The sequence below is a fragment of the Schistocerca serialis genome, chromosome 4 (genome assembly GCF_023864345.2).
Source record: "Schistocerca serialis cubense isolate TAMUIC-IGC-003099 chromosome 4, iqSchSeri2.2, whole genome shotgun sequence".
Classification (NCBI taxonomy): domain Eukaryota; kingdom Metazoa; phylum Arthropoda; class Insecta; order Orthoptera; family Acrididae; genus Schistocerca; species Schistocerca serialis.
In genome coordinates, this window is record NC_064641.1 from 877,602,076 (window position 1) to 877,674,164 (window position 72,089).

Here is a 72,089-nt window from a genome sequence, read left to right on the forward strand (position 1 = left end):
AGGCCGCCACTTATCGGAACTTCATGAAACAATAGGGGTTGAAGCACGAATATTCCATGAGGTACTACAACTATTTTCGCGTTTTTTCAACGGAAAGTGGCTGATATAAAAATGCATAGTTTTACTTATTGAACAGCCCTCGTAAGTTTAATTGCTACCTGTGTAACTTTTTAAAAATGAATATGAACAGTGACAACCACAAGACTGTTCTGACTGTGCATATTTATTTTATAATAATAAATAAAGCACTGTACTCCAGAGAGACATATTCTCTAAAATTACCTGTGCAACTGTTTCACTGGAATATTTGAAGCTGGAACGGACTGCTTTGAAATTCAGCTGACGCGGTAGTCGTTGCAAGGTGTCTAAGGAAAAAATGTGTGCGCGGTAGAACGACTCACAGTAAACTGTTACACTGCCTTCTCTGCATACGTGTGTGTGTGTGTGTGTGTGTGTGAGTGTGTGCGTGTGTTTATTCTTTAAGTGAGAATGCATGTGTTCTACTGAATGTAATGTAAATATGGATGCCGAACAATGATGGATGCACTCGTCTTGAAGTAGCACATTCACTGAGAATATGTGTTGTGTTTGTAAACAAGCTGGCACGCACCACATTATAGAGACACGTGGCGAACATGATCCAAAGAGAAAGGAAATAACTAACTAGCTCTTGGGGTCCCAAACACGCATCTGGACTTTGACAGTTTCGAAAGTTCCGTTTGTTTGGTTTTGTCGGTTTTCAGCTCACTCATATGTGTGCGGCTGGCTGACATGACATATGTCAGAACCAGCAAATGTCGTATCTGAAAGTATTGTGAGTGTGCACCAAGTATTTAGTTTATTGCAGAGAATGAAAGGAAAAAAAATTAGGCTTCATTATTCCGATTAAATAAATGTACTGCTAAGAACAAATAGTACCATGATGACCACCGACTGGGAAGTTTGTCAGTTTGTTGACGTCAGAGAACTTAACGCGAAATTAAGAAATGAGATACTACATGACACCTGATTTGCGTCAGGCATTTTCTCAAATACATATCGGCTGTTGGAAGTGACCCGAAAAAATAGTAGATAAGATATAGCACCCCAGAAAGAACAGTCACACAACTCAAAAATTTAATACTTGGCAAAAAGCGATTTAAAGATGTCTGTTAAAACTGATACCGAAAGAGAATAAGCGTCCTTTAAATTTAAGGTAATTTTGACAGTGAAGTACACCATAATCTACACAACAATAATATGGACACGTACTGCTGTTTTCGTCGAGTATGGTGTGCTACCAGGTGATTATTAATTAATTTTTTGAGTTGTGTCACTTATCTTTATTTTCTAAAACCATTTTTGTTTTTGTTATGAACCTACATGCAATATGTTGGCTAATTTTCCACCCCAAATAAAATATTTCTTTTCATTGCTGTAATATGATACGATGTTCGAATCTCCGTCATGCAAAATTAGTACATATGTTAAATTCAACTAGTTGAGATTGTTGTATTAGAAAAATACAATATACAGAATTGTAATATATGAAAATTAATACAGTTTAATCAGGAACATAAAACAGGTACAATTCAAGGACACACAGTTCATTAACATATAGAACCTAAATGGCATTCAGTATGAACTTTGTTTACAGCAGAAATTTGCATTTTCTCTTGTACGCAGCAATGCACGAAATTTCTTAATACTTACAACAGTTGTAATCATCAAAACGGTGCCTGTTCCTTCAGACATGCATGCATCTCTGAAGTACGTTCTGATGTTCGATACAGACACTGTGTAAACACAGACACCGTAATAATCAGTGATATTAAAAATTACATTCAATTTACCCTACACATGAAAAGTTTCAAAACTCAGAATGTGGCGCTCTCCTTCATTGAGCCACACACACTTGCCAGTAGAACGCTGAAGTACCGCTGTGTCGGATCATCATACAACAAAACTGAAGTAACTGCCCTGAAGACGACAAATTTCAAGACAGAGATGTAACATCTTTCATGCACGTTGCGGAACTTCACTCATATTTTTCAATGACAACATCTAAAAACGAAATTACAATGAAATCCAGACCATTAGCTGCCTACAAGCGTTGATAAATATCAATGGGGACAGTTGAAAATGTGTGCCCCGACCGGACTCGAACCCAGGATCTCCTTCTTTCGGAACAGATACCATCTTCATATAGCTAAGGGTTACGGACCAATGATCTTCTTCAGTGCAGATGCACTCACATTGCTCAAACTCTTACGGGAATCGATATATTGACTGCCGCGAGTAATGAGTATATTTGGCAGGGGCAATACAAATGGCGTGTGTTGACATTAATTTGGAAGTGTTGGTCTCACGGGGAGCGGGGCAGAGATAAGTGCCTGCAGTCGCACTATCCTCTGTTTCCTCGATGGCTCAGTCGAATAGAGCCGGCACGGTAGCTAAGAGAGTTCAGTCAGGGAGTACGCTGGTCTCTGTAATAAAAAAAAATAATAAAAAACTGAGTGAAAGAATTATCAACGAAATTCAATGGATGTGTCAACCGCAATGACCAACTAGAACGAAAAAAAAATTTAAAAAAAATTGAAAAAGATGGCTCAGTCGTATAGAGCGTCTTCCAGGAGATCCCGGATTCGAGTCTCGGTCGGGGCATACATTTTCAACTGCCCTGCTGATACTTATCAACGCCTGTAAGCAGCTAATAGTCTGGATTCCACTGTAATTTCATTCTTCGAGAGCTGTAAAATCACCAATGGTATCTGTTCTTTCGGACAGGGTGGTATCTGTTCTTTCGGGGCCGGCCCGGGTGACCAAGCGGTTCTAGGCGCTACAGTCTAGAACCGCGCGACCGCTACGGTCGCAGGTTCGAATCCTGCCTCGGGCATGGATGTGTGTGATGTCCTTAGGTTAGTTAGGTTTAGGTAGTTCTAAGTTCTAGGGAACTGATGACCTGTGACCTTAGAAGTTAAGTCCCATAGTGCTCAGAGTCATTTCAACCACTTTTTTTTTTTGTTCTTTCGGGCATGTCCGAAAGAACAGATACCACCTTCATACGTCTATAAATTGCCGTTTTTTTTTAACGTGTGTGACTTTGCTTCGCAGGGTGCCATATAGGTAAATTGTTTAGAGGAAAGCATTACTTCGCCGCGCGGGATTAGCTGAGCCGTCTAGGGCGTTGCATTCATGGATTGTGCGGCTGGTCCCGGCGGAGGTTCGAGTCCTCCCTCGGGCATGGGTGTGTGTTCTTGTCCTTAGGATAATTTTGGTTGAGTACTGTGTAAGCTTAGGGACTGATGACCTTAGCAGTTAAGTCCCATAAGATTTTCCACACATTTTTTGTTGTTGAGTGAGACATACACGATGAAGCATTCTTCAACTAATATGTATCACTCGATTTAGGGTCACATAGGGGACAATCATGAACATTATTTCTCATGAAAATTGATATTTTTCCCATGCTGCGATGGATATACATAACCAACACTGTCAGCTTCAGTAAACTATAATGATCGTCAAACGACCGAGTTACACTTTCGATTGCAATTACGCGTTACTGTGCATCCACATGTCATGCAGTGACAACAGCGGAGTTAAATCAGTATATAATCAACACAGCAAATTACTAGTACATTTTGATAACTTATTGTAGATAATGTTTCCCTGATGAATTCAGTTCAACCATCGCTGCAACCGACCATGGGAACACCTAATTCCTGTGGCATGTCTTTCAAGGAATGCCCCAAATGTGAGGCCCTCACATTCATCTCTTGTTTGAGCTCAATGTAATAAGTGTAGGCAGGAGTTACATCTTTCATGTTCACGGGTTATGTGTGCACTTACGTACTAAAAGAGACCCACTGTTTGGCTTAGCAAGCATTTAAATATTGATAACTGGCTCTACTGTGGGACGAGCTTCCTTTTGAAGAAAACAGTGCTCATCATCCTCTATCTTCCAACGAATACCGTCCAAAGTCCCAAGAATATTAACTGAATATCGCCCTAGGTTCTACAATCAAAATCTTGAGGACTTCAGACCGGCCGATGAGAGACTGAACCTTACTAAATGCTTCCTAGTAACTTTCTCGCATTAGTTAGTTATCACTGGAGGAGGGAAGATGTGCTCGTATGCACACTGGAAAAAAGTTTAATGAAATAGACTGATGCTCAAAGCGAATTCATTCACGAAGTACAGCTTAGTCTTGAACTTAATTAAGCATGGAAGATGTATAAAGTCCTTACACAGTTGCCGGCCGCGGTGGTCTAGCGGTTCAGGCGCTCAGTCTGAATCCGCGCGACCCCTACGGTCGCAGGTTCGAATCCTGCCTCGGGCATGGATGTGTGTGATGTCCTTAGGTTAGTTAGGTTTAGGTAGTTCTAAGTTCTAGGGAACTGATGACCTATGACCTTAGAAGTTAAGTCCCATAGTGCTCAGAGTCATTTCAACCACTTTTTTTTTTTTTTTTTTTGTTCTTTCGGGCATGTCCGAAAGAACAGATACCACCTTCATACATCTATAAATTGCCGTTTTTTTAACGTGTGTGACTTTGCTTCGCAGGGTGCCATATAGGTAAATTGTATAGAGGAAAGCATTACTTCGCCGCGCGGGAGTAGCTGAGCGGTCTGAGGCGTTGCATTCATGGACTGTGCGGCTGGTCCCGGCGGAGGTTCGAGTCCTCCCTCGGGCATGGGTGTGTGTTCTTGTCCTTAGGTTAATTTAGGTTGAGTACTGTGTAAGCTTAGGGACTGATGACCTTAGCAGTTAAGTCCCATAAGATTTCACACACACACACATTTGAAAACATTTCTTCCTAAACACCGGCGATATTATAAGTGAACCGATGAGTCCAATTCCAAATCTGAATCAGAAATTGAGCTAGCTGTAATTTAGCTTCTTGCTGCAGGTTTATTGACAATCGCCGCCTTTACAGAGGCTGACAGTTTCATTACTTACAGAAGTTATAGTCAGCCTATTCGTATTCGCGCGTTCACACCCTTGAGGGATTTACGACCAGTGCTTCCAGAGGGTTGTAACCCTGCGTCCAATGCACACAGCCGGCAGCTGGCAGCTCTGACGAGGCTGGGGAGCGGAAACACGACGCGCGGCTTTTACGGGACTCGGAGGAACTGCCGCACGTGCACAAGGAAGGCGTTCAGGAAAGCGGGAGAAGTTTGGAAACGAAAAGTGCCGTAACGCTTGTACTCTTTCTTTCTTGTTTTTTACATTCCACCTTCTAGAAAACCTGAATGGTGGCCGGCAAACTGAAATTTTTTCTGAGGTACGTTTCAGCAGTCCGGCTGACTGCCAAGAAAACCCTTGAGTGCAAGCTCACAAGTTCAATCTTCAGTAAGGCTCACTGGAAAGTGTTGTGTTGACAGTTACGACCGCAAAAATGTTACCTGCTGATTACATTAGTAGGGCGACAGATGACGAATGTCTGGAAGATGCAGAGATCAACCATCTATCGGATGCATGTATTACACATCACAAAATGGACATCGTCGACATTCAAGAAATGAAACCATTAACGTGCACCATGAACACTAAATGAGAAGTGGCACACCACAGTGATTGCAAGGGTTCGCACCATTAAGATCGAAAGCGAACTCATTGAGAGTTACAAAGCTTGCAGGACATTCCGCTAGGTATCCACTCTTAAAGAATGCAAATACACTGAAGAGCCGACGAAACTGCTACACCTGCCTAATATCGTGTAGGGCACCCGCGAGCACGCAGAAGTGCCGCAACACGAAGGAGGACGGACTCTACTAATGTCTGAAGTAGTGCCGAAGGGAACTGACGCTATGAATCCTGCAGGGCTGTCCACAAACCCATAAGAGATATCTTCTGAACAGCAAATTGCAAGGAATTCCAGACATGCTCAATAATTCTCATGTCTGGGGAGTTTGGTGGTCAGCGGAAGTGTTTAAACTCAGAAGAATGTTTCTGTAGCCACTCTGTAGCAATTCTGCCGTGTGGAATATCGCATTGTCCTGCTGGAATTCCTCAAGTCCTTTGGAATGCACAATCGACATGAATGCATGCAGTTGAATATGAATCGATGCAGATGACCAGACGGGTTGCTTGCGTACGTGTCACCTGTCAGAGTCGTATCTAGACGTATCAGGGGTCCCATATCACTTCAACTGCACACACCCCACAACATTATAGAGCCTCCACCAGCTTCAACAATCCCCTCCTGGCATGCAGGGTTCACGGATTCATGAGGTTCTCTCCATTCTCGCACACATCCATCCGCTCGATACAGTTTGAAACGAGACTCGTCCGATCAGGCAACATGTTTCCAATCATCTGCATTCCAATGTGGGTGTCGACGGGCCCAGGTGAGGCGTAAAGCTTTGTGTCGTGCTGTCATCAAGGGTACACGAGTGGGCCTTCGGCTCCGAAAGCCCTTATCGATGATTGTTCGTTGAATGGTTCGCACGCTTACATTTGTTGATGACCCAGCACTGAAATCTACAGCAATTTGCGGAAGGGTTGCACTTCTGTGACGTTGAACGATTCTCTTCAGTCGTTGTTGGTCCCGTTCTTGCAGGATCTTTTTCCGGCCACAGCGATGTCGGAGAGTTGATGTTTTGCCGGATTCCTGCTACTCACGGTACAGTCGTGAAATGCTCGTACGGGAATATGCCCACTTCATCGATACCTCGGGCATGCTGTGTCTCATCGCTCGTGCGCCGACTATAACACCACATTCGAACTGTAACCTGACATAGTAGCAGCAGTAACCGATCTAACAACTGTGCCATACACTTCTTGTGTTATACAGGCGTTGCCGATCGCAGCGCCGTATTCTGCCTGTTTACATATCCTTCTGTATTTGAAAACGCGTGCCTTTACCGATTTCTTTCGCGCTTGAGTGTAAAATCACATTGGAGTAACGGGTTGATGAGAACTGGTAGAGCCGGCCGCTGTGGGCGAGCGGTTCTAAGCGCTTCAGTCCGGAGCCGCACTGCTGCTACGGTCGCAAGTTCGAATCCTGCCTCGGGCATGGATGTGTGTCATGTCCTTAGGTTAGTTAGGTTTAATTAGTTCTAAGTTCTAGGCGACTGATGACCTCAGAAGATAAGTCGCATAGTGCTCAGAGCCATTTGAACCATTTTCTTGGTCCCGCTCCCTGTTCCTGTTGTTGTTGTTGTTGTGGTCGTCAGTGCTGAAACTGGTTTGATGCAGCTCTCGATGCTACTCTATCCTGTGCAAGCCTCTTCATCTCCCAGTACCTACTGCAACCTACATTCTTCTGAATCCGCTTAGTGTATTCATCTCTCGGTCTCCCTCTACGATTTTTGCCCTCCACGCGGCCCTCCAATACTAAATTGGTGATCCCTTGATGCCTCAGAACATGTCCTACCAACCGATCCCGTTGTGTCTAGGCAAGACAGCCTAGACACAATGAGAGGAAGCCGAAAGGCACGCGCTTAAACTCACGCAGGATGGCGTGAGGTCTGAAACAGGATACGTAATGAATGCTATAAAGAAAAGTACGTAGCTTCTGGAATACTTAACTTTAATCCATAATTGGTGAACATTGGTCTTGTTGATACAGTATTATCATCTCCATTTCACTATACAATGGTAATGGCGCCTTGCTAGGTCGTAGCAATTGACTTAGCTGAAGGCTATGCTAACTATCGTCTCGGCAAATGAGAGCGTATTTGTCAGTGATCCCCTTCTGGCAAAGTCGTCTGTACAACTGAGGCGAGTGCTAGTACGTCTCTCTAGACCTGCCGTGTGGTGGCGCTCGGTCTGCTATCACTGACAGTGGCGACACGCGGGTCCGCCGTATACTAACGGACCGCGGCCGATTTAAAGGCTACCACCTAGCAAGTGTGGTGTCTGGCGGTGACACCACAGATCCCTTCTTCTGGTCAAGTTGTGCCACAAACTTCTCTTCTCCCCAATCCTATTCAATACTTCCTCATTAGTTATGTGATCTACCCATCCAATCTTCAGCATTCTTCTGTAGCACCACATTTCGAAAGCTTCTATTCTCTTCTTGTCCAAACTATTTATCGTCCATGTTTCACTTCCATACATGGCTACACTCCATACAAATACTTTCAGAAATGACTTCCTGACACTTAAATCTATACTCGATGTTAGCAAATTTCTCTTCTTCAGAAACGCTTTCCATGCCATTGCCAGTCTACATTTTACATCCTCTCTACTTCGACCATCATCAATTATTTTTATCCCCAAATAGCAAAACTCCTTAACTACTTTAAGTGTCGCATTTCCTAATCTGATTCCCTCAGCATCACTCGACTTAATTCGACTACATTCCATTATCCTCGTTTTGCTTTTGTTGATGTTCATCTTATATCCTCCTTTCAAGACACTGTCCATTCCATTCAACTGCTCTTCCAAGTCCTTTGCTGTCTCTGACAGAATTACAATGTCATCGGCGAACCTCAAAGTTTTTATTTCTTCTCCATGGGTTTTAATACCTACTCCGAATTTTTCTTTTGTTTCCTTTACTGCTTGCTCAATATACAGATTGAATAACATCGGGGAGAGGCTACAACCCTGTCTTACTCCCTTCCCAACCACTGCTTCCCTTTCATGCCCATCGACTCTTATAACTGCCATCTGGTTTCTGTACAAATTGTAAATAGCCTTTCGCTCCCTGTATTTTACCCCTGCCACCTTTAGAATTTGAAAGATGGTATTCCAGTCAACATTGTCAAACGCTTTCTCTAAGTCTACAAATGCTAGAAACGTAGGTTTGCCTTTCCTTAATCTTTCTTCTGAGGTAAGTCGTAATGTCAGTATTGCCTCACGTGTTCCAGTGTTTCTACGGAATCCAAACTGATCTTCCCCGAGGTCGGCTTCTACTAGTTTTTCCATTCGTCTGTAAAGAATTCGTGTCAGTATTTTGCAGCTGTGGCTTATTAAACTGATTGTTCGGTAATTTTCACATCTGCCAACACTTGCTTTCTTTGGGATTGGAATTATATTCTTCTTGAAGTCTGAGGGTATTTCGCCTGTTTCATACATCTTGCTCACCAGATGGTAGAGTTTTGTCAGGACTGGCTCTCCCAAGACCGTCAGTATTTCCAATGGAATGTTGTCTACTCCCAGGGCCTTGTTTCGACTCAGGTCTTTCAGTGCTCTGTCAAACTCTTCACGCAGTATCGTATCTCCCATTTCATCTTCATCTACATCCTCATCTATTTCCATAATATTGTCCTCAAGTATATCGCCCTTGTATAGACCCTCTATATACTCCTTCCACCTTTCTGCTTTCCCTTCTTTGCTTTGAACTGGGTTTCCATCTGAGCTCTTGATATTCATACAAGTGGTTCTCTTTTCTCCAAAGGTCTCTTTAATTTTCCTGTAGGCAGTATCTATCTTACCCCTAGTGAGATAAGCCTCTACATCCTTACATTTGTCCTCTAGCCATCCCTGCTTAGCCATTTTGCACTTCCTGTCGATCTCATTTTTGAGACGTTTGTATTCCTTTTTGCCTGCTTCTTTACTGCGTTTTTATATTTTCTCCTTTCATCAATTAAATTCAATATTTCTTCTGTTACCCAAGGATTTCTACTAGCCCTCGTCCTTTTACCTACTTGATCCTCTGCTGCCTTCACTACTTCATCTCTCAGAGCTACCCATTCTTCTTCTACTGTATTTCTTTCCCCCATTCCTGTCAATTGTTCCCTTATGCTCTCCCTGAAACTCTGTACAACCTCTGGTTCTTTCAGTTTATCCAGGTCCCATCTCCTTAAATTCCCACCTTTTTGCAGTTTCTTCAGTTTTAATCTACAGGTCATAACCAATAGATTGTGGTCAGAGTCCACATCTGCCCCTGGAAACGTCTTACAATTTAAAACCTGGTTCCTAAATCTCTGTCTTACCATTATATAATCTATCTGATGCCTTTTAGTATCTCCAGGGTTCTTCCATGTATACAACCTTCTTTCATGATTCTTAAACCAAGTGTTAGCTATGATTATGTTGTGCTCTGTGCAAAATTCTACCAGGCGGCTTCCTCTTTCATTTCTTAGCCCCAATCCATATTCACCTACAACGTTTCCTTCTCTCCCTTTTCCTACACTAGAATTCCAGTCACCCATGACTATTAAATTTTCGTCTCCCTTCACCATATGAATAATTTCTTTTATTTAATCATACATTTCTTCAATTTCTTCGTCATCTGCAGAGCTAGTTGGCATATAAACTTGTACTACTGTAGTAGGTGTGGGCTTCGTATCTATCTTGGCCACAATAATGCGTTCACTATGCTGTTTGTAGTAGCTTACCCGCATTCCTATTTTCCTATTCATTATTAAACCTACTCCTGCATTACCCCTATTTGATTTGGTGTTGGTCACCTGACCAGAAGTCTTGTTCCTCCTGCCACCGAACTTCACTAATTCCCCTATATCTAACTTTAACCTCTCCATTTCCCTTTTTAAATTTTCTAACCTACCTGCCCGATTAAGGGATCTGACATTCCACGCTCCGATCCGTAGAACGCCAGTTGTCTTTCTCCTGATAACGACATCCTCTTGAGTAGTCCCCGCCCGGAGATCCGAATGGGGGACTATTTTACCTCCGGAATATTTTACCCAAGAGGACGCCATCATCATTTAATCATACAGTAAAGCTGTTAGCAGCCAATATTGTGGTTGCTTAGTAGATAATATGTGGGGCGCTGAATGCCGTAAACATCACTGACTTTCTGTGACCTCGCACGCAAGGGGTTCCCTGTGGCCGCAGGTGTCATTGTTTTTTGATGAAGTGTGGTTGCAGATCCTTCTTGTAATTTTTAAATGAATTCATACTGTATTAGGCCGTTATGATTTTATATTAATATTTATTGTGATTCATCTACCACGGCTGCTATACGAGATTTTTACCGAAGTCTGTATCATATAGCTTATGCTGTCATTTTACCTGCATTGTAACGTGACCTCGAATGGAGTGTGGAATACCGGGGTCGCACACACACACACACATACACACACATACACACACACACACACACACACACACACACACACACACACACACATATATATATATATATATATATATATATATATATACATAATTAATGGCGTAAATGCATAGAGTTGAAAGTACATGATACTAGAAGCAAAAAAGTGTCAGTAAACATAGGGTCAAAAACGCATACCTCAATAGCTACAAGCAAATTTTCATCTTAGATAATGTGAAGCAAATCTTTCTACTGCAAGTTCTTTGCTTTCCATATTTTGGGAAATGGTATTAGGGACCAAAATAAGAAAAAACGTGCAACAAACATATGCTCTAAAACGCCTACCTTAAAAGTTACGTGCACTTCATCATTAAAAGAGTTGTGTTTCAAAGCACCAAAGAAGTGCTCATACCTCTTAAGGAAAGCATTTTAGAGCACTTGTTTACTGGACTTTTTTCCTTGTTTTGGTTCATACTATCAGTTCCCAAAATATGAAAAGCAAAGAACTTGCAGTACAAGAGATTTATCTCACTATCGAAGATGAAAAATTGCTCTTAGCTCTTAAGGTACGCATTTTCGACCCTGTGTTGACTGAGACTTTTTTGTTAATGGTATCGTGTCAAACAGATATCAACTGCGTTTTTCTAAATAGGAACCCCCATTTTTATTACATATTCGTGTAGTACGTAAAGAAATATGAATGTTTTAGATGGACCAACTTTTTTCACTTTGTGATAGATGGCGCTGTAATAGTCACAAACATATGACTCACAATTTTAGACGAACAGTTGGTAACAGGTAGGTTTTTAAATTAAAATACAGAACGTAGGTACGTTTGAACATCTTATTTCGGTTGTTCCAATGTGGTACATGTATCTTTGTGAATTTATCATTTCTGAGAACGCACGCGGTTACAGCGTGATTACCTGTAGATACCACATTAATGAAATAAATACTCAAAATGATGTCCGTCGACAACATCAATGCATTTGGCAATATGTGTAACGACATTCCTCTCAACAGCGAGAAATTCGCCTTCCGTAATGTTCGCACATGCATTGACAATGCGCTGACGCATGTTGTCAGGCGTTGTCGGTGGATCACGATAGCAAATATCCTTCAACTTTCCCCACAGAAAGAAATCCGAAGACGTCAGATCCGGAGAACGTGCGGGCCACGCTATGGTGCTTCGACGACCAATCCACCTGTCATGAAGTATGCTATTCAACACCGCTTCAACCGCACGCCAGCTATGTGCCTGACATCCATCATCTTGGAAGTACATCGCCATTCTGTCATGCAATGAAATATCTTGTAGTAACATCGGTAGAGCATTACGTAGGAAATCAGCATATAGAATCCCATCGATAAAATGGGGGCCGATTCTCCTTCCTCCCATAATGCCGTACCATACAATAAGCCGCCAAGGTCGCTGATGTGCCACTTGTCACAGCCATCGTCGATTTTCCGTTCCCCAATAGTCCATATTACGCCGGTTTACGTTACCGCGGTTGGTGAATGACGCTTCGTCGCTAAATAGAACGCGTGCAAAAAATCTGTCATCGTCCCGTAATTTCTCTTGTGCCCAGTTGCAGAACTGTACACGACGTTCAAAGTCGTCGTCATGTAATTCATGGTGCATAGAAATATGGTACTGGTGCAATCGATGTTGGTGTAGCATTCTCAACACCGACGTTTTTGAGATTCCAGATTCTCACGAAATTTCTCTGCTACTGATGTGCGGATTAGCCGCGACAGCAGTTAAAACACTTACTTGGACATCATTATTTGTTGCAGTCATGGTTGACGTTTCACATGTGGCTGAACACTTCCTGTTTCCTTAAATAACTTAACTATCCGGCGAACGGTCCGGACACTTGGATGATGTCGTCCAGGATACCGAGCAGCATACATAGCAAACGCCCGTTGGGCATTTTGATCACAATTGCCATACATCAACACGATGTCGACCTTTTCCGGAATTGGTAAACGGTCTATTTTAACACGGGTAATGTGTCACGAAGCAAATACCGTCCGCTCTGGCGGAATGTTACGTGATACCACGTACTTACACGTTTGTAAGTCTTACAGCGCTAGCTATCACAAAGCGTAAAAGGTGGACCAATTACAACATTCATATTTCTTTACGTACTACACGAATATGTAATAAAAATGGGGGTTCCTATTTAAGAAAACGCAGCTGATAATCATTTGACCCATGGCAGCGCCATCTAGCGGGCCAACCATAGCGCCATCTGGTTTCCCCCTACAAGATAGACGAGTTTCGTTCTTTGTAGTTTTTTCGTTTCATGCTTATTTCGTGAGATATTTGGCCCGGTAACTATAAATGGACCACCCTGTATACTCTTTCTCGGTGAAACGGCTAGACGGACTTGCATGAAATTTTGAATGGAGATAGATTACAACCTGAATTAACACATAGTGTACCTTACGTACACTCGTACCTATCAAAGGAGTGAGGCTAGAAAAGCATTGTGGGCTATGACTCGTGATTACGAGTACTTAAATGGTTTAGTCATCCAGTATTTGAGAATGAGAACCCTTGGAGACTTACAATAAACTTTAGACATAATCTCAAATCTTAAACAAATTTCTTCTCGCTAACGACCCACACAAAATAATGAAAAGAAAAAGCTTATCCCTAACTACTTTCTTGCTGCTTATGTGGTAAAACTGCATTCACGACATTTTTAGTAGACGGTATCTATATCTTCCGTCGAATGTACCAACAAAAACATCATTGCACAACATATAGTTCGGAAGATGTGCCTCATGAACATTTAGATGCGTGAATATCTTCTGCATCATGTATCACATTTTAATTTACTGCTTTTTTACTTTTGAATGCACTATGGGAACAGCAGTGATCAATGTCTTATAAATATTTACTATTAAAAACAGTCTTTATCACGATTTATTTATCAAGGTGACCAGTTTTGACCACTACTGTGGTCATCTTCAGACTATTGAGTAGGAACCTCTTTCTCCTACAGAAAGAGGTTTCTACTCAATGGTCTGAAGATGACCACAGTAGTGGTCGAAACTGGTCACCTTGATAAATAAATCGTGATCAAGACTGTTTTTAATAGTAAATACTACTTTTTTGCTAGTAACTCTACCCAAAATTTCTCATACAGTAGTCACACATAACACTGGATGTACCTGCAAAATCGCTCTGAGCACTATGGGACTTAACTTCTGAGGTCATCAGTCCCCTAGAACTTAGAACTACTTAAACCTAACTAACCTAAGGACAAAACACACACACCCATGCCCGAGGCAGGATTCCAACCTGCGACCATAGTGGTCACGCGGTTCCAGACTGTAGCGCCTAGAACCGCTCGGTCACGCCAGCCTGCGTACCTGCAAAATTATGTTGTTACACAGCACGTAGTTCAGAATGTACGAGGTCATAAACATTGAGCTGCAGACATACAGGTCAAAGATATGTGAAATAAGTTTGACGTGGGCATTTTCGTAAAGCCACTGTTAAAAAGCTGATCCTAAACACTGGTACACATATTAGCTACGACCTGAAAAGAAATGCTATGGGGGTATAAACTACCAGCATTCTATTAGGGTGGGAACGATAACGTGGAAAGGGGGTATAAACTACCAGCATTCTATTAGGGTGGGAACGATAACGTGGAAAGAAACGGGGGGAAGGGTGGGAAAGGAGAGGGAGGAGGAGATGGAGGAGGTAGAGGGGACGAGATGGGTAGGTAGAGGGGTAGGAGGAGATGGACGGTGAGGAGGAAGAGGAGGAGGAGGAAACCGCCAGAGAGAGGGAAGAGCAGAAAATCGAGAGGTAGAAAATGGTGGAGATTGACAGAGTAGTGAGAAGGAAATGAATGGTGAGAGGGGAAGAGGAGATGGAGATATGGGTAGAAGGAGGATGACTTGAGGGGAGGGAGGGGGGGAGAGAAGAGAGAGAGAGAGAGAGAGAGAGAGAGGTGGGAGAAGGACAGGAAGAGGGCGAGGATGATGTCGGTATAGAGGTGGGGGTCGTCGAGGACGTGGACAGAGAGGCGGACAGGGAGGCGGGAAGGAGGAGAAGGACAGGTTAACCATGGGTAACAGTCTCAAGTGGAATGACTTTATTTAAAAGGACGCCATTGTGGTATGACAGCGTTTCTTCAGAGTTCTATTGAAATCATGCTGACCAATTTGTGATTATACAGTCTTCCACATCATCACCTGATATAGGAGAGGCGCTTTTAAAGGATGTGCCGTCTACAGCTACATCTACATCTACATCTACATACATACTCCGCAATCCACCAAAAGGTGCGTGGCGGAGGGTACCTCGTACCACAGCTAGCATCTTCTCTCCCTGTTCCACTCCCAAACAGAACGAGGGAAAAATGACTGCCTATATGCCTCTGTACGAGCCCTAATCTCTCTTATCTTATCTTTGTGGTCCTTCCGCGAAATGTAAGTTGGCGGCAGTAAAATTACACTGCAGTCAGCCTCAAATGCTGCTTCTCTAAATTTCCTCAGTAGCGATTCACGAAAAGAACACCTCCTTTCCTCCAAATACTCCCACCCGAGTTCCTGAAGCATTTCCGTAACACTCGCGTGATTATCAAACCTACCAGAAACAAATCTAGCAGCCCGCCTCTGAATTGCTTCCGTGTCCTCCCTCAATCCGACCTGACAGGGATCCTAAATGCTCGAGCAGTACTCAAGAATAGGTCGTATTAGTGTTTTATAAGCGCTCTCCTTTACAGGTAAACCACATCTTCCCAAAATTCTAGGATTGAACCGAAGACGACTAGCTGTCATTCTTTACACCAATCACAAATCCTTTCCAAGTCATCTTGTAACCTCTTACTCAACGACGACACCATCCTGTACACCACAGCATCATCAGAAAACAGCCGCACATTGCTATCCACCCTATCCAAAAGATCATTTATGTAGATAGAAAACAACAGCGGACCTACCACACTTCCGTGGGGCACTCCAGATGATACCCTCGCCTCCGCTGAACACTCACCATCGAGGACAACGTACTGGGTTCTATTACTTAAGAAGTCTTCGAGCCACTCACATACTTGGGAACCAATCCCATATGCTCGTACCAACGCTTTCCGAAAGTCAAGGAATACGGCATCCGTCTGATACACTTCATCCATGGTTCGCAAGATACCACGTGAAAAAAGAGCGAGTTGCGTTTCGCAGGACGCGATGCTTTCTAAAGCCGTGCTGATGCATGGACAGCAACTTCTCTGTCTCAAGGAAATTCGTTATATTCGAACTGAGAATATGTTCGAGAATCCTGCAACAAACCGATGTTAAGGATATTGGTCTATAATTTTGAGGATCCGTCCTTCTACCCTTCTTATATACAGGCGTCACCTGGGCTTTTTTTTTCAATCACTCGGGACTTTGCGCTGGGCGAGAGATTCGCGATAAATGTAAACTAAGTAAGGAGCCAGTGCAGTAGAGTACGCTCTGTAAAACTGAATTGGAATAATAGGACTACAAGAAGCCTGATGTTCTTCTGCGATACTGCGGAAGGGCTGGAATGTATCCACTGCACATGTCTGCTGGCAGCGGTGGTCACGAGAATGTACGGTCGCAAGAAGACCGAGCTCTGGACGGCCACCTGGTGCTACTGGGAGGGGAGACCGTTGGGTTCGGCGTATGGTTCTGGCGAACCGTACTGCGTGTGCAGCAACAGTTTCAGCAGCAGTTGGCACCACAGTGACACAATTAACTTTCACGACTCGGTTACTTTAAAGACAGCTCCGAGCCAGACGCCCTGTAGCATGCATTCCACTGACCCCAAATCACCACAATTTACGACTTGTATCAAGCGAGAGCTAATTGGAGAGCGAGGGTGGAGGTCCCAGTGAGGACCGTGTGTAGTCCAATTGAGGGCGTGCAGTCAACTTGTTTGCGTGCTAGACACACTGGATCCACACCTGGAGTTATAGTATGAGGTGCGATTTTGTATGGCAGCAGGAGCACTCTCGTAGTTATCCTACACTCCCTGGCTGCAAATCTGTATGTGATTCGACCTGTTGTGCTGCCATTCGTGAACAGCACTCCACGGTTGTTTTCCAAGAGGATAAAGCTCGTCCGCATACCGCTCTTGTAACCCAATATGCTCTACAGAGAGTCGACATGTTGCCTTGGCCTGTTCGATCACCAGATCTGTCTCCAGTAGAGCACATATGGGGCATCATTGGACGATGACTCCAGTGTCATCCACAATCAACGTTAACTGTCCCTCTATTGAACGACCAAGTGCAACAGGACTGGAACTCCATCCCACAGACTAACATTCGGTACCTGCATAACACAAGACATGCATGTTTTCATGCTTGCATTCCACATTATAGCGGTTCACGGGTTACTAATTCATTTCGCATTTGCGCCGGCCGAGATGGCCGAGCGGTTCTAGGTGCTTTAGTCTGGAACCGCGTGACCGCTACGGTCGCAGGTTCGTATCCTGCCACGGGCATGGATGTGTGTGATGTCCTTAGGTTTAAGTAGTTCTACCTTCTAGAGGACTGATGACCACAGATGTTAAGTCCCATAGTGCTCAGAGCCATTTGAACCATTCGCATTTGCAAAGCCTTATCTCGCGCTTACATTAACCTGTGATCTTGCAATGTTAATCTCTTAAATATGTTACCTAGAAAAATCTGTTCCCGAAATTTCATTACTCTACAGTAATTATTTTTGGTGTTGCTATTTCCTTAGCGTGAAAAAAAAAAGGAAAAGAAAATTCACAACAACTTTATGTTTGCTTGAAATCGTAGACCTTACCTTACCTTTTGACATAATTTTCACCTGTAGTAGTGCACTTACTGTTTCGTATGACCAGCTTCTGAAATCTTCATAGAAACTTACCTGTTTCTTTAACTAGTCATCTACTGACGTAGCGACAACTATAACTTCGTCATAGCGCTGACCGGCAAAGTGCTTTTTCACGTGCAAGACCAAGTGACAGGCACTAATTCATGGATGTACGGAGGGTGATCAATATGTTCCAAGCCATACGTCGCGATGAGATTATGTGTGTGATGGACCATATGGGATGGGTGCTGTCGTACAGTCGAAACCACCACTCTACTGAGCGAGCCAAGCCTTTGATTTTGGATTTCCAGGTGCGGTACCTTCGATATTTCAAAACGATAATTTCTGCCTTGACTGTGCTATCCCGAGGAAAAACATTTACACGAAAAACACCCTGCCTATCCCAGATCTTGTGTACATCATTTTTCGGACTGACATCGTTTACTTGAATTTCAGTTTCATAGGAACGTTTGATGATACCATTCCAAGGCCTGTTGTTTTGATTATGGCGTAACGTGAACAAGTCAAGTTGAAACGTCCCCTTTGAAAAATTAACAATGACACTGCTGGAAAAACTCTTACGTTATTGGATACAGAAATAGCTAAGTAAAACCCAACGTACTCAGACAGTTTTATCTTTACTTATTCTGATCATCACTAAACTGACACACAATATTTTTAGCGCAACGCAACCTGACTTTCAATAATCCCTACAAAAGAATGGCCCTGACTAACAATAACCTATACCTTTCATGAATCACTTACAAAAATCTTCGTTACTCGAAATACTGCAATACAGCGAGCGCCAATACCGCCAGCTAAATAAAAGATTCTAACTAACTACTGAACGCATAGTTAGCAAATGAAAGATTTTGATAGAGAACGAACAATGTGTTTCAAAAATGACCGGTATATTTGAAACGGCAATAAAACCTAAACGAGCAGCGACAGAAATACACCGTTTGTTGCAATATGCTTGGGACAACAGTGCATTTTCAGGTAGACAAACTTTCGAAATTACAGTAGTTACAGTTTTCAACAACAGATGGCGCTGCGGTCTGGGAAACTCTATAGTACGATATTTTCCACATATCCACCATGCGTAGCAATAATATGGCGTAGTCTCTGAATGAAATTACCCGAAACCTTTGACAACGTGTCTGGCGGAATGGCTTCACATGCAGATGAGATGTACTGCTTCAGCTGTTCAATTGTTTCCGGATTCTGGCGGTACACCTCGTCTTTCAAGTGTCCCCACAGAAGGAACTCACAGGGGTTCATGTCTGGCGAATAGGGAGGCCAATCCACGCCGCCTCCTGTATGTTTCGGATAGCCCAAAGCAATCACACGATCATCGAAATATTCATTCAGGAAATTAAAGACGTCGGCCGTGCGATGTGGCCGAGCACCATCTTGCATAAACCACGAGGTGTTCGCAGTGTCGTCTAAGGCAGTTTGTACCGCCACAAATTCACGAAGAACGTCCAGATAGCGTGATGCAGTAATCGTTTCGGATCTGAAAAATGGGCCAATGATTCCTTTGGAAGAAATGGCGGCCCAGACCAGTACTTTTTGAGGATGCAGGGACGATGGGACTGCAACATGGGGCTTTTCGGTTCCCCATATGCGCCAGTTCTGTTTATTGACGAAGCCGTCCAGGTAAAAATAAGCTTCGTCAGTAAACCAAATGCTGCCCACATGCATATCGCCGTCATCAATCCTGTGCACTATATCGTTAGCGAATGTCTCTCGTGCAGCATTGGTAGCGGCGCTGAGGGGTTGCCGCATTTGAATTTTGTATGGATAGAGGTGTAAACTCTGGCGCATGAGACGATACGTGGACATTGGCGTCATTTGGACCGCAGCTGCAACACGGCGAACGGAAACCCGAGGCTGCTTTTGGATCACCTGCTGCACTAGCTGCGCGTTGCCCTCTGTGGTTGCCGTACGTGGTCGCCCTACCTTTCCAGCACGTTCATCCGTCACGTTCCCAGTCCGTTGAAATTTTTCAAACAGATCCTTTATTGTATCGCTTTTCGGTCCTTTGGTTACATTAAACCTCCGTTGAAAACTTTGTCTTGTTGCAACAACACTGTGTTCTAGGCGGTGGAATTCCAACACCAGAAAAATCCTCTGTTCTAAGGAATAAACCATGTTGTCTACAGCACACTTGCACGTTGTGAACAGCACACGCTTACAGCAGAAAGACGACGTACAGAATGGCGCACTCACAGACTGCGTTGTCTTCTATATCTTTCACATCACTTGCAGCGCCATCTGTTGTTGAAAATTGTAACTACTGTAATTTCGAAAGTTTGTCCGCCTGAAAATGTACTGTAGTCCCAAGCATATTGCAACAAACGGTGTATTTCTATCGCTGCTCGTTTAGTTTTTATTGCCGTTTCAAATATACCGGTCATTTTTGAAACACCCTGTATATATATATATATATGACATCCTTCTTGACAAACTTCCTTTTTCTGGTGGACACATATCCAGATCGTCCGCTTATAGTAACTTCTCAAAACTCTGCCATCTCTCTCTCTCTGCATCCACCACTGCTGGCGGCTCACCACCATCTGCCCAACGCTAGGCGCTGTTCACATCCAACTGCCCAACACTACACAAGTAAATATTCCAACAGTGAGTCCAACCAGCCACAGACTGGACACAGCGCAGTCATCGATTTTCATACAGAGCACTACGTGGCATTAGCAACATAAAAACCTAAACAGCCTACTTACAAGGTTTCATCAGCACAAACAATTTGTCTTACAAACATGTTGCCTTCGGCACAGTGTGTCTGGAATATCATCTTTGCGCTGGTTGAATGATTGATTTTGTGTTAAACTGTCAGCATTTTTGGAATCCAGCGTGAACGCAGCTAGTGACACTGTAGGCTTCCTGTAACATTTCACACAGACCATCTCCTGATGTGTGACGAAGGGCATGAGATAACGGTGAAATAATGTCGCATCTCCCTTACCGATTTTTTTATCGACTTACAACACCAGGCCATTACTAATGACGGAGAGTCGCTTACTTCGTTTCTCATCGTGTACATTTCTGCAGTCATCTTCAGCTGCTCTACACCATTTCTATCTGTTCACATAGCATGGTTTTCTCACGCACTTCACTAATCTGCAGATGAATTTCGACACTTCTCACGTCTCGTACAGTTAAGAAACGAGTAACAGCGGCGGCATTTTCAGTCGGCTGAGCCATTTTAAAACCGTATAAATTAGTGTTCATACAAGCGAAAGCTACAGAAATGTTGTTTGTGGATACCCAGAACTGATAGCACTTACCGAACATCTGTAGTGTTGTGACCACAAAGCTCCAGTGACCATATTTCAAAACGGTGCTCACTTTAAAAACGCGCCTCGTACCATTGCCAGTGAGATTCATTTGGAAACACTGTCGCACCAAACGATATTACTCACATTCTGTTGTCTCTATAGCTCCCACGACTTTTGCAGACAAGCTGAATGAGGTAAGAAATGGCGACAACAGTGCTTATACAGCTGTCTATTTCTGAAAGGTTTCGTTTATTCACACCTTTCCAGTGCCAAGTGTGTGTTGCATCTTACGTGTATTCCTTTCGACTATGTTACTGTGATTCGTGCACAGATAATGTAGAGTCACGTTTATTTTGCCTGTGATGAGATATAGGGATTGAGGAGAGGTGGTCACACGTACGCTACTGCTTTTGGATAGTACGAATGAGACGAAATGATCACAGTTGACAGCGTCTTTCAAGTCTACCTTTGCATTACTTTCGGGAAAGATTTGGGATTTACACAGAATAACAAAATACATTATAATTAATCATCCATCAGGCGTTATAGGTGATGAGATTAGCGCTAAGTGATGAGAAATTCTAAATCTCAGAATACTGTCCATTCTGAATCCTCACACACATTTCTGGCATAGTAAACAAGTATTGTCTTCCTGTTAGGTTAAATCTGTGTGTTGCACCGGAACTGGAAACTGGGACCTTTGCCTTTCGCGGGAAAATGCTCTATGACTGAGTTATCCACGACCACCCCTCGCAGCTTTACTCCTGCCAGTACTTCGTCTTCTACCTTCCAAACGCAAAAGGTCCCAGGCTGAAGCCCCCAGTCCGGTACAAATTTTTAGTCTTACAGAAAATCCCAGATCAGCACACACTCCGCTGTAGAGCGAAAATTCATTCTGGAAACAATCCTCCTAGCTGTGGTTAGGCCCTGTCTCCGCAATATCCTTTCTTCCACGAGTGTTAGTCCAGCAAGTTTCGCAGGAGGACTTCTGTGATGTATGGAAGATTGGAGATGAAGCACTTGTGTAAATAAAGTTGGGAGAGTGGCTCGTGAGTCGTGCTTGGGTGGATCAATCGGTGTATCACCTGTCCGCGAGAGGCGAAGGTCGCAGTTTCGCTTCCGCAGCCCAGCATGCAGTTTTAATCTACCAGGACGATTCAGATCATCGCACTGTCTGATGCAGATTAAAAATTAGTTCTGGAAACCAGTATGGTGCTCGAAACAACACATCAGCTGTTTTTCATGTCAAAATATAGTTTTTATGAACGATTCGGCGGGCGTACGTGTTGTCCATATGGTTTACTGTTTGGTGCCTTGCATCGCTGCCTCCATCGCCCATTAATTGTGCAACATGACGACTTGATTTCTCTGTGACACATTTTAGAGAAGTTCAGTTGTCATTTCACACTCCGGTGAAAATTAATAGCCCTCTCAGCAACACTTAGTTTTTACCGTGTGCCTTGTAACCAGTGACAAACATTAGCAACTGCTTATTTCGCCGCGTGTTGACTAACATTTGCCGTTTTTCAGCCTTAGCTCTGGTAATTTGAGATGAGGACTTCTGGTCCCACAGTTCTTAAGCAGACAATGATCCGTAACTCACGAAGTTGAGGATGGTGAAATTAACTTTAGTGGCTGAACTGTTTAGACGACAATTTTTGTCTTTTTTTTCTTTTTTGCCATTTTTCAACACCTCTGTCGAAATAATAGTGATAAATTCGCCATGCTTCACAGTTCCTTTCTCCATCCCAACCAAATAATACTAACCCTCATTTTGCACTACTATCGTTTTCTTCCTGAAACGTTTCTGATTATTCACTGTTATTCTTGTTGCGTAAACGTTAAACAATAATTAATTTTTTGCGTATATAAGGTCATGTAAATGATTTACTTCGCAGGTCATTTGCGTAATGAGTTTAGAGTGGCTCGAAATAGTTATCGCTGAATTTGAAAATTTCGGTATCCTCGAGTAGGGTACACAAGTTGACGAATATGAATGCGTCGGAAGCAGGATCGCTATTTTTAATCTGCTCCACGCAATACCGGGTAATTGGTGCGGTGACAGATGTAAACGTCAGCGCTCGGAGCCCTCGTAATAACGGACTAATTTATTCCTAATGGGTCGCGCGAAATGACGGAGCACGTGTGATTAAGGGGGCGGTCTGTCAACACCACAACGCACCGTTCCGCTCTGCGATACCTGCGACACAGCAGCAGACATAAAAAAAACAGCAGCATAGATATAAGTTCCTGTCTGGCCTTCAGAGGAGTGATATGCCGTACAACGGGCGACACCTCACCTTCTGGCAGCAGGACGTATTTATTACTGGCAATTTTGCTACACGTTAATGAAACCATGAAATGGTCGGTAATGCGATTGTTTGTTTCATCAGATATGTTGTCATATTTATCAAGCAGAATCAAACACTTTGGTTTGTGACGCTGTGAAGTAGGTGCCCTTGCAAGTCGTGAGTACACCTGTTTAGGAACACTTACACGGGAACTATCATGAAACTTTTTTATTTTTTTATTTATTACTAGAACTCAGGGACAATAAGTTGCCAAAGTGTCAATGATGAATTCGATCCGAAGTGCCTCGAAAATAATTAAATACGGACGTGACTTCCCTGGCACGGCCACAACACTTCAGTACTAGCATGGTGAACAACGATTCCGTGGATTACTTTCAAGCAATCTTTCAGGGGGTACATTTAGAAGAAGGAGACTTATACTGTATATTTTTATAGATCTATGACTCTGTTGCGTGTCTTAGAAACAGTAACAAACCAGTCACTTTCTTCGTGAAGAAGCAATTCTTGTTTTGACTTATTTTAATCTGCTACAGTTGCCAGAACGTATGATGCAGTGTATTTGATGATGGAAACCTAGGAAGGATGAAGGTACTAAGCAGAATGGGGCTTTAAGACATCTTGAGAAAAATAGATTTGCAGCGCCTCTCTGCAGTTGAAAAGTCAGGTGAAGAGGGCAGGAAACAAGACACCAGAAGAGAAGGCTTGAAGGGAAGAGATGACTCTCAGTACAAATCTGAGGTCTTCTTAGGAGGTGACAAGAAAAAACGTGAGGCTTCATTTTAAATGCTTACCCTGAAAATTGTCTTTTTAAAGTTCATGTACCACTTACTCAGGATATACGAAAACTGTAATTAAGAAATTTGTACACTTAACTTCACAAATAGAACAAATGTTTTCTCAAAGGTAAATTTTGAAATTCTGAGTGAAAGCTGACGTCTGCGGCTAAATGCTTAGAATTCTGCATGACTTTTATATTATACTTACAGAATTGTAGTTAAAAATATTAAAATGCTCCTGATCGATATATTCAAAATGTGAGAGAAGCTTACTATATGCAAATAGATTACACAGAGAAAATTTCCTAGAAATATCTTGAATAGTTTCGGAGATAAAGGGACATACATTGCTTTCAAAGAATTTTAAATTCCATAAAAGAAATTAAGTACATGTAACCCAGGAAATCTAACAGTAAACGTGTTGATTTTTTGTAAAACATGGTAGAAATCATAACCGTATCTTCAAAATTGCGGATTTGGAACATCTTTAATGTTGTTGTTGTTGTGGTCTTCAGTCCTGAGACTGGTTTGATGCAGCTCTCCATACTACTCTATCCTGTGTAAGCTGCTTCATCTCCAAGTACGTACTGCAGCCTACATACTTCAGAATCTGCTTAGTGTATTCATCTCTTCGTCTCCCTCTACGATTTTTGCCCTCCACGCTGCCATCCATTACTAAATTGGTGATCCCTTGATGTCTCAGAACATGTCCTGCCAACCGATCCCTTCTTCTACTCGAGTTGCACCATAATCTCCTCTTCTCCCCAGTTGTATTCAATACCTCCTCATTAGTTATGTGATCTACTCATCTAATCTTCAGCATTCTTCTGTAGCACCACATTTCGAAAGCTTCTATTCTCTTCTTGTCCAAACTATTTATCGTCCATCTTTGACTTCCATACATGGCTACACTCCGTACAAATACTTTCGGAAACGACTTCTTGACACTTAAATCTATACTCGATGTTAACAAATTTCTCTTCTTCAGAAACGCTTTCCTTGCCATTGCCAGTCTACAGTTTATACATCTTTAATATAGTGTGTGTTTTTCTCCAACGTTCTCACTTAAATTCTCCTCAGTTTTGTTCATTGCCTCAGCACGTTTCGGCACTTCCATCGTGTCCTCAGTGTGTTCATGTTTTATTACCTAAGGCAATTACTAATTTGTTTGCTTTTTAAAAAATCGTTAGTTCTGACGGAATACCCTGTTATACATATTCTTTCGGTTTTATATTCTGCAACCGTAGGTATGAGTACACTAGAAAGACTGGTAGACACCGACCTGGACAAAGATCAGTTTGTGTTACTAAGACTGTAGGAACTGGCAAAGCAAACAGACCCTACTGCGTATCTTACATAGAAGAAAGGGAAACTTACGCTTAGAGCATTAGTAAATTTAGAGAAAAGTCTTAACAGTGTTGAGGAAAATACAGTCTTTGAAGTTCTGAAGAGAGAGAATAAAATATGCTGGTCGAAGAGTTATATACAGAACAGGTTGCAGTTACAAGTGCCGAATGACATGAAAGGGAAGCAGTAGTCGTCATGGGTGTGAAACAGGACTGCGGCCAATCCCTAATGATATTCACTCTGTACACTGAGCAAGAATAAACGAAACGAACAGGAAGTTTCGAGAATAAATTAAAGTTCAGCGAAATAAAGTAAAAGTTAAGGCTTTGTTACTAACTTAAGTCTGTAGGAGACAGCGAGGGACTTGGGAGAATAGCTGAACTGAATGGAGAGTGTTCTAATAAGAGGTTCTAAGGTTATCATCAATAAAAGAATAACAATGCTCATGGATTGATGGAGAATTAAATTAAATAATTCTGAAGGACTTAGATTAGGAGACACCACTTTTGTTGTTTGGGCACCAAAGTAACTGACAGTGGGCACAGGAGAGAGGATGTAAAACGCAGACTGTCAATACAATGGAAAGCGTTTCTCATGCCAAAGAGGTATTGTGATACCTAATATGCCGCATACTCTATTTGTTGTAGATCAGTAGTTAATTGTCAGACTACTGATCTGAAGTCTGGGGTTTGATGCTTGCTCAGTTCAAGGAGTTCTGTATGTCACTTGTCATTCCTTTCACCTCTGCCAACGTTCATTAATGTTAGAAATCGCGGGCGGTAAACGTGATTTGGAGTTCACGTTAAAGTGTAGGCTACCTCGAACTGGTTGGGTAAAACAGCTCCAATGTCCGACCAAAGCACCTGTCTACAGCTGATAGCACCATGCGTACCTAGACATTGTGGTTTTCAAACCATTCTTAGTATTAACGACTGCTTTACCATACCATGAATTTAAGAGCTAGGAAACCTTTTCCGAAAGTATTTCTTCTCCGTAAGGAACAGAAACGCGCACGATAAATAACACACGCAAGAGGAAGTAAAAGCTTCATTTTATCCATTGATTGTAGTGTTTCTTCCGTGTCTGTATTACTGTCGTAATAATAATGAACAAGCACCTTCGGCCACAAATCGTCATTTTGTTAAAACGTGCCATGCATTTCGAGCCCCGCGGGCTCACCTTCAGCACACAGAAAAGAATTGTGAAAAACTTGATCTGTTAGAGACATTACAAATAATGTTACATAAAGAAAAAGGTTCTGAAAACTTGTTGAATGAACAAACAGAGTTTAGTATTAACAATTTTGTCAGGAATTTTATAAGTTTATTTTTTCCTTCAGAAACAAGTATTTAATAATGCAATCATTTCATTTACAACAGCCACATACATTTTTCTTACGAAGGGCATCTTTATAAATAATACTGTTAATAATAACTGTGTATTTGTAGAAATGCAGCATTTTCACAGTCGAAATTCTTTGAACTCTTTGGGTTGCGTTCGAAAAGGTACTGTGTCAAAATGTTCCTGCAAATGTGCTTTTTAATGGGAAGTGTGTATTTGTACATAGAAATTCTCCAGAACCATACACCTACCATTAGAAACATTTCGATTTATCATAGTTTTATCAATATATATTTCATAATGTGGCATTTTGTAATATAAGAATATTATATATAAAAAAGCGCTCCGTCTTCAGGCCACTAGTGGCCTACCGGGACCATCCAATCGCCGTGTCATCCTCAGAGGAGGATGTGGATAGGAGGGGCGTGGGGTCAGCACACCGCTTTCCCGGCCGCTATGGCTCTGAGCACTATGGGACTTAACTTCTGTGGTCATCAGTCCCCTAGAACTTAGAACTACTTAAACCTAACTAACCTAAGGACATCACACACATCCATGCCCGAGGCAGGATTCGAACCTGCGACCGTAGCAGTTGCGCGGTTCCGGACTGAGCGCCTTAACCGCGAGACCACCGCGGCCGGCCGGGCCGCTATGATGGTATCCTTGACCGAAGCCGCTACTATTCGGTCCTCAATTGGCATCACGAGGCTGAGTGCACCCCGAAAAATGGCAACAGCGCATGGCGGCTGGATGGTCGGTCACCCATTCAAGTGCCGGCCACGCCCAACTGCGCTTAACTTCGGTGATCTCACGGGAACCGGTGTATCCACTGAGGCAGGGCCGTTGCCCTAACAATGTTATATAAGTGAATGAAATTTAAAGTTGCTGAAGGCGGTTGTTCTTTATTAATACGGGACTAGAATCTTTTGAAATTTCATGCTACAGACGAATACTTGGGATTCCAGTGGTAGATTGGATATTTAATGAAGGGAGAGTGAACAGAATCTAGGAGGGACTATAAAATTTTGTAATGGGGAAAAAAAAGAAAACGGTTCCTAAAGCCCGTCTACAATAAATAGACTCCATTAGATGTAAGATACAGTGGCTACGGAGAGGTGAAGAGGTTTGCACAAGACGGACTAACCAGTCTTTGGGCTGAAAGCAAAACAACAGTTTATCCATTGTATCAGCGTCATTAGTAGCTACATGTAGATTTGGAGGTTTAGGTTGAGTAGGTACATAGTGCAGTTTGATCAAAAGTATCCGGACATCGCTATGTAACGTGCAATTGAGCTCTAGCGAGTTCCGGCCAGTATAAAATATGACGGGGAGTTGCGTGATGACAGTAACGGAGGAGTAACACCGGAATGGATCGACCAGTCATTGGACGTCACATGAGTAACAAATCCAACATATTTCAACCCTTCCGAAGCTGCCCAAGTCGACTGCTTGTGATGTGGTGGTGAAATGGAAGCTCGAAGGAACACTCACAACTAAACCAAAAGAGGGTGGATTCACGTACTGACGGACACGATCGTCAAGCGTTGTGGAAGGTGGTTACAGAAAGTCTTATGAATTCAGCGGAAGGCCTCACTTGAAGGTTCCATTGTGCTACGAGCAGTCCAGCTAACAGGGTGACCGTACGAAGGGAGTTCAAAAAGGATAAGGCACAATGGTCAAGCAGCTCCGCGTAAGCCACAAATTTCTGCAATCAGTGGTAAGTGACAGTTGAGATGCAGCAAAGAGCGATGACACTGAACAGTGGATGGCTGGAAACGAGTGATCTGGAGTGATGGAGCACGCTATACCATGTGGCAATCCGATGGAAGGGTTTGGGTTGGACGAATGCGTGGAGAACGTTACCTGCCTTCATGTTTAGGGCGAACGGTGAAGTTCAGAGGGGGGAGAGTTACGCTGTGGGTGAATTCTTCGTGGTTAAGTGTTGTCCACATATTTGTTGTTGTTGTGGTCTTCAGTCCTGAGACTGGTTTGATGCAGCTCTCCATGCTACTCTATCCTGTGCAAGCTTCTTCATCTCCCAGTACTTACTTGCAACCTACATCCTTCTGAATCTGCTTAGTGTATTCATCTCTTAGTCTCCCTCTACGATTTTTACCCTCCACGCTGCCCTCCAATGCTAAATTTGTGATTCCTTGATGCCTCAAAACATGTCCTACCAACCGATCCCTTCTTCTAGTCAAGTTGTGCCACAAACTTCTCTTCTCCCCAATCCTATTCAATACCTCCTCATTAGTTACGTGATCTACCCACCTTATATTCAGCATTCTTCTGTAGCACCACATTTCGAAAGCTTCTATTCTCTTCTTGTCCAAACTAGTTATCGTCCATGTTTCACTTCCATACATGGCTACACTCCATACAAATACTTTCAGAAACGACTTCCTGACACTTAAATCTATACTCGATGTTAACAAATTACTCTTCTTCAGAAACGATTTCCTTGCCATTGCCAGTCTACATTTTATATCCTCTCTACTTCGACCATCATCAGTTATTTTACTTCCTAAATAGCGAGACTCCTTTACTACTTTAAGTGTCTCATTTCCTAATCTAATTCCCTCAGCATCACCCGATTTAATTTGACTACATTCCATTATCCACGTTTTGCTTTTGTTGATGTTCATCTTATATCCTCCTTTCAAGACACTGTCCATTCCGTTCAACAGCTCTTCCAAGTCCTTTGCTGTCTCTGACAGAATTACAATGTCATCGGCGAACCTCAAAGTTTTTACTTCTTCTACATGAATTTTAATACCTACTCCGAATTTTTCTTTTGTTTCCATTACTGCTTGCTCAATATACAGATTGAATAACATCGGGGAGAGGCTACAACCCTGTCTCACTCCTTTCCCAACCACTGCTTCCCTTTCATGCCCCTCGACTCTTATAACTGCCATCTGGTTTCTGTACAAATTGTAAATAGCCTTTCGCTTCCTGTATTTTACCCCTGCCACATATTCCGCTTGATTAAAAACTAAATGCGGAAGTATACTAACACATTTTACAGCATTGTGTACACCGAACGGTAGAGGAAGATGATGGTGTGTCCGTACATGGTAATGCACACTGCCATAAAGCAACATCTTTGAAGCAATGGTTTGTGGAGAGTAACGTTCCTGATTGGACTGGCTTGCCTGGAGTCGCGGCTTAAACCCACTGTAATACCCTTAGGATGAGTTAAAACTTCGTCTTCTCTCCAGACCGCCACTATTAACATCATTTCCTGCTCAGGTTTTGGCTCTTGACGAAGAATAGGCTAACACTCCTCCACAGAGTTTCGAGCATTTCGTTGAAAGTGCCCCTTGCAGAGTTCCGACAGGTAGTCACATTCCATATTAGTGTCAGCTGTTAGGTGTCCGAATATTTTTCATCACTCATCTGGAAAAATCGCCGAGGCTGTGGCTCAGCCATGTCTCCGCAATATCCTTTCTTCCAGGAGTGCTAGTTGTGCAAGGTTCGCAGAAAAGCTTCTATGAAGTTTGGAAGATAGGAGAGGAGGTAGTGGCGGAACTGAAGCTGTGAGGAAGGGTCCTGAGTCGTGCTTGGGTAGCTCAGTTGGTAGAGCACTTGCCCGAGAAAGGCAAAGGTCCCGAGTTCGAGTCTCGGTCCTGCACACAGATTTAATCTGCCAGGAAGTTTCATTTTTGATCAGATAGTACACCTTGTAGCTCTTACGTGATGTAGGGGAGGTGCTGAAGTATCTTGAAAGAGACTTTATCGACTTTCTAGTGTGCAATAGTAGTTATGAAGCATCAGTATCAGCAGTTATCATACCAGTGGTGCACTATTTCTGTAAAAGTCCTTCGTTTCTTCTGTCACACTTTTGTAGATGAAGGGTTATCTCGCCGTATGAATACGCGGATTCCACGATGACTAATACGTCTGAAGGATGTGCAATAACGTTGCGCTATGTTGTGCGAAACTGGGTGGTTAGAGCTTCCATCGTATAAATGCTTTGGGAGAGAATGCGCTAATGCGAAATCCAATAATAGCGGGAACGGTGTTAATCGGACTTCATTACATACGACCACATGGCTCTGTATTGCGGGATCGTTCCGATGATAAACTGCCTGAATAGCAACGGTGAAATACAGTATGATCATGACTGTTTGGACTACATTAGAGGGAAGATGGCTTCATAAAATGAAAATGTGAGTTCGTCATAGGATTATTTTCTTCGCACATGTGTGTCAAGTGAAGTTCACAAGACTAACCCCAAAAGTACAACGAAGACTCCTCATAGTCATTATCAAAAGCTGTAATAGCCTAGAAATGTCGTTACCAGTGACACGATAATAAAACAGTCCTACAGACTCGTGTCACCGTTTTAAAATGTTTCTTCTGGTCTCGATCTAGTGGCGTTGGGCGCCTATAGACAGCGGTGGCGCTGGAGTCAGCGTCTTGGACAGGGCGCAGTGAGTGTAAACGCATAACCTTTACTGATGTTCACATTATTGATGTTATGGATGTTTTATTTAGCAAGTTCTACATAATTGGCTAACCACTGTGGAGCTGTATTATTGTGATTAGACCATGTCCTCTGAATGTCGATGAGACTGATGTGTAACTACACACATCCAAAAAAAGTTTTGTATCACCCCGGTCCCAGAACTCCTGAAGATAGACGTTGACTGTGGGTACTGTATCACAGACATAATCTCTTTGACTGTTCAGAGATGTCAAGAAACCCGCTCAAAGATGTAAAACTCCATGCACGAGTAGCGCCTATTAGACGTAGGGGGTCCGACAGCCGATCAGTTCCAGTAACTCCACCAGGAAGGAGGTACACGGCTCGTGTTATCTGTAGTTCAACCACGCCTAGACCGTCAATACAGCAGTTCGATCGCGTCCGCATTGTTACTTTCTGCCAGGAAGGGCTCTCAACAAGGCGTCTCGAAGTGAACCAAAGTGATGATCGGACATGGTGGAGATACAGGGAGACAGGAACTGCCGATGACATGCCTCGCTCAGGCCGCCCAAGGGCTACTACTGCAGTGGATGACCGCTACCTACGGATTATGACTCGAAGGAACCCTGACAGCAACGCCACGATGTTGAATAATGCTTTTCGTGCAGCCTTAGGACGTCGTGTTAAGACTCAAACTGTGCGCAATAGGCTGCATGATCCGCAACTTCACTCCTGATGTCCATAGCAAGGTCCACCTTTGCGACCACGTCACCAAGCAGCGCGGTACAGATGGACCCAAGAACACGCCGAATGGACCGCTCAGGATTGGCATCAAGTTCTCTTGACCGATGAGTGTCGCATATGCCTTCAACCAGACAATCGTCGGAGACGTGTTTGGAGGCAACCCGGTCAGACTGGACGCCTTAGGCACACTGTCGAGCGAGTGCAGCAAGGTGTAGGTTCCCTGCTGTTTTGGGGTGGCATTATGTGGGGCCGACGTACACCGCTGGTGGTTATGGAAGGCTCTGTAACGGCTGTATGGTACGTGAATGCCATCCTCCGACCGACAGTGCAACCATATCGGCAGCATACTGGCGAGTCATTCGTCATCATGGACGACAATTCGCGCCCCCATCATGCACGTGAATGACTTCCTTCAGGATAAAATCACTTGACTAGAGTGGCCAGCATGTTGACTTTTGGGCACATTAAAAACTCGTATCCAAGTTTTGAAAAGCATAAAATACGGCCTGAATACTAGCTAGATATCCAGCGATTTCTGTACGATACACTGACAGAGTGCATTGGCCTTGGTTCGGTCACACTTCACGTGTTGTGCTTTGGACTGGCAGTACGCTGTGACAGCTGACAGTTTTGGCTCTTTCTTGTTAGCGTCGCCGAAATACTGCGCGATCTAGAAGAAGGTGTTAGCGACCATAATGTCGTTGTGGCTTCTATGTCAGTGGGAGTTCGCAAAAAAAAAAAAAAAAAAAAAAAAAAAAAAAAAAAAAAAAAAAAAAAAAAAAAAAAAAAAAAAAAAAAAGCGTAGAGTATTTTCGTTTGAGAAAGCAAATAAAAGTTTCATTAATGAATAACTTCATAGTCAGCTCCAACCATTCAATGCATCTTTGGGCGGAATTTAAAGGTATTATCCACCATGTGATAGAGAAGTATGTGCCTAGCAAGTGTATAGGGGAGGGAAAGGATCCTCCTTGGTACAGCGAACATATTAGGAAGTTGCTGAGAAAGCAGAGAATTTTGCACAGTCGTTTTAAACGTAGTCACTGCCCCGTTCACAAACAGAAATTATGCGAAATGAAAGCAGCTGTCAGAAGGGCAATGAGAGATTCTTATAGCGAATTTGAAAGCAATATTTTATCTGCAGATTCTAAAAATAGACCCAAAAAATTTTGGTCGTCGGTAAAATCTATGAACGCTACAAATAATTCAATACTTTCTCTTGCTGACAGTACGGGTAATGCAACTGATGATAATAAACAGAAGGCCGAAATTCTAAACCTAGCTTTCAAAAACTCGTTTATGGTAGAGGACTGCAGTACCATTCCTCCTTTCAATTATGGAACAAACGAAAGGATGGCTGACATGGTGTTTAGTGCTGGCTCTGAGCACTATGGGACTTAGCATCTGAGGTCATCAGTCCCCTAGTACTTGGAACTACTTAAACCTAACTAACCTAAGGACATCACACACATCCATGCCCGAGGCAGGATTCGAACCTGCGACCGTAGCGCTCGCGCGGTTCCAGACTGAAGCGCCTAAAACCGCTCGGTCACAGCGGCCGGCGGTATTTAGTGTATCTGGGATTGTAAAACAGTTAAGATCCTTAGACGCCAGGAAGACATCTAGGTACGTTCTAGGTACGTTTACTTGTACGAGGGTGAGTCAAATGAAAACCTAAAAATTGTAATAACAAATCGAAATTTCGCGCCGGTATCCTGTAAGTTGGTAAACGTGCTACAAACAGCGTGCAGAATGACCCATAGGTGGCATGATAATGCAGATGCACACATACCGTCCCAGTATCAGTATAAAGATGGCCGCCCAACTTGCGACTTGCACCAAGGAAGAACAGCGTTCTGTTATTCAGTTTTTGCGTAGTGAAGGTGTGAAACCTATTGAAATTCATCTAAGAATGAAGGTTCAGTACCGTGATGCATGTTTGTCACAGCAGCAAGTCTACGAATGGAGTACGAAGTTCGCAAATGGTGTGACTTCAGTGGAGGATCCTCCTAGTCCAGGTCAGGCACAACGAGTTGTGACTCAACAGAACATTCCAGCAGTTGAAGTCACAGTGAAGAAGAACCGTCGAGTGACACTGAATGACACTGCAGCATGTTTACAGATTAGTCATGGGTCAGCACACGACATTGTGCATGATGTGCTCCAGTTTCACAAAGTGTCTGCAAGATGGGTGCCACGGCAGCTGACTCCTGAAATGAGAGAACGACGTGTTGATGCTTGTGAATAACTTCTTCGGCGCTTTGAACGAGAAGGTGATGGCTTCCTTGCAAGAATCTTTACTGGGGATGAAACCTGGGTTCACTTCCACCAACCGGAAACCAAGAGAACGAGCAAGGAATGGCGCCATTCGTCATCATCAAAACCCAAAGAAGTTTCGAGCAGAACCGTCAGTGGGAAGGTTATGCTGACTCTCTTTTGGGACGAAAAATGCATCATTTTCAAGCTTTACATGTCTAGAGGGACCACTGTCACCAGTGCATCATACACAGATCTCCTAAAAAGTCATCTCCCGCTTGCAATCAAATCAAAGCGATATAGATTGCTGTCAGCAGGTGTCCTTTTGAAACATGACAGTGCAAGGCCCCACACTGCCCGTACAACAGTTGCAACAATCACAGACCTGCAATTTGAGTGGCTTCCTCATCTAACATACCATACCCCAAGTGATTTCCGTATGTTTTGACCACTCAGAGACGCAATGAGAGGAAAGAAGTTCCGTTCTGATGAAGAGGTACGCCACGCGGTGCATGAGTGGTTGCGCGGACTACCGAAAAAAAAATTTTCTAAAGGAAAAGCGCAGGAGGACTTGCATTGAGCGTGAGGGAGATTATGTTGAAAAGTGAAACAGCTTTGTACCACTTCTGCACAATAAATAATATTTAAAAATATATTTAAGGTTTTCATTTGACTCACCCTCGTACATACATAACGTAAACACCGTCTACAGCCCCTAGCGGGACCATCGGTACCGAACGATCGCCGTATCCTCCTCAGTCAACGATATCAATAGAGGACCGTGGAGCCAGCATACTGCACTCCCAGTCGTTATCAGCTTTTGTGTCCTGGAACCGCTACTACACAGTCCAGTACATCCTTAATGGCCAACACGAGGCTGCGTGTAGCTCGTTCCAGTCCTCTCACCAGCGAAAATTCGCTGTCATTACTAGGAATCGAATCCGGCTCCTCTGCATGACAATCATCCGTCCTGAGCACTCACTTACGGAGGTGGAAGATGTTTGCGTATACTGTTTGCAAAATGTGAATGGAGTTAGTATTAAAAAAAAAAGTGAAATATCGTGCCTGTTACTGAAGTTTTACTACATGACCAGCGAAGATGTGGTAAGCGACAAACTTGTTTCGTTTCACGATTTTGTAAGGGGTGTTAGCGAGAAAACTTTCAAAAACATCAGAAATTATGTATAAAGTTTGTTGTAAGTCCCATTCTGAAACAGTGAATGAACTATGTCTGCGTAATTTCGCGCCGTCAGTTGCTCTGTCTAAAGACATACACTGTTTCCAAAAAAATGTTCAAATGTGTGTGAAATCTTATGGGACATAACTGCTAAGGTCATCAGTTCCTAATCTTACACACTACATAACCTAAATTATCCCAAGGACAAACACAGACACCCATGCCCTCGGGGGAGGGGGGGGGGGGGGGGGACTCGAACCTCCGCCGGTAACAGCTGCACAGTCCATGACTGCGGCGCCTGAGACCGCTCGGCTAATCCCGCGCGGCCATTGTCTCTAACTGTTAACTGTAATTATTATCTTATTGTGTTTAACGCAAGATTATACCTCACAATGAGTACATTATGACAGCATTTTAAATTTTCAAATTTGGTCAGTAATTACACGAAATACCGAAAGCCAAATTTTTGTTTCCCTTGGAAGATGTTAGATATGCAACCTGCAGCTGTTAATGAGTTCCAGGTTCCGTGATAATCATTTTGTAGTATATGGAGATAGTTCAATAAGTAATGCCCAACATTTTTTTCTCAGAACATATTTATGGTTAAGAGTCAGATTTTGGTGGCAATATACATCAACATGTCTCGTCCCATCTCCTGTTTCTCTACGTAGTCTCCATCACGTTCTACGGCCATACGCCAGTTTTGTGGAAGAGCATGTATTCCCTGGTGGTAAAAGCTCTTGTCCTGTAGGCGTAGCCATGTTTCTACTCTCGTCATCTTCAAAGTGTGTTCCCCCTAGAGAATCTTTAAGCGGCCCAAAGAGATGGAAGTCCGAGGGTGCCAGGTCTGGACTGTAGGGTGGAGGGGGCATTGATGTCCAACCCAATTTGGCGATGTGTTCCCGGGTTCCCAGGCTTGTGTGTGGGCGTGCATTATGGTGTTGGACCAAGATTTCTGCTGGATTCTTGCCCGATTGAACTCGTCGGAAACGGTTCTTCAGAGTCTTCACGTATGCCTCTAAATTGATGGTTGCTCCTCTTGGTATCACATCCGAGAGAATGACGCCATCACACTCCCAGAATACTGTCACCGGCTCTTTTCTGGCAGACGTCTTGAATTTCTTCTTTTGTGCTGAATGAGGATGATGCCACTCCATGGACCGCCTTTTTGTTTCCGGCGCAGAGTGGCTCACCCAGCTTTCGTTCCCCGTAACAATTCGTGACAGGAAGGTCACTCCGTCGGTCTCAAAACGCTCCAACAATAATTCAGATGTTCAAATGTGTGTGAATTCCTAAGGGATCAAACTGCTTAGGTCTTCGGTCCGTAGACTTACAAACTACTTGAACTAGATTATGCTAAGAACAACACACGCACCGATGCCCGACTGAGGACTCGAACCTTCGGTGAGAGGAGCCGCGCAGTCCGTGACATGACGCCTCAAACCGCGTGGCCACACCGTGCGGCAACTTCAGATAAAATGGCCGTTCTTTGAATATTGTGGTCTGTTGTGAGCATTAGTGGAACCAATAGTGAGCACCTCTTTCAATATCCGAGAGTCTCTATCATTGCAGAGGCACTTCCAATGCTGGCCAATAACTGTAGAGCCAATTATAGGGTTGTGATGCGCCGGTAGACACGAATAATGGCATCCGCACGATTCGTCATGTCTGTGACAGGACGTCCCGAGCATGGCTGATCGTGGAGCTCTGTTTCTGTAACTTTCTTTACCCATCGCCCAACTGTACTGCTATCAACTGTACTGCTGCACACAAACTTTCATTTTCTGTACACAAGAATTCAATAACAGCACGATGCTTGTAACGTGAGTCCTATGTAGACGCCAATTTGACACTTCACTACGGCTCTGCCATCTGCCAAAACGAATCGAAACTTCACCGGGGTACAGAACAAACATCAAATGTGAAGCGTTTTAAAAAATGTGGGGCATTAGTTATTGAACGACCATCGTAAATTCCTCGAGTGGCCATCCTTCTTACACTACTGGCCGTTAAAATTGCTACACCAAGAAGAAATGCAGATGACAAGCGGATATTCATTGGACAAATATATTATACTAGAACTAACATGTCATTACATTTTCACGCAATTTCGGTGCATAGATCCTGAGAAGTCAGTACCCAGAACAACGACCTTTGGCCGTAATAACGGCCTTGATACACCTGGGCATTGAGTCAGACAGAGGTTGGATGGCGTGTACATGTACAGCTGCCATTCAGCTTCAACACGATACCACAGTTCATCAAGAGTAGTGACTGGCGTATTGTGACTAGCCAGTTACGCGGCCGCCATTGACCGGATGTTTTCAGTTGGTGAGAGATCTGAAGAATTTGCTGGCCAGGGCAGCAGTCTAACATTTTTTGTATCCAGAAAGGCCCGTACAGGACCTGCAACATATGGTCGAGCATTATCCTGCTGAAATGTAGGGTTTCGGAGGGATTGAATGAAGGGCAGAGCCATGGGTCGTAACACATCTGAAATGCAACGTCTACTGTTCATAGTGCCGTCAATGCGAACAAGAGCTGACCGAGACTTGTAAACAATGGCACCCAATATCAGGACGCCGGGTGATACGCCAGCATGGCGATGACGAATACAAGCTTCCAATGTGCGTTCACCGCGATGTCGCCAAACACGGATGCGACCATCATGATGCTGTAAATATAATCTGGATTCATCCGAAAAAATGACGTTTTGCCATTCGTGCACCCAGGTTCGTCGTTGAGTACACCATCGCAGGCGCTCCTATCTGTGATGCAGCGTCAAGGGTAACCGCAGCCATGGTCTCCGAGCTGATAGTCCATACTGCTGCAAACGTCGTCGAACTGTTCGTGCAGATGGTTGTTGTCTTGCAAACGTCCCCATCTGTTGAGTCAGGGATCGAGACGTGGCTGCACGATCCGTTACAGTCATGCGGATAAGATGCCTGTCATCTCGACTGCTAGTGGTACGAGGCCGTTGGGATCCAGCACGGCGTTCCGTATTACCCTGCTGATCCCACCGATTCCATATTCTGCTAACAGTCATTGGATCTCGACCAGTGCGAGCAGCAATGTCGCGATCCGATAAACCGCAATCGCGATAGGCTACAATCCGACCTTTATCAAAGTCGGAAACGTGATGGTACGAATTTCTTCTCCTTACACGAGGCATCACAACAACATTTCACCAGGCAACGCCGGTCAACTGCTGTTTGTGTATGAGAAATCGGTTGGAAACTTTCCTCATGTCAGCACGTTGTAGGTGTCGCAACCGGCGCCAACCTTGCGTGAATACTCTGAAAAGCTAATCATTTGCATACCACAGCATCTTCTTCCTGTTGGTTAAATTTCGCATGTGTAGCACGTCGTCTTCGTGGTGTAGCAATTGTAATGGCCAGTAGTGTATAATCGCATCTTGGTGAGTAATTAACGCTGTAGTAAAGCGTAGATGGGCTTTCGGAAGTACAGCAAGACAGACTACTTCTGCGTCTGGTTCTATTGTTTGCACGATCTTGAGTATGAATGAAGTTTCACTAGTGTGGTTTTTGTTTGAATCGAAAAAGCATGTTGTGTCTCTATAGCTTCAAGTCTCAATTTACATCAGAGCGAATGGTAGCGAACACAAGTGAATGAACATTCGCAGACAATTCGCCAGTGTTCACTACCATTCGCTTGTAACTATTCTAGCACGCCCGGGAGTATAAATGGGGGTGGCGGACCCTTAAACTGGTTGTCGCTTCTGGTTTTCTAGACGGTGCGCCCTGTCCACACCAGGTACCTGATAATCCCGCGGCGATCGTACTGTTCTGCTCCACACTGCTGCTGGCTTACATGAAATTATCGCCGGCCGGTGTGGCTGAGCCGTTCTAGGCGCTTCAGTCTGGAACCGAGCGACCGCTAAGGTCGCAGGTTCGAATCCTGCCTCGGGCATGGATGTGTGTCATGTCCTTAGGTTAGCTAGGTTTAAGTAGTTCTCAGTACTAGGCGACTGATGACCTCAGATGTTAAGTGCCATAGTGCTCAGAGCCATTTGAACCTGAAATTATCTATCGAAATATGCAAGCGAGTCAGGGGAGCCAGTCATTGTCGGAACACAACACTCTTCTACGTCTGGTATGAGCGACTATATTCTGAGACGATTAAAGGAACTCGCGGGTTGCACTGTTTACATTCTAATTCATAAATGCTTATCTCAATTTACAATCTTGATGATTATCTCTCCTCAATATCACTCAGACGAGCGTACGCGTAACCGACACGTCGCGGGTGATTGTTGATGATGCGGAAGCCGAATTATCGAACGAAAGTTCTTACGCTCGTCACACATACAGATATCTGGTAATAGTCCTTGTGGTGTCACCGCCAGACACCACACTTGCTAGGTGGTAGCTTTAAATCGGCCGCGGTCCATTAGTACATGTCGGACCCGCGTGTCGCCACTGTGTGATCGCAGACCGAGCCCCACCACAAGGCAGGTCTCGAGATACGGACTAGCACTCGCCCCAGTTGTACGGACGACGTAGCTAGCGACTACACTGACGAAGCCTCGCTCCTTTGCCGAGCAGATAGTTACAATAGCCTTCAGCTAAGTCCATGGCTACGACCTAGCAAGGCGCCATTAGCCTTACATAGCAATTGATAATTATCGTCTAAAGCATGTCTCAACAAGAACGATGTATACAACAAGGATGGATTAAAGTTAAGTATTCCAAAAGCAACGTACTTTTCTTTATAGCATTCATTGAGCGTCCTGTTTCAGGCGTCACGATATTCTGCGTGAGCTTATAGCGTGCATATCGGCCCCCTCAAAATAACACTGTGTCGGCACTTCTGTCGACACATCAGTCCTCCCTGACACTAGTAATGATATAACACTGTTCATAAAGTTAATTTTTCAGTTCTCAGTTCTCATTTGTACAAGCGTGCTCGTAATCGTCGCGGCGCGGCTGATTGTTGATCATGCGGAAACGCGATGATCGAACTCACGTTCTCACGCTCGTTACAAGACAATGGCACTTGACTGCACTCTTTTATGGTGACTAATTTCTATTGATTCACATTAGTTCATTCTGGGAGACCGAACACGGCGCGGATGATTGATACTGTGCGACACGCAAAATGGTTCAAATGGCTCTGAGCACTATGGGACTCAACTGCTGAGGTCATTAGTCCCCTAGAACTTAGAACTAGTTAAACCTAACTAACCTAAGGACATCACACACATCCATGCCCGAGGCAGGATTCTAACCTGCGACCGTAGCGGTCTCGCGGTTCCAGACTGCAGCGCCAGAACGGCGCGGCCACTTCGGCCGGCTGCGACACGCAACGAGAGGATACACAAGTACGGTATCAGCAGCACTGCTCATTTTCAAATTACTTCTTGACGCACTTTCCTCTGAATTATTTACTTATTTGATCACTTTACTGCAATAGCACTTGTAGCAACACTTCAACGTCCATGGTAACAATGCCTCTCACATGCAGAGCTACACGCCCGACAGACGCGGTTGCCCGCAAAGATACTCCGCAACAAAGCCAGCGATATGACAATATGCTTACACTATGAACAAGCGTTAACACTCGAGGGTCCAGAAGAGAACACGAGGGCGAGAGCATAACGTGCTGCCCATACCATAGCTGTATTACCTTCCTTCTCGCGCTAATAATCATGACACAGGTTTCACTCGTTATGGAGTGGAGAGCGGTGACTACTGGTAACCCCTTGTAGACGCCACCAGCGTGTAGTGTCGGTAACTGAGTCTGGTTCGACGGAAGCATGGTGGCGACAGAGAAGCAGTCTGCAAATACTCAGTGCTCTTTTAATAAAGCAGTGACTCGGCCAAGGAATTCCGCTGCGCTAGGTATTGTTGACGATCAGGAGTGCTGACGGAGTGCGTGGTCGCCAGGCCTTGGCCTTCGTGACGCAATTTTTTCTCCAGCAGAGCTTCGCAGTGCGCAGCAGCCTCTGCAAGAGCCACGTGCCGAGGTGGCGCCGCGCTTCACGCCCGCCTCCCTGCGTTGTCGGAAGGCGGCAGACCGGTGACATGGGCGGTAGCGGCCAGCTGCCCCCGAACGGGTGGTCTGTCAGTTGCTACGCTGGGCCAGCGTTGACTCACTGTAGCAGCGGCTGCTTACAGAATAGCCTCGTCTGCTGCCCCAGCGTAGATGCAAACTCCAGGGGCCCTATTCTGTATCTTTCTGCCATTTTGCCGGTCGTTTCGGTACTCAAGAGCACCGAACGGTCTAGTACTCGATTTAGAGTCCCATCTTTATTCAGTATGCATTTCGGTAGCGATACCGTTCGGGTCTAGAGAACCGAAGCGCTGTTGTCGGTTCGCGTCGCGCAAGCCAATGAAAAGCAAGCGGCCGCACATTCGCGCATGCGCACTGCAGCGCGCACAGCGCCACGAACACAAAGCGGCTAACAGACGACACAGGTGTGCTATTCTTCGCAGTACCGAAGTTGTGTTTTCGCAGTACGAAGTGTTGCTAGAATACCAGCAGAAATGTCGGACGAAAATGAGGTTAGTAGGTTCACAGTTCAGTGACACCGGAAGAGTGTTTAGGATTGCTATTGTGATTGTCATTTATGGGTATTTTATTTGAAACAAAAACAGTAACCTTGGGTATGGAGTGGCACTTATTATTGAACAGTTTTGGTCAGTATTTACAACCTGTGCTAAAAGCATAAGAAGATAAACAGAATGTGGTTATAACTTGCCCTTAGATATCCAAATGATTAAATAGCCCATTTCCCTATATGCTGCGTCAACGATATCCGTTGAGGATGTAAAATGTAGAAGGAAAGCTTTTCTGAAGAAGAGAAATTTGTTAACATCGAGTATTGATTTAAGTGTCAGGAAGTCGTTTCTGAAAGTATTTGTATGGAGTGTAGTCCTATATGGAAGTGAAACATGGACGATAAATAGTGTGGACAAGAAGAGAATAGAAGCTTTCGAAATGTGGTGCTACAGAAGAATGCTGAAGATTAGATGGGTAGATCACATAACTAACGTGCAGGTATTGAACAGAATTGGGCAGAACAGGGGTTTGTGACAACTTGACAAGAAGAAGAGATCGGTTGGTAGGACACGTTCTGAGGCTTCAAAAAGGGCTCTGAGCACTATGGGACTTAACATCTATGGTCATCAGTCCCCTAAAAACTTAGAACTACTTAAACCTAACTAACCTAAGGACATCACACAACACCCAGTCATCACGAGGCAGAGAAAATCCCTAACCCTGTCGGGAATCGAACCCGGGAACCCGGGCGCGGGAAGCGAGGACGCTACCGCACGACCACGAGCTGCGGACTCTGAGGCACCAAGGGATCACAAATTTAGCATTGGAGGGCAGCGTGGAGGGTATAAATCGTAAAGGGAGACCAAGAGATAAATACACTAAGCAGATTCAGAAGGATGTAGGCTGCAGTAAGTACTGGGAGATGAAGAAGCTTGCACAGGATAGAGTAGCATGGAGAGCTGCATCAAACGAGTCACAGGACTGAAGACCACAACAACATTTTAAACACACAGAAATCACGAAATCATTACAGAGGAGGTGCACTCTTATTTGCATTAAAATAACACGTGTTTTGAGAGAATATTAACCGAAAACGTTTTCTGTTTGTATGTAATCATTCACAGTGACAACCTAACCTAACCATATTTCTAACAAAAGAAAATAGTCTATTATGAACTCACTTTTCAACCGGATGCGTCCAAAGCTAAAACATCTAAATATGTTAAAAATAAAAAATTATAGGTGTACATAAACCACAGCTCACCGATCGACAGGCCCACACTGAAATCCAAAACCTCTCGGTACAATTGTCGTAAATACGGTGGGAGGACCGTTCTCTAACACGTCTCAGAAGCTTACTGAATAGGATATTTCGATAAAGAACCGAAAATGACGTCACTACCGAAACGAACCAACTACACTGATCGATATGAACGATACAGAATAGGGCCGCAGGTCTACATCAGCATCCCATATAGTGGCCAGGCGACACAGTCCCGTCGTGGTGGAGCTGTGTGGCTTGGGCATATATGCTCTTCCAAGCTGCTCGTTTCTGGCCTCTTCTACGGCTCTTGGGAAGTACATTAAACACTTCGGTGGCCGCCAGGAAAGGCTTACGACTTCTTGTTGCCTGTGTGCTGCTGCGTTGACTATCTTCACACAGTACGAGGCGGGCCTTCTTGCAACAGTGCCATGGCTATCATACATTTCGGGAAACACAACACCAACAATCCTCTGTGGGTGGAGTTGCTGCAATCCCTTTCAGCATCGTGCATTTACGGCCAAATATGGTTGGTGAACTACGCTACCCTCTACCACAGGAAGCCCCAATCCCTCGGATCGCCTTAAAACTAGCTTACGTTTGTGTATTATCTGGCATCTAGGGCAGTTGGCTCACATCCGCGTTCAGTTCGGTACTGGTATTACCACTACAACGCACTGCTTACCCTAAGCCGCGACGGTACATTCTTGGTCTCCATTAGCTCATCCGAAGTTCCACTTAACATGCATTTACGATTTCTTCAAAAATGGTTCAAATGGCTCTGAGCACTATGAGACTTAATGTTGTGGCGTAACAAGCTTGCTACGCCACACTGAGAAGGGAGCCGAAAGGCACGTGTACACACACGCCGACTGGCGTCAAGTCTGGAACAGGATACGTTATGACTGCTATAAAGAAAATACGTAGCTTTGGAATATACTTAACTTTTAATCACTCCTTGTGATACATCTCTCTTGACTATACAAATGAGACTCGTCAGATACATGCACTGTTACAATTGGCGCCTTGCTAGGTCGTAGCCATGGACTTAGCAGAAGGCTATTCTAACTGTCTCTCGGCAAATGAGAGGAAGGCTTCGTCCGTATTGTCGCTAGCAATGTCGTCCGTACAACTGGGGCGAGTGCTTTCTCGTATCTCGAGACCTGCCTTGTGGTGGCGCTCGGTCTGCGATCACACAGTGGCGACACGCGGGTCCGACATGTACTAAATGGACCGCGTCCGATTTAAGCTACCACCTAGCAAGTGTGGTGTCTGGCGGTGACACCACACTTAACGTCTGAGGTCATCAGTCCCCTAGAGCTTAAAACTACTTAAACTTAACTAACCTAAGGACATCATACACATACATGCCCGAGGCAGGATTCGAACCTGCAACCGTAGTGGTCGCGCGGTTCCAGACTGAAGCGCCTAGAACCGCTCGGCCACATCGGCCAGCTACGATTTCTTTCTTTCTCTTCTAGGATTTGGGAATCCAGTCCACTGGGATTTGAACGGTAGCTGATTTGGTCCTTCGTTTCGTGTTCCGCTTCTTGTAAAGATCGTTCTGCCACTTGACTTGAAAATAGGCAGCGTGGTTCTATTCTGGTACTGGTCCTCCTTGTACCGACTCTGCGCGCCGCATTAGCATCTCCATGGAGATTCACGTCTCTTGCTCGTCAATAAGCTTGCCTATGGAAGGAATTAACTCTGGTCCCGAAGTCTGATTTAGGAAAGTCTAATTCACATTTTCTAGAGGCTCCCCTGGTCAATATAACTGACATTGTGTCAGTCGGAAAATAGGTCCAGCTACTTCACATGACGTCTCATTTTTCAACAAACCACTTCCATACAGTTCTACCGTTTTTGCTGTCGTAAGTTTTCCCTGCTCGAAGTAGACGGCTGCTGGCATTACCTCATCGCAGGTGGAGTGCAGCCAGTGCGTGTCAACCTCCTAGAAGTACAATTCTGGCCCGTTTACTACTTTCATAGAGTCGTTTATTCCATTGTGCCCCAAGAATAAGCTGCTTCCTTCATTTCTGCTTGCGTGCTTTTGTCCCCCGAAATTAGCAACCGCTGAACCTTTGCCCAGACAAACTTCTTCAGCATTACCCACTTGACTGGGTACCCATGGATTGCGTTGCATTGATACTGTCGCTGCTCCCTCGGTTCTCGCTTCTGCTGTTGCTCTACTGAAACAGGAAAGTAAGGTTACATAACTAGGTTTCAAGATCAGATTCCTTCCTTATTGTTATTCCAAAACTTCGCAGACATTTCAGTTGATGCCCTTCATTGGCTTCTCAGTACTACTAAGGAGGATATTTAAAGGCGGAACACTAATTACCGACTGTCAACATAACTGATGAAAGGCAACCGTCTACAATCTACAGGGGTTGGACAACGTGAATACCGCATACGGGATAAGAAGGAAAATAGCATCAGATAAGTCACAAACCAGACGATGTGTGTTTAGTGATCTTGACAGATGGTCACTGAAGAGCATCGTGACGAAAGGTAAGACGACGACGACTGCAAAAGTCACTGCCAGCACCAAACAACACGAAGGGATCTCCATAAGAATTGGAATTCAAAACCACACACCAATGATGCAAATACCCGTGACAGGAAAACACGATACCGAAGCTATAAAACCTGGACTATGGAACAATGGAAATAATCTCATTTGGTTGGGTGAGTCTTGTTTCCCCTCCTCTGCAAATTCCGGACGACTTTACGTCAGGAGAGTGAAACACGGCGGGAGTTCGGTGATGATTTGAGCAGCCATAACGTGGTATTCCATGGGCGCCATGGTTATTCTGTATGATCGCATTACTCACAAGGATTACGGGATCAAACTGGCTGATCAGATCCATGCAGTGGTACAATGTTTGTTCTCCGATGGTGATGATGTGTTCCCAGAAGACAGGACACCTGTTTACGCAGCTGGCATCGTCGAGAACTGGTTTGTGGGCATGAGCATTAATTATAGCATGTTGCACTGTCCACCACTGTCATCAGACCTCAATATCATTAAGCGTTTGCGGTCTACTTTGGTGAGAAGGGTGCGTGCTCCCTATCACCCTCCATCATCGTTACCACATCTAACCACAACTTTGCAGGAAGAATGGTATAAGATCCCTTTGAATCCAGGACCCGTATTTACCCGTTCAGAGACGAATGGAAGATATTTTGAATGCCGACGGCTTTCCTACAACGTTTTAGGCCTGGAAATGTGTTTTTGGGGTTTCCAAATTTTTGTTAATCTCCTGTACTTATTGGCAACTGAAGAAATTTGCTTGATTGCTTCGCATTTCAGTAGCTGCTGCATGTAAAACTGTCCCTAATGTCTACAGTGCTGCGAAACAGATGGGGATGGGGATGAAATGATGATGAACACAACACAACACCCAGTCCCTGAGCGGAGAAAATCTCCGACCCAGCCGGGAATCGAACCCGGGCCCAGAGGACGGCAATCTGTCACGCTGACCACTCAGCTACTGGGGCGGACGTTCCGACAATAGTAATGTGTGATTAGTGGCTCCGTATAGTTGCTGTTATGGAGCAGGGAATGAAATATTTGGATATCGCAGCGAATGTCGCTCTGAGTCATAGTGATGTGTCTACAGTCTGGGAAAAGTTTCTAGTTACAGGATCAGTTCAGGGTCGTCTCAGAAGTGGCCGCTGAAGAAAAACAACATGCTTGCAGCATCGACATCTGCGTGCAACAGTAATCAAAAACACTCAACAAAATGCTGCAATTCTGCTTCGGCGCTTCCAAACAGCCACAGGAGTGCAGGTATCAACACAAACGATTCGAAATGGGTTTCACGAGCAGGGGTTACGTGGCACAAGATCTGTCACGGGTTCCACTCTAAATCGGGTTCGGAGAGGGGCCCATGTCGCAAGGACACAAAAGCACTCTTTGTGGATTAGGGAACAGCGCGACACAACGGTCTTTTCTGATGAGATCGTCGTAGTTCCCAAGCTGACAATACTGATATTCGTATCTGGAAGCAATGAGGACAATATTCCCCCCCCCCCCCCTCCCGAACTGTATCGTAGGCAGCCGCCTTTATCAAGACAGTTCAGTCATGGCTTGGGGTGGACACATGTATGGCCGCACGCCACCCATTGTGCCAATACAGAGTACATGGCAGCGTGAAGTATCGGGACGTCATCCTTGCACGAGTTTTGGTTCTGTCTGGTGAACATAATGGAGTAGGATTCACTCTGACAAACGACCATAAGCACTCCATCATCACAATTTTGCGAAGCATAGGATCATTCGAATGGAATGGCATACATATTCAGATCTTATTGTATTGATAATGTAAGAGCAAAGTAAATCGTGCGGTTTGGAATCGTCCTATCCCACCACTGATCTTTCAGACTGTGGACGAAGGGGACAAATCCCACACGCTCGCCTGGTTATCTTGTCTTAATCGTATTGAAAAGTGCCTAGATTTAGGAGGAGGACAACTGGTTCATAAATAACGTGGTTTGCAGGATGACAGTGAGACGAAGCTGTGGTGTTTGGAGTGGAATCTTATGTAAGGTTTTGTTTGTATTTTTTGTTTTGTTTGTGTTTATCAAGTAAAAATGTGTTTATCTTCTTAATTCTTTTGTTATGAATGTACGTTACGGAACAGAATCGGCTTTGTTTCCTATTACGTCCAGTATTAACAAGAAAGAAACGCGTAACATTTATTTTGACCACTGCATTTATTGTTTCGGTCTGAGGTGTCTTGTCACGTTTCGTGCGGCTTCCCCCGTCGGAGGTTCGAGTCCCCTCTCGGGCATGGATGTGAGTTAGTTTAAGTTAATTACTTTTGAATACATTATGGGAGTGACAGTGATCAATATGTTACAAATATTTACTATTAAAAACAGTCTTGATCACAATTTATTTATTATGGTGACCGGTTTCGACCACTACTGAGGTCATCTTCAGACCAATGAGTAAGAACCTCCTTCTGCTGGAGAGTAGTGATTCTCCAGCAGAAGGAGGTTCTTACTCATTCGTCCAAGGATGACCACAGTAGTGGTCGAAACCGGTCACCGTAATAAATACACTCCTGGAAGTTGAAATAAGAACACCGTGAATTCATTGTCCCAGGAAGGGGAAACTTTATTGACACATTCCTGGGGTCAGATACATCACATGATCACACTGACAGAACCACAGGCACATAGTCACAGGCAACAGAGCATGCACAATGTCGGCATTAGTACAGTGTATATCCACCTTTCGCAGCAATGCAGGCTGCTACTCTCCCATGGAGACGATCGTAGAGATGCTGGATGTAGTCCTGTGGAACGGCTTGCCATGCCATTTCCACCTGGCGCCTCAGTTGGACCAGCGTTCGTGCTGGACGTGCAGACCGCGTGAGACGACGCTTCATCCAGTCCCAAACATGCTCAGTGGGGGACAGATCCGGAGATCTTGCTGGCCAGGGTAGTTGACTTACACCTTCTAGAGCACGTTGGGTGGCACGGGATACATGCGGACGTGCATTGTCCTGTTGGAACAGCAAGTTCCCTTGCCGGTCTAGGAATGGTAGAACGATGGGTTCGATGACGGTTTGGATGTACCGTGCACTAGTCAGTGTCCCCTCGACGATCACCAGTGGTGTACGGCCAGTGTAGGAGATCGCTCCCCACACCATGATGCCGGGTGTTGGCCCTGTGTGCCTCGGTCGTATGCAGTCCTGATTGTGGCGCTCACCTGCACGGCGCCAAACACGCATACGACCATCATTGGCACCAAGGCAGAAGCGACTCTCATCGCTGAAGACGACACGTCTCCATTCGTCCCTCCATTCACGCCTGTCGCGACACCACTGGAGGCGGGCTGCACGATGTTGGGGCGTGAGCGGAAGACGGCCTAACGGTGTGCGGGACCGTAGCCCAGCTTCATGGAGACGGTTGCGAATGGTCCTCGCCGATACCCCAGGAGCAACAGTGTCCCTACTTTGCTGGGAAGTGGCGGTGCGGTCCCCTACGGCACTGCGTAGGATCCTACGGTCTTGGCGTGCATCCGTGCGTCGCTGCGGTCCGGTCCCAGGTCGACGGGCACGTGCACCTTCCGCCAACCACCGGCGACAACATCGATGTACTGTGGAGACCTCACGCCCCACGTGTTGAGCAATTCGGCGGTACGTCCACCCGGCCTCCCGCATGCCCACTATACGCCCTCGCTCAAAGTCCGTCAACTGCACATACGGTTCACGTCCACGCTGTCGCGGCATGCTACCAGTGTTAAAGACTGCGATGGAGCTCCGTATGCCACGGCAAACTGGCCGACACCTACGGCGGCGGTGCACAAATGCTGCGCAGCTAGCGCCATTCGACGGCCAACACCGCGGTTCCTGGTGTGTCCGCTGTGCCGTGCGTGTGATCATTGCTTGTACAGTCCTCTCGCAGTGTCCGGAGCAAGTATGGTGGGTCTGACACACCGGTGTCAATGTGTTCTTTTTTCCATTTCCAGGAGTGTAAATTGTGATCAAGACTGTTTTTAATAGTAAATAGTTAATTTAGACTAAGTAGTGTGTACGTCTAGGGACCGATGACCTCAGGAGTTTGGTCCCATGAAAGCTTACCACAAATTTCCAAATTTATTGTTTGTATGTACAGTAACATGTGTTAAGCAGATTGATGGAGAAAACAGCCAAAGCTACGAAATTCAGTTTTTTTTTATTTAACTGATGACCGGCTTCCGGTATCGGAGCCAACTCTCAAATCATTCAGACAGAGACATTTTTTTCTGTTTTGCTGATTTGAGAACAATTTCTGATTTCTGAAACCCGTCATCGATTAAATAAAAAGAACTGAAATTCCCAACTTTGGCTCTTTTCTGCATCAAACTTTTATCTCATTCCTTTATCACCAATATTACAATCTCTTCACACCACTCCACCTAGTCACTCATCTCGTATCAACAACAAAAGCTGTTGCGCACACAAAATAGCAGAGGTTTGCGAACTTCCTTTGATGGATCGCTAAAAGCCCGCCCAATAGTGAAACACAAGCGAGTACTAGCGAATGCGAACGGAACACGGACGAATGCTGTTCGCTCGCGCTCTCCTACCTCTTACATCAGAGAGAATTCTTGTCCACTAGTAGTGGTTCGCTCCTGTTCGCTCCAGTGTAAAGCAGGCTCCGCAATATTGTAGCTGTGCATTTTCCAGCCTCATCTTCCGCTTCCAGCGGCCATGTAGACTGGTTGGGGAGCTGAATAACCTGACCGCCCCTCTCGGTGTGCTGTGTTTCAGGTGCTCCTCGTGCGACAGCCTGTTCCCCTCGCTGGAGGCGCTGCACCACCACCGGCAGCAGTTCCAGCACTGGACCAACCACAGCCCCATCGAGCCCTCCTGCTCCAGCTCCAGCTCTGCGGACGAGACATCTGACGACACCGTGTCCAGCGAGGAGCTGGAGCGCCTGCTATGATCCTCGTCCTCCGCCCCCGCACAGTCCACCCCTCCTCACCCCCTGTCCCCCAACCCTCACAGCCCGAGCACCGCCGCCACATATCACACACCTCTGTGAATTGTACGTGTCTCTTCCTTCTGTCTCCCTGTCCATCTCACTCTGTCTGTCCAGCGTCCCCGTCATCGAAACTGGAGGACTGCACTCGATGGAAGGAAAAGAAGGATGAAGGGTTACCTAAATGGGGCCCTCTTCGGCAGAAAGTTGTGGAATTCTTCGCGAACTAATAGCGAGACTAATGTTCATTTGCCACTAACTTACGAACAGTCGTGTGTCAACTGCGACACTGTCAATGCTGTTGGCACCCGAAATGCGGCACGACTAATAGTTTGTGAAAAATTTCACTGCCGCCCAGGCCAGTGTGTTTTAAGTTTCCATCAGTCCTGCAGCGATATGGTCTTTTTTGCTGCATGTATCTGTGGTATTATTTTTAAAATCTATGTCGGTTACCAACCACAACGATAATTGCAGACATTTGTACCTTGTAAAATATATATATTTATAGTTATGTGATCTGTAAATTATTATTGTATAGTAAACTATATATCAAAGATGTTTCGTGTGACGAAATAAAAGAGAAAGGAAGTGAAAATACTTTGAAACTGTATTGTTTAGTGAGTAATATGTGAGTATTATTTTCGGTTCCCCGGAAAATCTCTAAAACTGTAAAACGCAAAATGTATTTGCTCTGAGTTTCATAAAATACTAAGTGTTTTTCTCTACCGTGTGAACCACACATTTCACTTACAGATGTCTCAAGACTAATTATAAGAAAACCCGATTTATATTCAACCATACTATTATATGACAAGAAATATTGGAGAAGTTACAGAAAACGTATATGGTCAACATGAGGCATTTTCTTCACCAAAAAAGGCATTAATTTCGAGATTTGTGATTATAGAAAAAACCAAATAGTGAAATTTAAATTGAATACATTTATGGTTTCGTTTTTTTTTGTGGATAGAAGAATAGATTCGTTTATCCTTATCAGACTAGGATCTTAATACCCTCTCTTACAACGGATCAGTGTTTTAACAAAGGCGAATGGTGGTAAATGAGAGAAGCGAAGTTTCAGAGGCAGTTCAATACAGTGAAATTCGTGTAAGGTGGTTACCCAAATTGTTGTACGACACAGCCGAGCGGTCTAAGGCGCTGCAGTCATGGACTGTGCGGCTGGTCCCGGGGGAGGTTCGAGTCCTCCCTCGGGCATGGGTGTGTGTGTTTATCCTTAGGATAATTTAGGTTAAGTTGTGTGTAAGCTTAGGGACTGATGACCTTAGCAGTTAAGTCCCATAAGATTTTCCACACATTTTTTGTTGTTGGGTGAGACATACACGATGAAGCATTCTTCAACTAATATGTATCACTCGATTTAGGGTCACATAGGGGACAATCATGAACATTATTTCTCAACAAAATTGATATTTTTCCCACGCTGCGATGGATATACATAACCAACACTGTCAGCTTCAGTAAACTATAATGATCGTCAAACGACCGAGTTACAATTTCGATTGCAATTACGCGTTACTGTGCATCCACATGTCATGCTGTGACAACTGCGGAGTTAAATCAGTATATAATCAACACAGCAAATTACTAGTACATTTTGATAACTTATTGGAGATAATGTTTCCCTGATGAATTCAGTTCAACCATCGCTGCAACCGACCATGGGAACACCTAATTCCTGTGGCAGGTCTTTCAAGGAATGCCCCAAATGTGAGGTCCTCACATTCATCTCTTGTTTGAGCTCAATTCAATAAGTGTAGGCAGGAGTTACATCTTTCATGTTCACGGGTTATGTGTGCACTTACGTACTAAAAGAGACCCACTATTTGGATTAGCAAGCATTTAAATATTGATAACTGGCTGTACTGTGGGACGAGCTTCCTTTTGAAGAAAACAGTGCTCATCATCCTCTATCTTCCAACGAATACCGTCTAAAGTCCCAAGAATATTAACTGAATATCGCCCTAGGTTCTACAATCAAAATCTTGAGGACTTCAGACCGGCCGATGAGAGACTGAACCTTACTAAATGCTTCCTAGTAACTTTCTCGTATTAGTTAGTTATCACTGGAGGAGGGAAGACGTGCCCGTATGCACACTGAAAAAAAGTTTAATGAAATAGACTGTTGCTTAAAGCGAATTCATTCACGAAGTAGAGCTTAGTCTTGAACTTAATTAAGCATGGAATATGTATAAAGACCTTACACAGTAATTCCCTAATGGTAAACTGTATTATCACCATTACTCAGCAAGGTAGGTTGGCTCAGGGATGCAACATGGACCCTCATGTGCTCACTCGCAAAGACTCAAACATTCACAGAATAATTGAAGATGATATTCACCGTTTTCCAGCAAAAGCCTAATCGTCAAAAGTGACTGACTCGCAGTGGAAAGAAGAAAGTCAGTCGGAATCTTAATGCATGAACTTAATCATGCCCAGATGAAGAACGAGGTAGATTTCAACTGACTCTAGCTAAATGACATCAAATTTAACGTTCGCGAGAACCTCATAATGCTTGTAACAGAAGACTTCAAAACTGCAGAAGAAATCTCGAGAAATATGAATTAACTTACATCGAAAATCATCATCTAAGACTGCAAGGAGGTGGCAGATCATACTCACCTCACAGCAACTCATCGGCCCTTCTACGACTGACTGTCCGACTGACCCAGAACGAAATCCAACCTGCCTCGCCTCCGTGCCGAAGGACAGAAAACACTGGGAGGGTGCAAAATGACCAATGAACGAGACGAACTTCTTAGTGGTAACGAGCACCTCCTCCAATTAGAGGACAGTAGGGACAACGTCTATTTTCTCCTGCTCAAAATCTTCAATCTGCTCAAAGTCTAAAATTTCAGCACACCTGTTCGTTCTGCATGGGTCTGAAGGAACCAGTTGCGTGGCTGCCCGTTAAGAAAGCCCGCGCAGATGACGCAAAAGTGGCGCTTCCAGGGAATTTCGACAATTAAGCAAAACAGCCATTTTAAAGCCGCTGCTGCAAAGCTGAACCAAAAAGTCCATCTGAATTCACGAAGTTGCACGCGTTTACAATTACACACACTTCAGAATGAGATTTTCACTCTGCAGCGGAGTGTGCGCTGATATGAAACTTCCTGGCAGATTAAAACTGTGTGCCCGACCGAGACTCGAACTCGGGACATTTGCCTTTCGCGGGCAAGTGCTCTACCATCTGAGCTACCGAAGTACGACTCACGCCCGGTACTCACAGCTTTACTTCTGCCAGTATCTTGTCTCCTGCCTTCCAAACTTTACAGAAGCGCTCCTGCGAACCTTGCAGAACTAGCAGTCCTGAAAGAAAGGATATAGCGGAGACATGGCTTAGCCACAGCCTGGGGTAGTTTCCAGAATGAGATTTTCACTCTGCAGCGGAGTGTGCGCTGATATGAAACTTCCTGACAGATTAAAACTGTGTGCCCGATCGAGACTCGAACTCGGGATCTTTGCCTTTCGCGGGCAAGTGCTCTACCATCTGAACTACCGAAGCACGACTCACGCCCGGTACTCACAGCTTCATATCAGCGCACACTCGGTTGCAGAGTGAAAATCTCATTCCGGAAACATCCTCCAGGCTGTGGCTAAGCCATGTCTCCGCTGTATCCTTTCTTTCAGGAGTGCTAGTTCTGCAAGGTTCGCAGGAGAGCTTCTGTAAAGTTTGGAAGGTAGGAGACGAGATACTGGCAGAAGTACAGCTGTGAGTACCGGGCGTGAGTCGTGCTTCGGTAGCTCCGATGGTAGAACACTTGCCCGCGAAATGCAAAGGCCCGAGTTCGAGTCTCGGTCGGGCACAAAGTTTTAATCTGCCAGGAAGTTTTACACACACTTCATTCAATGTAGCCATAATCTATGTTTACCACACCGGTACCTGGTGTACTGAACATAAAATGTAATAAAAATGACAACAAAACACATTCGATTTCGGTTCCCAACATGGTCTTTCTTCCTTGCATGGTAAAAATATGGGAAAACGTAAACAGAGGAAGGACACACTACAGTAGTTCACAAAACCACAAATTGTATGAGAGGTGGACTGACTGCCGCCTTTCAGTACCTTCGGATGTATATCTTGACGTCACGTCGAGAGTGATACGTGAAACAGTATAATTCATTATTGTAGTCATCACCCGTGAATGACTAATCCATACACTGATATTATACAGCCTAAGGATTAACAGTGGTTGAGTTTCTAGAACTCTAGCCAAGTACTGCGTTCCAGCTCTACGACATAGACAGTGTCCCTGTTTGTCTGACATGCGAACACAACTTTTGTGAACAGGTCGAAAAATTTCGTCTCAGAAACTGTATCCAGAACAGCCGTGACGCCAACATAGAGGGTGTTTCACTAAATGTGTTTGTCTCTGTAAGTTACGAAGTAATAGGCGACGAAAATATTTATTGCGGTAGGGCACCATAAGAAACGGTACATTGTCTGCGGAGCTATGAACATAGTTTATTGTGTTATTTTCCAAAGAGTTACACCAAAAAGATAAAAATTTTAAATGGTTCAATAGTTGTTTCAATCATGCACGGAATCAGTAACACAAACTGTGTATATATCAATTTAAATTACATTCCTATCACTTTTAGTTTGGGAGCTACAACCCTTCAAAGTTTCAGGGGCAGATGCCACACACGCTGCGCACAAAGCAATGCGCCTTCTAAATGTGGTGCGGCCGAGTTGTAACGTCACCGGTGTCACGGGATGAGAAGCTTCTTCGATGCGCTGTTAGATTGCCGACTGTCGCCGCACACCCGTATACCCGACAGTTCGTGCCACACAAACAAACAGGGCTCAATATACCACAGTTACTGACATCGGATGAAGATGGCATACACGAACAACGAGAACATTGACATGTTGCTGATGCTTAGCGAGTGCCGACACGATGCCACTGAAGCAGCCATGGCGTACGCAGTTAGATATCCTAGGCGAAGAGCTCCTGCAGCCATTACGTTCTTACGTGCCGGACGACTTCGGGAAACAGGCAGCTTGGTAATGCGCCGCAGTAACAGACGAAGAACTGCAAGAAGTGAGGAGACGGAGGTGTTTGTTTTAGCTGCAGTACACCACGATCCTCATGTCAGCTTACGAGCTGTTGCTGCAGTCGCTGGTGTCAGTCTCACATCTTTCCAACGTATAGTACAAATAGTTCAATTGGCTCTGAGCACTATGGGACTTAACTTCTGAGGTCATCAGTCCCCTAGAACGTAGAACTACTTAAACCTAACTAACCTAAGGACATTACACACATCCATGCCCGAGGCAGGATTCGAACCTGCGACCGTAGCGGTCGCGTGGTTCCAGACAGTAGCGCCTAGAACCGCACGGCCACAGTGGCCGGCTATAGTACATGGTCATAGGTTTCACCCGTACCGCCTGTCACTGATCCAGCAGCTGCGACCGGCCGGTGTGACCGGGCGGTTCCAGACGCTTCAGTCTGGAACCACGCGGCCGCTATGGTTGCAGGTTAGAATCCTGCCTCGGGCATGGATATGGGTGATGTCCCTAGGTTAGTTAAAGTAGTTCTAAGTTCTAGGGGACTAATGACCTCAGATGTTAAGTCCCATAGTGCTCAGAGCCATTTTAACCAGGAGCTGCATGAGAACGATTTCAGTGCGAGAGTTAGATTCTGTGTATGGGACATGCGTAATTTCACGCTGGAGTCTTTACAAGGTGTTATGTTCTCTGATGAATCCACGTTCACAAATTATGGTGCAGTGAATCGCCATAACATTCACAACTGGGCCGCAGACAATCCTCAGTAGGTACGTACGGCCTTCAATGTAGGTGGTCTATTAATGTATGGTGTGGAATCTTTAGGGATGAAATCATCGGTCCACACTACTTCCCAGGTACAATGACACGTAAGTTATATCACGCGTTTGTAGTCGACAGTTTGGGTGGTCTCCTTGACCACGTGTGGATGCAGCACGATGGTCACCCATCCCATTCTGCACGTGCTGTTGTGGAAAAACGAAACAACAGGTTTGTAAGAAGGTGGTTGGGGCACCATGGTCCTCATTTAAGGACCGCAAGGTCGTCCGATTTAACACCATTAGAGATTTATTTTTGTGGGGCTATCTAAAGGATCGTGTTTACGTCACTGAGCCCACGTCCCCACATGATCTAAAACGGCCCATCGAGGACGCATGTTGCTCCGTGACACCGACGATGCTACATCTCGTCCGCAGATTCTTTAGAAGGCGCATTGCATTGTGCATTCAGCAACATGGAGACACATTTGAACCTCTCATTTAAATCAACTTCCCACCGCCAGAACATCAATCACCCATCACACAGCCAGGTATTATGTACAGCGTGTGGTACCTGCCCCTGAAACTTTGAAGCGTTGTAGCTCCCAAACTAAAAGCGATAGGAATGTAATTTAAATTGATGTATATACAGCTGGTGTTACGGATTCCAGTGCATGATAGAAACAACTATTGTTCCATTTAAAAAATTGTATCTTTTTGATGTAACTCTTTGGATAATAACACAATAAACTATGTTCATAGTTACGCAGACAGTGTAACGTTTCTTATGGTGACCTACCGCAGTAAATACAAGGTTATTACAAATGACTGAGGCGATTTCACAGCTCTACAATAACTTTATTATTTGAGATATTTTCAGAATGTTTTGCACACACATACAAAAACTCAAAAAGTTTTCTTAGGCATTCACAAATGTTCGATATGTGCCCCTTTAGTGATTCGGCAGACATCAAGCCGATAATCAAGTTCCTCCCACACTCGGCGCAGCATGTCCCCATCAATGAGTTCGAAAGCATCGTTGATGCGAGCTCGCAGTTCTGGCACGGTTTTCCAATCTCCTGTTTAAGAAATGCCGAACATCATGATGGAAGTGCAGTGGAGCACCATCCTGTTGAAAGATGAAGTCGGCGCTGTCGGTCTCCAGTTGTGGCATGAGCCAATTTTGCAGCATGTCCAGATACACGTGTCCTGTAACGTTTTTTTCGCAGAAGAAAAAGGGGCCGTAAACTTTAAACCCTGAGATTGCACAAAACACGTTAACTTTTGGTGAATTGCGAATTTGCTGCACGAATCCGTGAGGATTCTCTACCGCCCAGATTCGCACATTGTGTTTGTTCACTTCACCATTAGGAAAAAATGTTGCTTCATCACTGAAAACAAGTTTCGCACTGAACGCATCCTCTTCCATGAGCTGTTGCAACCGCGCCGAAAATTCAAAGCGTTTGACTTTGTCATCGGGTGTCAGGGCTTGTAGCAATTGTAAACGGTAAGGCTTCTGCTTTAGCCTTTTCCGTAAGATTTTCCAAACCGTCGGCTGTGGTACGTTTAGCTTCCTGCTTGTTTTATTCGTCGACTTCCGCGGGCTACGCGTGAAACTTGCCCGCACGCGTTCGACCGTTTCTTCGCTCACTGCAGGCCGACCCGTTGATTTCCCCTTACAGAGGCGTCCAGAAGCTTTAAACTGCGCATACCATCGCCGAATGGAGTTAGCAGTTGGTGGATCTTTGTTGAACTTCGTCCTGAAGTGTCGTTGCACTGTTATGACTGACTGATGTGAGTGCATTTCAAGCACGACATATGCTTTCTCGGCTCCTGTCGCCATTTTGTCTCACTGCGCTCTCGAGCGCTCTGGCGGCAGAAACCTGAAGTGCGGCTTCAGCCGAACAAAACTTTATGAGTTTTTCTACGTATCTGTAGTGTGTCGTGACCATATGTCAATGAATGGAGCTACAGTGAATTTATGAAATCGCTTCAATCATTTGTAATAGCCCTGTATTACCGCCGCCTATTACTTCGTAACTTACAGAGGCAAACTCGTTTGTGAAACACCCTGTATGTGCGATTAAGTCAGGCCGAGTGATATTTCTGTATCCATTGTCTTAAAATCCAACTGATGGTGCAGTTAACGGCAGCGGTGTCTCCGCAAGCCACCACATTTATACAACTTACATGCAACGAGATTTTCTCAGTAGTTCAAAAGAAATTAGATCAGACAAGGAACTGTACGGAACATTAGGGTAAAACAAGGTACCTTAAATTTTAATTCACATAGATCGTTATCAGTGATCAATGAGATGCAAATTAAGGTTATTCAGATCTCTTACATACTTAGCAACATGATACTAGTCCTGTTTCAGCTTAAAAATACCATTGCAGGAGTTTTAATCTGCCAGGAAGTTTCACATCAGCGCACACTCCGCTGTAGAGTGAAAATTTCATTCTAGTATCGAACGTAGTTGGATACAGAAAACGGGTTTTACCCCACCCAGGAGGTGAAACAGGCTACCTAACAAAATCAATGGAAAACATTGGAAACTAGAAAAATGTTTTATTTTATTGCAAAAAAATATATGAAGACATACATAAATCCTTAAATATACTACCAAGAGCTACGATAAATCTTTTTTGACTACGAAAACTGGTCTTTAACAAATCTGAATTTTTGAATAACTCTATAAACTTCACTGATATAGGAAAAGTTCTCAATAACTGGTCATAAAAAACCGAAAACACACTTGCCTACGAACAGAAATCACAGATGAAGTAGCTGCCTTTTTTTCTCAGCACTGGAACATGGTTGATGAGACCAGACACGACAAGACAGACAGCACTCCATCTGTCCTTTGATAACGGATGTGAATATAACCCATTACAAGATATCAATTCTTCGTCTGGGCCTTCTTCGCCTGATGAAGTACGAGAATATTGTTTTTTTTTCCTTCAGTTTTTTTGTGAGCTGGTCTAGTCTTCCCATCTGTCGTTTTCTGCTTCTTCGCCTTTTGTTTCTTCACCATAAAAAAACTTCCGTTTGCATTTTCCCTTTTGTTCTTCATGTTTTGTATCATATCTGCTCAGCTTGCAAGTGATTTTTTGCATAACAGGAGGTCAATATTATTGTTTTGTCGTTTCGCTTCTTGGTGATTTTCTTTGCACTTTGTACCTAGTCAACCTTCTGAGGCTGCACTACAAGGCTTCCCGAACCCGGTTCTGCCCCACGCAGTATCTCTGATTTTGTCCCACAGTGCAAGACGGAACTAAACATAGCGTTGGAAAGTCAGCGTTCACATAGTGTGCGTCGTGCAAACACAGAAATGCACTGAAAAAATGCTGAGTCGAAATAGTTACTTACCTATGTACAAGTAACGTTGCTCGTCAAAACTGCTCCAACAAGACCAACACTGAAGGAAAAGTGAACGAAAACTTTTAAAAAAATGTGTAGAAGTAAAAGCAACAGGTGACCGCTAGTGGTGGTTACGTACAGTTCTCAGAATGTCGGCGCACCTCAGTATGTTATTAGACTGATGCCAGCACTTGTCACGGAAACCTGAAGCTATCCCGTTTGACCCGTATACTCACTCACACCAGATTTTAGCGACGTATCGTCCAAAGTGTGTGCAACGTTTGTAAACTCTGAAATGGCGTTTAGTGACGTGAACTGTGTTCCCTCGGCAGTGATCTATTAGAAAAAAAGTCACATACGAGGAAACCCACAAGAATTCGTCAGCTTGCGCCGTGAAATGCTATACAACATTATTAACTTTTTCGAATCAACAACAGGTATGCTGCAAAAACGCGTGCCACATCGATAAGTCACCACTCATGCATGGAAATAGCACGCCGACGGCAATACTGCACAGTCTGCGTGGGACGTTGTGTGTCGTTTCAGGGAGATGCATTTTAATGTCATTCATATTGCTGCCACCATTTAACACTACCACTCACACAACGCAGGTATGTACCAGGCGTTCTTGAGTATTGTACAAGGTTTTTCGAAAGGAGAGACCTGACTTCAAAAGTCCATATTTATTGATAAAAATATACGGCAAACATGGGGTCAATTGCAAAACACTCGTAAAATCTTAAAATTTCAGCTATGGCATTAGAAATGCTCCATGTGTCCACCAGCATCTGTTGCACGAACAGCATCTAGACGATAGCTAAATTCGTTATAATCTTTACACAATATATCTGCTTTTACAATGTTATGGCGGCTGATATTCTGTTCTTCATTTCTTCTATCTCACGAATTAAAAGGGACATGAACACAATTTTCTTCACATATCCGCACAAGAGAATATAACATAATGTCATGTCTGTCGACCTTTGAGTCCAATGCAGGGCAGTGCCTCGCGGTCCAGCGCATCCTATCCAGCGTGTGACAGTGTGTGATTGAGAAGCTGGCGTACGTTGTTGGGAACGTGTGGTGTTCTGGAGGTCCATTATGTTGGAAAATGAAGTCAGCTGAATCCTTCTGAAGTTGGGATAAAAGCCATTTCGAGTTACCGTGTTATCCTATCAAAAGAAGGGATCATCCTTTTTCTCACGAGAAATTACACAAAAAACGTTCGCTTTAGGCGAGTCTCTTTCATGCTTAATAATTTCGTGAGAGTTCTGGAGTACCCATATCCGTCGGTTTAATTTACAGCTAACATGAAATGTTGCTTCATCACTGAAAATCAAGCGAGGTAAAAATGTGTCGTCATCCATGTCCTCAAGCAGAGAATTGCTGAAGTCAATACGTTTTATTCTATCACAACCCGATGAGCTTCCACTAATTGTAATCTGTGTGATTCATAGACCAAAAAACGCCTTAATACTCGCTAGACAGTCACATGAGGCATTTCCAGTTTTCTCCTTGGGCGGCGGGTAGACTTTCGTGGACTCCGCTCAAACGTTTGCCGGATTCTCTCCGTCATGTCATCAGAAATGCGAGTTAGAGCTGAATTCCTACTTTGTACAAGCATCCTGTCTCTTCAAATTGGCGATACCAACGACAAATGTTTTTCGGTGCAGGCGGATCACAGCCGAAACGCCGACGAAAACCACGCTGGACCGAAACTACTTGACTCATTGTTTGCAAACTGCAGCACACAAAACGCCTTCTGTTGAGTGGACGCCATCTTGCTTCTGACTGACTGCAGACTGAAAACACTCATTGACTGACATCTAATGGCGATTTTCTGAAACTCTAGGCCACGCCCATTCAAATTCGTTGCCGGCACGTCCCAAGGTTCGTAATTATTACCGTCCAAAGTCAGATCATTCTTTTTGAAAAACCCTGTATATCCGAACACGTCCAATGACAAAGTATAGTTCATTTACCAGGTTATCATATTCCATTCCTTCATGACGTCATACCGTATTTATTGTAACCAAGACAATTAAGACTGACGGTATCAGTAACTTAAACATCCCTCAGCTGCGATAAGGTGAGACGAAATGTGTGCACTTTCTCTAACACCATAGGCTGCAGCCACGAACGTCGACTTCTTCTCGCCTCTTAGATGTGCCACGAAACACCAGTTACACGCTTCTTGGATCAATGTCAGTCGCTCCTTATTTTACACCGACGTTCCAGTCCACTATTAGAGTGGTGGTAATAGGTGTAGGAAAAGAAGTTAATCTAATGACAAAAGATCTTTCAAAATAAACCATGAAGATATACACGCTAGTGGAAGCTGCAATAGTCTAACATGAATGAAGTTTTATTCACATGTTATTCAAACTATATGGTGTATATGATAACAATCATAGCGGCATATATCTGCGAACATTATTTTCCACAAGTGTTTCAGTGTCATATGTAGCCTGCAACAGGAACGAGACCATCTTGTCATCCTGCAAGGAGATCTCACCTTAGAATATCAATTAAAGATATTTCTGAGTTATGCACTTCTTTATTGTACTTCTACCTTCTCCATTGGTTCAGCCCTTCCTTTTGAGGTGCACGTTTAGTTACATTTTTGGTTTTAGTGCAGAGCGCTCATGTCTTTTCATAACAGCAATAAAAGTGAAAACCCTTGTTACTAAAACGGTCATCCACACACCTACACATAACAGAAAGTTGCCTATCCAGCAGCATCGATGGGCAACTAAATATTACATTTTCCGCCCACAACTATGGACTGAATTTGCTGTTATATTCTGCTCATTATCAGGTTATGTTTCATACATTTAATCAATATTACAGTTGGAAACAGTGTTTATTTCTTGAACCGGTGTAACCGCTTGCAAATTGGCGAGACTGTTTCCATCAATTATTTGAGAACGACAGCACTTAGCAGCTTCCAACATATCCCACACATAATTTTAAATCTTTCCGGACCTTTTTCTCGCACTCCTGCAAATAATGAAAGGAAAAAGTTTATGCTTTACAACATTTTCGCTGTTCACGCAGTGAATCTTAAGAATCAGGCACCATGTTTTAATCTATTACTTCTTTATGGCTAAATCTGTTCACAACACATTTTGTAGGCAGTATCCACATGTACCACAGCAAGTACTTGGAAAATTGTTTCATTGCGCACCACATAGTTCAGAAGATATGACGTCACAAAGACTGACATGCATGAAAAACTAGCTTTTGGCTGACGTTAGACTGTTTAAAGAATCTGATGTGGGGAATCACCGGTCTTGTTAAGTTTCTTATTTTGAGTTAAAGAAGAGCCATGACACTGCTGCAGAGTTCTAAGAAAATGTCTTTATATGAAGTTACAGTGCAACACTTCATGTTCTGTGAGAAACACGCACATAAAAAAACTGTATGCATCCTTTTGCTTCTCCTTTACCTTAAAAAACGAAACATAACCTGTTTGTCATTTGGACTGCTGGCGTGAAAATGTGTACACACACTGCAGACTACAATCTGCCAAAATCGAAATGACCATACCGACATAAACACTGAATTTTCTGTCACAACTAAATCCAATCTGGACCATCAATCTTACCAGCCACATCGTTCGCCATCAGGTGTGGGCTACACGTCGCCTAGGTGTGAGAGGGAGCCCTAACTCGGTATCTAGCTTCTAGCGAATATAAATAAATACCTTTCATTCTGGTTGCAGCATTCCTCGGAACAACAATTGAATCTCTTACGATAACTAAGGTCATAGCAACTGTTCAAAGACACGACCGCCAGAATCAAAGCAGGCATTGCTGTATATAACACACAGGCAGCACAGACCCTCTTCTCAAATACATTTGGCCCCCTTTGCTTGTACACGTTGTTTATGATACATACGTGATCCCTTCTTCACTAGTATACAGGGTGTTACAAAAAGGTACGGCCAAACTTTCAGGAAACATTTCTCACACAGAAATAAAGAAAAGATGTTATGTGGACATGTGTCCGTAAACGCTTAATTTCCATGTTAGAGCTCACTTTAGTTTCGTCAGTATGTACTGTACTTCCTCGCTTCACCGCCTGTTGGCCCAATTGAAGGAAGGTAATGTTGACTTCGGTGCTTGTGTTGACATGCGACTCATTGCTCTACAGTACTAGCATCAAGCACATCAGTACGTAGCATCAACAGGCTAGTGTTCATCACGAACGTGGTTTTGCAGTCAGTGAAATGTTTACAAATGTGGAGTTGGCGGATGCCCATTTGATGTATGGATTAGTACGGGGCAATAGCCATGGCGCGATACGTTCGTATCGAGACAGATTTCCAGAACGAAGGTGTCCCGACAGGAAGACGTTCGAAGCAATTTATCGGCGTCTTAGGGAGCACGGAACATTCCAGCCTATGACTCGCGACTGGGGAAGACCTAGAACGACCAGGACACCTGCAATGGACGAGGCAATTCTTCGTGCAGTTGATGATAACCCTAATGTCAGCGTCAGAGAAGTTGCTGCTGTACAAGGTAACGTTGACCACTTCTGATGTCATCAGTCGCCTAGAACTTAGAACTAATTAAACCTAACTAACCTAAGGACATCACACACATCCATGCCCGAGGCAGGGTTCGAACCTGCGACCGTAGCGGTCGCTCGGTTCCAGACTGTAGCGCCTGGAACCGCACGGCCACTCCCGCCGGCAAGAAATGTGTAAAACAATATGGCAGTCCTTGGCTGAATAAAGCTGGGGGAATGGGCGGGTATCAAGGGGCCGATATCTACTGCTGTTGTTTAGTGCACGCAACATCGTGGTTATCAACAATCTTACAATTACTGCAAGAAATAAATAGTGTTGAAACATTATAAGAAGCACACATGCGGAAACGCTACAAAATATCTCATTATCTATCTTGCACTTTTCTTATGTTAGCACATACAATCGCTCGTAACCGTACAGAAGTGAAAACTGAGTCAAAAAGGCTTGTTAAAATAATGATACCAGACCACACGATCTTCGGAGAAGCACGTCCAGCGAAAATGTTTGACTTATTACCGATAGAAATACTGGATGAGCCAACTATCCTCTACGCAATCTGAAATCTTCCAACAGAATGTGAGACGAAACTCAAAATCGTGGAACACAACCCACATTGAAACTTCCTGGCAGATTAAAACTGTGTGCCGGACAGAGACTCGAACTCGGGACGTTTGCCTTTCGCTGGCAAGTGCTCTACCAACTGAGCTACCCAAGAACGACTCACGCCCCGACCTCACAGCTTTACTTCTGCCAGTATCTCGTCTCCTACCTTCCAAACTTTACAGAAGCTCTCCTGCGAACCTTGCAGAAGTAGGCACTCCTGAAAGAAAGGATATTGCGGAGACATGGCTTAGCCACAGCCTGGGGGATTTTTCCAGAATGACCACTTGCCCGCGAAAGGCAAAGGTCCCGAGTTCGAGTCTCGGTCAGGCACACAGTTTTAATCTGCCAGGAAGTTTCATATCAGCGCACACTCCGCTGCAGAGTGAAAATCTCATTCTGGGAACATTCCACATTCGTCAAATTATCACTTAAAATTGGCGGGAGGTCTGCTAATAAGCAATGTTGATCCAACTCGCTGATGACAACTCTACGGCTATCCTGACGAAGGATTTATGGGGAAGGATCTATTATTGTCTCCCTTAACACTCCACCACATGCGTCACAGACTTATTGAACTCTATTCGTCTTCTAGAACTTTGAGGTCACTTGTTCAAAGTACAAAAGCTACGCACTATCCACAATTTCTAACAGAACCCCGTACATACAACTACTGCACTCACCATTATTGATAATAGATTTCTTAAACGTACTAAGGCAACTTGATATTCTCAATGGAGACACGCATAGATTGTGAACACATCAGTCTTGCAAGACACAACTTGCTCACCTCATATATGGTAAGCGAAAAGTAACAGTAAGATGAACCCAGTAGTAATGGCTGCTTCTACACCCTCTAAAAACTTATGATTCGCTGCTGAAGTGACAGCTGTCTCAGGAAAAATGTTAATATGTGCTGTCTAATGACTAATGACTTCTTACCAGGTAGAACATAGAACCTTCTCCTGTCGGAAGCGTCGGGAAAAGAGATACCGATGCAATTTGGTTCATATTGCAGACACATGTTGTTGAGGCACACGCTGCATATCAATAAATGAATACGTATTGGTTGGGAACTCGCCTTATATTTGAAGAAAGCCTATATACAACTTTAACGGCATCGACTGTGCTGGAATGCGTTGACCCCTTTGTAGGCTGGGAAGAAAAGGTGCTGGTCTGATATCCTTCTTCCTGGGCAAGCATATTCACTAGGTGGAAGCAGGAGCATATCCAGCCGCGTATGAAACCATAATGAATTTCGCAGAAGGCAGTTCAGCTGAAGAGGAATGGACATCTCTAAAAAGGGTAATCACCCAAATTGGAAAGAAAAGCATAGGTACTAGGAAGATAACTGCGAAGATACCATGGACGACAGAAAAAATACGTCAGTTGATAGACGAAAGAAAGAATTACAAACATGTTCAGGGAAATCCAGGAATACGGAAATACAAGTTACTGACATAAACATGAAGTGCAGAGAAGTTACAGTGAAATGGCTGCAAGAAAAATGTGAAGATGTAGAAAAAGAAATCACTGTCGGAAGGACTGATTCAGTATACAGAAAAGTCAAAACAACCTTTGGCGAAATTAAAAGAGAGGGCAATGACATAAGGTCGCAGTGAGAATTCCATTGTTAAATGCAGAGGAGAGAGCGAATCCGCGGAAGGAGAACGTTTGAGGCAGCTATGATGTTGAGGACGTGTCTGATGACCTGATAGAAGAAGAAACAGGTGTCAATAAGGAAAAGATAGGGGATCTAGTATCAGAATCACAATTCAGATGAGCTTTAGAAGACATAAGATCTAGTAAGGAAGAAGGGATAGATAACATTCCATTGGAATTTCTGAATTCATTGGGGAAACGGGCAACAAAACGACTATTCACGTTGAAGTATAGCATGTATGAGTCTAGCGGTACAGGTATGGAGTTAAGAAAGGTGAAAGCAGCAGGGAGGTAGTTCTGACGTTGGGGTTGATAATTTAAGCAAGAGTGATGAAAAATCAAGACACATTCATAGGATATGGCCACCTGGAGAAAGCGTTCGATAATGTCAAATGGTGCAAGATGTTATAAATTCTGAGAAATTAGGGGTAAGCTACAGCGAAAGACGGGTAATATACAATACGTACAAGAAGAAGGAGTGATAGATAAGAGTGGAAGAAAAACTGGCTCTGAGCGCTATTGGACTTAACATCTATGGTCATCAGTCCCCTAGAACTTAGAACTACTTAAGCCTAACTAACCTAAGGACAGCACACAACACCCAGCCATCACGAGGCAGAGAAAATCCCTGACCCCGCCGGGAATCGAACCCGGGAACTTGGGCGTGGGAAGCGAGAACGCTACCGCAAGACCACGAGATGCGGGCGAGAGTGGAAGAGCAGATACGAAGTGCTCGTATTAAAAAAGGTGTAAGGCAGAGATGATGTCTTTCACCCTACTGTTGAATCTGTACCTCGAAGAAGCAACGACGGAAATAAAAGAAAGTTTCGAGAGTGGGATTAAAATCCAACGTGAAAGGATATAAATGATGACTTTGCTATCCTCAGTGAAATCGAAGAATAATTACAGAATGTGCTGAACGGAATGGACAGTGTAATGAGTGCATTACATGGATTTAGAGAATCGATGAAGGTCGAAAGTAAGGAGAAGTAACAGAAACGAGAACAGCGAGAAACTTAACATCAAAATTGGCGATCTCAATGTAGATAAAGTTCAGGAATCCTGCTACCTGGGTAGCAAAATAACCCATAACGGATGGACCAGGGAGGGCATTAAAAGCAGGCTAACACAGGTAAAAAGGGCACTGCTACCCAAGAGAAGTCTGCTATCAACCTCAGGTCTTAATTTGAGGAAGAAATTTCTGAGAACGTACCTCTGGAGCACAGCATTGTATGGTAGTGAAACATGGACTGTGGGAAAACCGGAACGGAAGAGAATCGAAAAATTAGATGTGGGATGCTACTGATGAATGTTGGAAATTAGGTGGACTGATAGGGTAAGGAATGAGGAGGTTCTTCGCAGTATCGGCGAAGAAAGGAATAGATGGAAAACTCTGACAAGAAGAAGGGACAGGATGTTACGACACGTGTTAAGACATCAGGGAGCAACTTCCATGGTACTAGAAGGAGCTGTAGAGGGTAAAAATTGTAAAGGAACACATAGATTGGAATACATCCAACAAATAATTGAGTATGCATGTTGTAAGTACTTGTCTGAGATAAAGGATTGGCACGGGACAGGAATTCGTGGTGGGCTGTCAGAAGACTGATGACATAAAGAAATAAATAAATGAATTACTTTAATTACGATGTGACAACCTGCTAATCCCGCTGAGCAGAACAGTTAATAAGATTATGGAAAGGGCTAAAGGTTGAGGTCAGTTTCTCCTTCTAATTGTCATTTATTGCAATTTCATAACCTTTACAATCAAAGCGGCACATAGCCGGACCTTTAACAAATGCAACTCTTTCACGGCTGAAGGCCTCCAAACAAGAAATCTTAACATATCAAGATACAAATCCAATGAAGATAGCAATAACATAATTGAAAAAAAAAATACAGCTAACATATGCAAGGTGCAATACCAAAGGCTGAAAGCCACTATTAAGTTTCACAATTTCAGAATATATTACCATAGACTTTTAGTGGCGGAAGGCCAGAATGTTTAACAACATGAAATCTTAAAAATCGACAAGATTAAAATTGAATTAAAGAGGCAAATCAAATAAAATAAAAAATTTATCACGGCTACGTGGAAAGCCTTAAGCCTAAGCAGACATATCGTACATATGCATGGTGCAATATCAATGGCTGAAGGCCACAATTAACTTTCGAATTTTAAAATATATTACCATAATCTTTCAAAGGCAGAAGGCCGCAATGTTTAAGCTTGAAAGATAAATTGAAAACTTAATTTTGCAAAAGTTTTTTAAGAAAATAAAAAATAACCATAAGCCTTAAATTTAAAGTAGCTGACAACAGATAATTAAACACCGGTGGCACTCAGAAGCCTCCATCTGCCCTCGTTCACTTAGGCGAGACAGGTGGTGAGCCCAGCTATACTTGATCCGTCGGAACCCAACCAGGGGACAGCCACGGACCGACCGACACAACGACTTGCTTCCCTTCAGTCAGAACGTGACTTGCTTCCCTTCAGTCAGTACATGAGAAATCAATCTTGGAAATGTTACAAACGTGATAATCCACAATGGAGTAGGTATTAGCTGTCAAAATTACGCACCATGTTGGACAGCGACAACAGGTGAGGAAAGGACGCTGCCTGAAATTACTTTAGGGGCCAGGGGAGGTAACCGGAACACGAACGGCCACTAGGCAGAAAAGTCCGCTGGTACGCTTGAATTTGAAACATGGTAATAAACTTCACTCAAAAGAACACTGCCTGAATTTACGTCAGTGCCCAGGGCAGGTAACCAGAACACTAACGGCCGCAAGACAGAAAATTCCACCAGTGCACTCAAATTGTAGACGACCAAAATAGTTAATTGCACCGCATGGCGGCTAAATTTCAGCAGTAGACACCCTCGATGTTGCTCACAGTAAATCCTCCCCAACAGCAAACCACCGAAACATACCACCAAAACATGAATGGACCTGGCTTGGGTAGTTGAAACCACTACTCTACTTTGACGTCGGTGAACCACGAAGCTCGTAGCGATCGGACAGCTCCACACACTCTCCGACACTGAGCAGGGGCTGTCAGCGGCCCCAGCCGACTGCACCCCGCGGAGATAACTTCCTTCGTCCGCAACAACCGACCGAATCACTTCAGTATGCCGACAACATCTAAAATTGTCGTCAGTGGAAATAACGCCAAGTACACACACAACCTGACAAACACTTGCACGAAGACCAGAATAACACACAACAGCAACTAAACACGCACGAAGACAAATCGGGAGTCGATGCAAGCACACACTGCCGACTCATGAACGATGGGCGAGCCCAAAACGCGTCTACCAGTAGGGCGACCGACCGACGATCCACCAAGACCGTAGTACGGCTCAATTCGTGGCGGCAATGGTTGGGCGAGCCATGTCGACGCAGACCTCACTGCTGCTCCAACCCGACTGCACTAGCGCCACATTGCAGCTCCCCGACTGGCAGGTCCGGACTGCGCTCCAGATGCGTTCCAACCGACCGGGAGAGCCGAACACGCAACCCGTACTCGCTTACGACAGACAATGAGCGGGAAGTAAATGGCAGTCTAACAAAGATACTACGAGCAAAGCAGCAGCTCAGTGACAGTAGTAATTTAAATTAACGTAGTGAGGTGGAAGTACGTCAAAAACAGGGTGTAAAATACGTGTTGGTGGGAACATGAGCCATGCACAGCTCACGATGGGCATACGACGATGTTTTTTGAATGCCTACGTCTAGCAGGACTGGGCAGGGAGGAGGGGGCTGCCGTTTTGATTCAGGTTCGATGTGAGGAACCCATGTTTCATCGCCTGTGACGATTGACCAAAAAATTGTCACGATCAGTTTCGTAAATAGCAAGAAATGCAGCAGAGATGGTCCTTGTTGCTCTTTATGTTCTTCTGTTAGGCGGCGAGGAACCCAGATGGCGCACGCTTTTGAGTACCGTAACTGCTGGATGTGTGTGCCACTGCTACAAACTGGGACGCTCAGTTCGCAGCGAGGTGATTCATTATGCTCCGTCGTTCACCTCCAATGGGACTGTCCGCATTGCTACGAGCTGTCACTGGGGAACTGTACGATTCTTTCCGTGAATATTGAAAACAAAAGATTCACGGTAGGAAAGTTATTTTTATTTGAAAATAACGCGTTTCAGCGTGGTTAAGCTTCATTAGATCATCTAGAAGGGAAAGGGATGCTCATTAAATATCCTATGAACATCGTAAAGCACAGTTCTGAGCGGCACCAACAATTTAATTAAAACCGTAAACACACGTAAAAGTGTCAAATGAAGTTCAGTGTCCCGTCTACCAAAGCTCTATGTCAACCACGTATACATAAAACTTTCTGGGCGGAAATCCGGTCGTCATGCTGTTCTACGATCAACTACAGAGCTCGGCATTAGTCATCCACATGACTCATTCTGAATGAAGAGAGTGAAGCACACAGGCCTTCTAGCACTGACAGGGTGTGTCAGTACTCCTCCAGCACGACGTGGAGAGAGCAGGCGTGCGCATCGCGCTTGTACAGCGACTGCCACCCCCATGAATGATGCAAGCCGGAGACCTCAGCTGGATTAATGCATCGCACTGCTGTGAAAGTTTCCCAGCTGCAGCGTCGCAGAACGGAAATACAGCCGGGGCGACGCGAACGTCTTTCCACAAGAGAAACTGGCAAAGTACGTTCTATTTAATATTAAATTCGAAGTACTGTCTTGCAAGGCGCATTTTAATCGACGCCTTTTGTATAATGTATTACGAACTGGTTCCTGTAACGAAATTCGGATATTATAACACTTCCGTCTGCTACTACTATACCACAACCTCAAGGCTGAAGGCAGTTGGTATAATGAAATTATTCTTATTCAAGTAATTATAGTATGAAGAAGCAGAGCAGTGTTACGCTCTGAGAGGAATTTTGTTATGTTGACCGTGTTGTACCTAACGGAGGTGGCTTATCGGAAGTGAAACTCAGAATTACGTAAATATTTAGACAGTAACAAATAATAGCCGTCCGCGGTGGTCTAGCGGTTCTAGGCGCGCAGTCCGGGGCCGAGCGACTGCTACGGTCGCAGGTTCGAATCCTGCCTCGGGCATGGATGTGTGTGATGTCCTTAGGTTAGTTATGTTTAAGTAGTTCTAAGTTCTAGGGGACTGATGACCACAGATGTTAAGTCCCATAGTTTCAAAAAAAAATAATAATAATATTTTATCTATCTACACTGTTCAAAGTGTGAGGAAAACGGTCGCCAGCCTAGTCAGGCAAGAGAATGATTAACATTCTTGTTTCAGAAAATAGGTATGAGTAACTTTAAAGGACAAACACAACCTACACTTTGACACACGGGACTGCAATGAACTCTGACACCTGCATGTGTTCACGGTAAGATTAGAGCTGACAGATCAGAACAAACTATTTGCAT